Source organism: Oncorhynchus mykiss, chromosome 11 (assembly GCF_057628025.1).
Source record: "Oncorhynchus mykiss isolate SJ-2025 chromosome 11, ASM5762802v1, whole genome shotgun sequence".
Taxonomy (NCBI): domain Eukaryota; kingdom Metazoa; phylum Chordata; class Actinopteri; order Salmoniformes; family Salmonidae; genus Oncorhynchus; species Oncorhynchus mykiss.
The window spans coordinates 31,745,131-31,817,219 of record NC_143032.1 but is presented as its reverse complement, the minus strand read 5'-3'; the positions used below and the strand labels follow the sequence as shown (position 1 = coordinate 31,817,219).

At 41.5% G+C, this 72,089-nt stretch overlaps 1 long non-coding RNA gene across 1 annotated transcript; it reads left to right on the top strand.

Moving 5' to 3' along the window:
• Positions 1–22,891: 22,891 nt before the first annotated feature.
• Positions 22,892–57,361, top strand: LOC149979551 (uncharacterized). Its single transcript, XR_016484292.1, has 3 exons — positions 22,892–23,219; positions 23,588–23,649; positions 54,759–57,361. It is a non-coding gene; the product is annotated as an uncharacterized LOC149979551 (long non-coding RNA).
• Positions 57,362–72,089: the final 14,728 nt, after the last annotated feature.

Below are 72,089 nucleotides of genomic sequence, written 5' to 3'. Positions count from 1 at the left end.
GGCACAGTGGGGAGGTGTCGTTGTGCGCTTTGTCACAGGAAATGCCCCATCACCTGCACCACTTGTTCAGTAACCCTCTGCTTTACAGCAGAAAGAGACTGCTATGGGTCATAGCATCAGAAGCACAATTTTGTGTAGAGGACTGAGGGTCTTCGCAATATTGTACATTATACATTGAATGTGTGGAAATAGTTACCCTTGTTATTTTACATTTTTTTCATATTTTAATTTGGTTTAAAAATGTGTTTGAGGGTGTGTTAGAATATCATTTTAGTATTTTGTATATAGTTATTTACATCAAAATGTATCACTGTACCAATTTGGCCACTTGGGTACATTTGGGCAACTTGTGTGGGACACCTGGATGACTACATGCTCAATGTCATGTAGCTCACTCATTCCCGAAGATATCTGTCTGAAACTTTTCTCAAATACTGTTGCCCTCTTCTGTTCTGCATCGAAATTATCCCCAGCATCATATCTGAATGTTTGGCTGTTCTTGTTCAGTTGAAATAGGATGCAACAACAATAAAAAACAGAAAACTTATGTTTATTTCCTTGTATTTTCTTCTGCCAGATCTATTGTGTTATATTCTCCTACATACACATTTCCACAAACTTCAGAGTGTTTCCTTTCAAATGATACCAAGAATATGCATATCCTTGCTTCTGGGCCTGAGCTACAGACAGTTCGATTAGGGTATGTCTTCAGGCAGAAATTGAGAGAATGGGGTTATCCCAAAGAATTTAAAGCAGTTCCTGCTTCGACCACCTAAACCATTTAAACTGGAACAACCATTTCAGTAACTGGAGCAAAAACTGTAATTTGATGATTGGATTTGTTTAGAAAAAGGCATGTTATTTATCTTTGTGTAACATACGACTAATCAATCAATCACTCAATGACTTTTCATTGACTTTGAGTTCAACCTACTAGAAGTATTTGAGTTAGAAATGCCTTGGGGTTTACATACAGAACATTTCATGATCAGGAAGTAAAAAATACATGTCAATAGAGATTATAACACACTGTAAATGCAAACTATGAATCATGCATTCAGTGTTCTATAAGCCCATGTGGGCTGGGCATCCTGAAAATGCATGACACTTATAATAAAATAAATTAAATCAATATATAAAATAACATGGTAAAGTTACTGTTCACTGTGGTATTGCATTGTATTTGACCAAAAACACCATCGGTGGATAATGTAAAACGCGGTGTGTGTACACTACCACCCTGTGAGTGATTGACAGAGAGCTTTTCTCCCAGACCAAAACAATGCCAACAGAGATCTTATTGCATGCCACAATTTCATAGGTGCTGTCTGTTTGGTACCCGATAAAATACTAGGTGCAGGACTCCTACAGTCATTCAATTATTAAGAATTCACACCTCTATTGATTTCCACACAATCAGAACACATCCGATCTCTGCAGACACAATGCAGAGCGGTTTTTATTAGGTGACTAGCTCGACCAGCAACATGGAGAGATGATGATGGGCAACATGCAGAGAAACAATTTTTCTCAGTGCTCCTCTGCCCATACCACCTTTCCCCTGCTCCCTCCTCTCCTCCGCTGCCTCCTATTCTCCTCCACTGCCCACCCCTTCCTCCAACTCCCGCCGCGTCCCTCTTTTGATGATAATTTATCATAGCTGCACTGTGGTGGTCAAATATTCAATGATCCTACTTTTTCCTTCCTATTTTTTTCTGTTATTGCATCTTTCTATTCTCTTTGATTTATTGCCTTATAAATTAACCATAGGTGGATTTTAAGTCCACATCTGATTTACCAAGGAAAGAGCAGCGATTACAATTCAATTTGCGAAGCATTCTAAGGAGAAACTGTCTTCAGCAGTTCAGAGTTTGTCTGCATTTAGCCTTAGGTAACCTTTGATTTGCTGTTTTTGTACCCTGCTGGCAAAAACTGAATAATTAATTAATTACAGCTTTCATGTTAAAACTCTCTTTTCTGAAATAGACTGATAGGAGTGTCCTTTGACTATGAGTCAATAGTAAAAGAGGGATGAAGGGGAGTGGGGGGGGGGTCATCCAGAAAGAGAAAGAAAGAGAGAAAGCGAGAGAAACAAATGGAGAGCAAGAGAGAAAGAAAAAAAGAGAGAAACAGAGAGATGGAGAAAAAGAGGAGATAAAGAAAGAGAAAGAAAGAGAAAGAGAGAGAAGGATGGTGGTGGTGTGACCAGAAGAGCGTATACATGTAGCTGCTTAATGAATTCACTGCACAATACAATAAAATCTTTATCCAGGGTGGATGAGGGGGAGGCAGGGGGTTTGGCAGAGCAGAGTTGTCTTGTTTCAGATAGGGTGAAAAGTAGAATTCCCAGTATCGTCTGTTGGCTTTCCCTCATGTCAGCTGCCTTGGTTACAGAGTTGGCTGACAGCTCTCAACCCGTCTCCCTCTCTTCATCTGGCTCCCTCTCTCCTCTTTCCCCCTATCCCCTACACCTTTCTTGCTCTCTCTTTCTATTCTCTGCCTCTGTCTCTCGCTCTCTACTCTCTTTCTTTGTCTCTTTGGCTTACAACAAGGAACAAGGTCAGAAGGAGGGGGGCAACGGACCCTGTGCTTTTATTTAAAGGGATGGTCTCAGCGTGCCTTAGTGTATAATTCTAGTTTTAACAGTGTGGAGATGCTTAAGGAGGTATGGGGGCTCAGGGGGGCTGTCTGTAAGTCTGGAAAGGACTGGTTGAATGTTTGTGATGTGGCGCTGGATTGTGTATTGTACTGTGTTGGTGTGTGTGTGTGTGTGTGTGTGTGTGTGTGTGTGTGTGTGTGTGTGTGTGTGTGTGTGTGTGTGTGTGTGTGTGTGTGAGTGGGTGTAATGAGGATGTCTCATTAAAGTCAGTCAGTCAGTCAGTCAGTCAGTCTCTCAGTCAGTCAGTCAGTCTCTCTCACTCTCTCTCTCCCTTCCTCCCCAAGTAGACAGGATCTCATTAAACACAGTATTCTATCTCTGTCTCTGTCCCTCCATCTATCCAAACTCTCTATTTTCTCTTCCTCCCTCATGATGTGTGACACAATCAGCCACATTGACAACAACACCACCGTCAACATCACTCCACAGAAATTGAAAATAAAGTATTTTAACAAATACAGTATACAGATGATATTCTATGTTGATACTATTGTGTATCTGATAGAGCTTTCCAACTCAATTATGCTTGTAATTGGTGATACACAGCAAATGTACAACATTTTCACAATTGTATACAGTATATTTTTTGTTACGTATAGTTTGAAACATGCTATTATTGCATTTAATGTCTGTCAGTGTTAGTATACAATTATAAAAAAATGTAGTTCAAGGAAATGATATTGTTATTTTCACTTGTCAAGCATTCTGAGCATAAATGGAAATAGCTTTTTTGCTGCTTGTTTACATTTCACCACAACTATAACAAATAAAGAAAAATCCTACCTGATGACGCACACCGCAGCCCGAAGTACTGGATGACTCTTCAGAAGTTAACTTCTTTCCTCTATCTCTGTCATTCCATTCATTTACATTCTCATTTTTTCTCTCATTTTCCTTTAGTCTCTATGTCTGTCTGTCTCTCTGTCTGTCTGTCTGTCTGTGGAACTGTGGAGTTCTTATTTCAAAATGTGGACCTCCTACTGATCGCACAGCTCTGGTGAAAAGTCTGGTGCAATCAGAAGAAGAATAAATGAGTGAAAGAAAAGAGGAAGAGGACTTGGAGGGGAAGAATAGGACTGACACCTCCTGAAAAGCTCAGCTGCCTGCTCTACCTCTTCGCTCCTGCCTGCGCTCAGAGTGAATGTGTGTGAAACAAAGTAATCTTCAGGTGAAAAGAGTATCTTGCTCTCTCTCACTCTCTCTCTCGCTCTCTCTCCTTAGCACTGCACTGCACAAAAGAGTCCAGAGTGTCTCTCTCCCAGGGCCGGCTCCGGTCGCTTAGGCCCCCAGGCTGCTAGGAGGCCCCCAACCCCCTCTTAGGAACTCAGTTGGGGTCATAACTTACAGAATAGCAGAATTCACAAGGTGCATGTTCGAAATTTGGTTGTGCATCAGCAGTTTTTCTCCTGTTATGTCAGTGACTGACAGTGACTCAATAAGCAACATCACCTAACAATTTTTAGATTGGTAAATTAGTCTAGCCAGCTATCTAAACTTGTAGTAATCATGGCCGACCAAATCTCGCTTAGGGCCCCCAACAGGCTAGAGCCGCCCTGCTCTTTCCCTCACTTTACCTTTGTCCTGTGTCTGCTGTGCTGCTGCAACTCCAGCCAGTCGAGCCTCTCAGTCGCTCTCGCTCTCATCTCTCTCTCTTTTTCCTACTCCAGCTTTATGAATATCTGACAAGACAAATGCAGCTGAAATACATTGAATTAACCCAACGGTGCCAGAAATCACCCCAGCCTCCTTGTTTTCTCTTTTCCTCTAATTTGCTCTCTCACTGTTCTCTTGTTCTCTCGCTCTGACGTCTTGAATTGCAAGATCAGTTCTCTTCTCTCTTCTAGATGAGTGATTGTCTCTTAACCCTGCAACCCTGCTTCCCTCGAAGCGAGCATGGAAGTAATTTAGCTCATCTGGTGGGCTTGTGTCACTGGGCAGCTCGCGGATGTGTTTCGCTATGTAGTCCATAATAGTTTGCAATCCCTGCCACATCCGACGACTGTCGGATCCGTGGTAGTACGATTCGAGTCCCGTATTGACGCTTAGTCTGTTTGATGGTTCGTCGGAGGGCATAGCGGGATTTCTTGTAAGCTTCCGGGTTAGAGTCCCAGTCCTTGAAAGCGGCAGCTCTACCCTTTAGCTTAGTGTAGATGTTGCCTGTAATCCAAGGCTTCTGTTCAGGATATGTACATACTGTCACTGTGGGGGCAACGTCATCGATGCACTTCAAATCAAATCAAATCAAATGTATTTATATAGCCCTTCGTACATCAGCTGATATCTCAAAGTGCTGTACAGAAATCCAGCCTAAAACCCCAAACAGCAAGCAATGCAGGTGTAGAAGCACGTTGGCTAGGAAAAACTCCCTAGAAAGGCCAAAACCTAGGAAGAAACCTAGAGAGGAACTAGGCTATGTGGGGTGGCCAGTCCTCTTCTGGCTGTGCCGGGTGGAGATTATAACAGAACATAGCCAAGATGTTCAAATGTTCATAAATGACCAGCATGGTCAAATAATAATAATCACAGGCAGAACAGTTGAAACTGGAGCAGCAGCACGGCCAGGTGGACTGAGGACATCAAGGAGTCATCATGCCCGGTAGTCCTGAGGCATGGTCCTAGGGCTCACGTCCTCCGAGAGAGAGAAAGAAAGAGAGAATTAGAGAGAGCATACTTAAATTCACACAGGACACCGGATAGGACAGGAGAAGTACTCCAGATATAACAAACTGACCCTAACCCCCCGACACATAAACTACTGCAGCATAAATACTGAAGGCTGAGACAGGAGGGGTCAGGAGACACTGTGGCCCCATCCGATGACACCCCCGGACAGGGCCAAACTGGAAGGATATAACTCCACCCACTTTGCCAAAGCACAGCCCCCACACCACAGGGATATCTTCAACCACCAACTTACCATCCTGAGACAAGGCCGAGTATAACCCACAAAGATCTCCGCCACAGCACAACCCAAGGGGGGGCGCCAAACCAGACAGGAAGATCACATCAGTGACTCAACCCACTCAAGTGACGCACCCCTCCTAGGGACGGTATGAAAGAGCCCCAGTAAGCCAGTGACTCAGCCCCTGTAATAGGGTTAGAGGCAGATAATCCCAGTGGAAGGAGGGGAACCGTCCAGGCAAGGACAGCAAGAGCGGTTCGTTGCTCCAGAGCCTTTCCGTTCACCTTCACACTCCTGGGCCAGACTTCACTCAATCATATGACCCACTGAAGAGATGAGACTTTAGTAAAGACTTAAAGGTTGAGATCGAGTTTGCGTCTCTCACATGGGTAGGCAGAACATTCCACAAAAATTGAGCTCTATAGGAGAAAGCCCTGCCTCCAGCTGTTTGCTTAGAAATTCTAGGGACAATTAGGAGGCCTGCGTCTTGTGACCGTAGCGTACGTGTAGGTATGTACGGCAAGACCAAATCAGAGAGATAGGTAGGAGCAAGCCCATGTAATGCATTGTAGGTTAGCAGTAAAACCTTGAAATCAGCCCTTGCCTTGACAGGAAGCCAGTGTGGGAGGCTAGCACTGGAGTAATCACATTTTTTGGTTCTAGTCAGGATTCTAGCAGCCGTATTTAGCACTAACTGAAGTTTATTTAGTGCTTTATCTGGGTAGCCGGAAAGTAGAGCATTGCAGTAGTCTAACCTAGAAGTGACAAAAGCATGGATGAATTTTTTTGCATCATTTTTGGACAGAAAGTTTCGGATTTTTGCAATGTTACGTAGATGGAAAAAAAGCTGTCCTTGAAACAGTCTTGATATGTTCTTCAAAAGAGAGATCAGGGTCCAGAGTAACGCCGAGGTCCTTCACAGTTTTATTTGAGACGACAGTACAACCATTAAGATTAATTGTCAGATTCAACAGAAGATCTCTTTGTTTCTTTGGACCTAGAACAAGCATCTCTGTTTTGTCCGAGTTTAAAAGTAGAACGTTTTCAGCCATCCACTTCCTTATGTCTGAAACACATGCTTCTAGCGAGGGAAATTTTGGGGCTTCACCATGTTTCATTGAAATGTACAGCTGTGTGTCATCCGCATAGCAGTGACAGTTAACATTATGTTTTCGAATGACATCCCAAAGAGGTAAAATATATAGTGAAAACAATAGTGGTCCTAAAACGAAACCTTGAGGAACACCAAAATTTACAGTTGATTTGTCAGAGGACAAACCATTCACAAAGACAAACTGATATCTTTCCGACAGACCACTCACGAAACTCCCAGTTAGATAGCCAATGTTCATTTTTTCCAAAAATATAATTTTTTTAGGCGGAATAGCTCCGTTTGTTCTTCACGTTTGGCTGAGAAATCGCCCGGAAATTACAGTCACGAAAATGCCGATAAATATTCCAAATTAGCTCCATAATATCGACAGAAACATGGCAAACGTTGTTTATAATCAATCCTAAAGGTGTTTTTCAAATATCTATTCGATAATATATCCACCGGGACAATTGGTTTTTCAGTAGGACTGATTGGAATAATGGCTACGCGAGAATCACTCTGAGAGCCATCAGGTGACCAGTTGCGCAATGTAGCCGCTTACGGGTATTCTTCAACATAAATGCGTAAAACTACGTCATAATGCTGTAGACACCTTGGGGAATACGGAGAAAAAGTAATCTGGTTGATAGCCCATTCACTGCTCAATAGGGACGCATTGGAACGCAGAGCTTTCAAAACATGAGGCACTTCCGGATTGGATTTTTCTCATGCTTTCGCCTGCAATATCAGTTCTGTTATACTCACAGACAATATTTTTACAGTTTTGGAAACTTTAGAGTGTTTTCTATCCTAAGCTGTCAATTATATGCATATTCTAGCATCTTGTCCTGACAAAATATCCCGTTTACTACGGGAACATTATTTTTCCAAAAATGAAAATACTGCCCCCTAGTCACAAAAGGTTCAAAGGTAATTTACCACCTTCACAAGTACAGTCTCAGTGCTATGATGGGGTCTAAAACCAGACTGAAGCATTTCGAATACATTGTTTGTCTTCAGGAAGGCAATGAGTTGCTGGGCAACAGCCTTTTCTAAAAAATGTTAGTTATTTATGAAGCCAGTGACTGATGTGGTGTTCTCCTTAATGCCATCGTAAGAATCCCGAAACATATTCTAGTCTGTGCTAGCAAAACATTCCTGTAGCTTAGCATCTGCTTCATCTGACCACTTTTTTTATTGACCGAGTCACTGGTGCTTCCTGCTTTAAGCAGGAATCATGGTTAGATTTGCCAAATGGAGGGCGAGGGAGAGCTTTGTATGTGTCTCTGTGTGTGGAGTAAAGGTGGTCTAGAGTTTTTTTCTCATCTGGTTGCACATTTAACATGCTGGTAGGAATGTGTTAAAACAGATTTAAGTTTCCCTGCATTAAAGTCCCCGGCAACTAGGAGCGCCGCCTCTGGATGACATTTTTCTGTTTTCTAATGGCCGTATACAGCACATTGAGTGCGATCTTAGTGCCAGCATCGGTTTGTGGTGGTAAATAGACAGCTACGAAGAATATAGTCGAAAACTCTCTTGGTAAATAGTGTGGTCTACAGCTTATCATGAGATACTCAAGATTTCCTTAGATATTGTGCACCAGATGTTTTTTACAAAATGTACATAGACCTCCAGCCCTTGTCTTACCAGAGGCTACTGTTCTATCCTGCCGATACAGTGTATAGCCTGCCAGCTTTATGTTATTCATGTCGTCATTCTGCCACGACTCGGTGAAACCAATATTAATAATAAGATATTACAGTTCTAATGTCACATTTGTAGGATATACATGCTTGTAGTTTGTCTATTTTATTATCCAAGGATTGTACTTTGGTTAATAGGACCGATGGTAAAGGCAAATTACCCACTCGCCACTGGATGCTCACAAGGCACCATGACCTTCGTCCTTGATATCTCCTCTTTCTCCTGCGAATGACAGGGATAAGGGCCTTGTCAGATGTCTGGAGTAAATCCCTCTCGTCCGTCCCGTTAAAGAAAAAATTGTCTTTCAATTGAGTAATAGCTGTCCTGATTTCTAGAAGCTATTTTCGGTCATAGGAGAGGGTGAAAGAAACATTATGTACAATATAAGTTACAAATATCACGAATAAACACACACAATAGCACAATTGGTTAGGAGACTGTGAAATGGCAGCCATTCTCTCCGGCGCCACTTGAGATCCGTAGATTTGATTGGACTGATCATGCCAAGATCATACTTTTAAAATCTTAGCTATCACACAAGCTAGCAGTCATCACCATTAATCACTTTGACAATCTACTGGCAAATCCTTTTCAATCCTTGTCGTATGAAGAGAAATTATAGATAAAACGTATCGGTATTCATCGACTATTGGACATAAACAACACAAGAAGTTGGAAATCGCAAATTCAACAATGAGTGGTTTGGAAGGAATCAGTGGCTAACAGCAAGCACTGCAAAGCAATCACTAGTCTGCTATTCAGTGGAGTGGGTGGTTTAAAAAGTTATCTTTTCCTAGCATTAAAGGATAAACATTCAACATTGGCCATGCTCTCAATCCAGCATGACTTAAAACAACTGGAAACTCGGAACTGGGAAATCAGTGAGTTCAAGACAACTGGGAACTCTGGAAAAAAATGAGCTCCGACTGGGAAAATTTGTTTTGAACGGTCATCCAAGTAGGGAACTCGGGCCTGTTTCTAGAGGTCCGACCTGAAGATCACTGATGTCATGATTCAACCTTGTTTTTTTCCAGAGTTCCCAGTTGTCTTGAAAGCACCATAAATCCAGAGAATGACAGACTTTGATGACAACATTTGATAACACAATTTGCACACAAAAGACCACCTTCCTGTTCAAGTGAGCACAGCACAACAAGGTGAGTCCAAAAATGTATTGTATGTTGCTGCATAAATTATATGTAATATGCCAGGGAGATATGTATACTGTAGCAAAGAAAGTAATACTTAGTATTAGTTGTGTAGTAAACTGTTAGCTGTTGGTGGTGCACATGTAGCCTATAGCTTGTTTTAGAGAAATGTCATCATCGAATATTGTAAGCGAATTCATTGTCTGGTTATATGACCCCTTTATTTATCCTACGATTCAGAGTTGGTGTACAGGGAGAATACTGTAAGAACAGCCCACGTTCTGAATTCTGTCACTGTACATTTCAAAAGTGCTGAACAAATAGTTATATTGACTAGGTCTGCCCTAGCTCGCTTAATGTCCTTTTAGAAATTACGGTTTGTCACTTATCCGCTCGTCGTCCACTTATGTCATAGTTTGTATCACACCCTGATCTGTATCTCCACCCCCCTCCAGGTCTCTTTAATTTTCCCCATTGATTCTCTGGGCATTTATAACTGTGTTCTCTGTTTGTCTGTTGCCAGTTCATCTTGTCTGGTCAAGCCTACCGGCGTGTTTTTCCCATACTTCTGTTTTTCTCTAGCCCCTGTTTTTCTAGTTTTCCCGGTTTTGACCACTCAAGAAATGTGTGGAGTGGATGAAAAACAAGTTTTAATGACTCCAACATAAGTGTATGTAAACTTCCGACTTCAACTGTACATGTAAGTACTGACCACACAACAAGTAGGTCACATGAGGGAGAGGTGTTGGGCCGTGAGGTGTTGCTTTATTATTATTTGTTTTAACTGGTTTGCTGTTCACTTGTGCTATTAAGATGGAAGGGAGTTCCATGGCTCTGTATGATACTGTACGTTTCCTTGAATTTGTTCTGGACCTAGGGACTGTGAAAAGACCCCTAGTGGAATGTTTGGTGGCATAAGTTTGTGTGTCAGTGCTGTGTGCAAGTTGACTATACAAACAATTTGGTATTTCCAACACGTTGTTTCTAATAAAAACAAGAGGTCATTCCTCAACTCTTACCCAAGAGATAATGGCATGCATATGATTAATATTAGCCCTCTGATTACGATAAAGAGCAAGACATGTGTTTGTTCTCGGACTTCTGCAGATTAACTAGGTCTTTCTTTTTTCAGTTGTATTTTACTAGGCAAGTCAGTTAATAACAAATTCTTATTTACAATAACAGCCTACCGGGAAACAGTGGGTTATCTCTCCTGTTCAGAGGCAGACCGTCAGATTTTTACCTTGTCTGCTCGGGATTCGCTCTAGCAACCTTCCGATTACTGGCGCAACACTCGACAATATGACTGGACAATAATCAAGATATAATTAAACCACAGCCTGCAGGACTTGCTTTGTGGAGTGTGGTGTCAAAAAAGCAAAGCATCTCTTCAACCAATGCCAATCTATCGTTGACAGGTCGGGAAAGTGTGTCTCAAGTCACCCAAGTATCTAGGTACAAAGTGACAGAGGTTGCATCCCAAATGGCACCCTACCACACATATATTGCACTACTTTTGACCAGGGCCCATAGTGCACTATATAGGGAAAAGGGTGCCATTTGGGACACAGTTAGAATCATATCGCTAAGACCACTGGGAGACCTCTGGGCACTGAGTCCATCAGCAGACCGATGGCAGATTTTTGTTATGCAGTCTGCTGGATGAGCTCAGGCCAAACTGCCATGGCCAACCAGTCAGTAACAGACAGAACTGTCACAAAAAGTAGGGATTGTGGACAATGCAATTACAGAGCAATCATCATTATTCAAGCACACTCATTCACATATTACATTGACCATCAGTCTAGACTGATGAATCACACACACGAGTTTATCTATTTGGAATCTCTTTCGATCTTTTCCTTCTATGTTTTGTCTTTGTGTTTTTCTCATTATCTGTCAAATCTCCTATTGGTTGATGCACAGAGAATTTGGCGCACCTGTCAATTTCTGGCTGGCTATTTGGCCATCACCCGCCTCATCTGGTGTGTCCGACCATCTCCCATGACTTAAAGCTAAGCTGGTTGGTCTATTATCAGAGAGCAAAACAAAGAGAGGGAGAGAGAAGATGGAGGAGGCATGCTGGGGGACGATTCAATCATTTGATAATCTTCACCAGGTATTAACTTGGAAGAACACGAAGGTGAAAAACCCAGAAAGGTTGTTTGGTTTGCTTAGGACTGCATTAGCATTTGGTCTGTCCAATATGTATTGTAATAGATTTTGTTTCAGGTGTGGATTTGTTGCAAAACAAGTAACAACTAAAGTGAAAATCCACCTCAGACTGAAAGGCTCTCATTTGAGAGTCAGTATAGCTCTGGTTTTGGTGGTCTTGGTGGTCTTGGTGACTCAGCAGCTGATTAGATGAACACAAAATGGTAACTTTTTATCTTTCTCCATATCCCCATCAGCCAAGTATGATTGTTGATGTAGTGATAGAAAGCTGCATGTGATGTTAGCTGTTCCCATCAGGTAACCTGGCACTATGCTAACAACACCAGTTGGCCATTTTTTTTTTCTTGTAGCCAATTTCAAATGTTGACGTAGCTGGATGTGATCACACACTTTTTCACTGAAATGTCCTAAACAGAAGTCAAACAACATGATTTGCTAATCAAATTTACTAAATATGTGCACAGTTTAATCTGGATGAATAGCTCACAGAGTAGTAAGCCTGTTTCCTGGTCATTTTCCTAGTTTGTTGAAAGTTTGAATCCCAGTTTAGATATATATTTTTTTCCTTTGAGTAGAACAGTGGAGGCTCATAAGAGCGGGAAGGGGAGGACCATCCTACTCAATTAATTTCTTAAAAATAAAAACAGTGAAATATTTAAAAAGTTAGCCTTTTTAGATAAAACTTTACTAAATATATCCACATCACCAAATAACTGGTTAAAATACACTATTTTGCAATGAAGGTCTACAGTAGCCTTAACAGCAACCTCTAGGGTAGCATCATGGGGTAGCTGAAGGACAGCTATTCGTCTGGTTACATTGATTTAAATGCAACAACAAAACAAACCTAGGAGGCTCATGGTTCTCACCCCCTTCCATAGACTTACACAATAATTATGATGACTTCCGGAGGACGTCCTCCAACCTATCAGATATAATAATTATTGCCTTATGAACTGGCATGTTGTCCATCGAATCAAAGGATCAGAGCATGAATATTGTACTGAAAGCATAAACTACAACTAGCTAGCACTGCAGAGCATAAAGTGTGGAGAGTAGTTGATTCAAAGACAGAGAAAGACAATAGTTTAACAGTTACATTTCTTCAAAAATTAAAGAGACACAGCAGAGAGAAAGAGAGAGAGCTATAATATATATATATATATATATATATATATATATATATACATATACATACACACACACAGGTGAAGTCGGAAGTTTACATACAACTAGGCCAAATACATTTAAACTCAGTATTTCACAGTTCCTGACATTTAATCCTAGTAAAAATGCCCTGTCTTAGGTCAGAATAATAGTAGACAGAATAATTTATTTCAAATTGTATTTCTTTCATCGCATTCCCAGTGGGTAGGAAGTTTACATACACTAAATTAGTATTTAGTAGCACTGCCTTTAAATTGTTTCACTTGGGCCAAACGTTTCGGGTAGCATTCATCAAACTTTCCACAATAAGTTGATTTTTATTCTCTATTTTGGTTAGGCCAGGGTGTGACCAGGGTGGGCATTCTAGTTTCTTCTATGTTTTCTATTTCTTTGTGTTTGGCCGGGTGTGGTTCTGAATCAGAGGCAGCTGTCTATCGTTGTCTCTGATTGAGAATCATACTTAGGCAGATTTTTCCCACCTGTGTTTTGTGGGTAGTTGTTTTATGTTTTGTGTTTACACCAGACAGAACTGTTTTGTTTTGTTCCACTTTGTTATTTTGTTTTGGTGTTCAGTTTGAATAAACAATCATGAGCACGTACCACGCTGCGCTTTGGTCCTCTTCTTCTGGCGAGCGTTACACTTGCTCGTACACACTTTTTCAGTTCTGCCCATACATTTTCTATAGAGATTGAGATGAAGGCTTTGTGATGGCCACTCCAATATCTTGAATTTGTTGTCCTTAAGCCATTTTGCCACTACTTTGGAAGTATGCTTGGGGTCATTGTTCAATTGGAAGACCTATTTGTGACCAAGCTTTAACTTTGCTTTAAGAAATCCACATAATTTTATTTCCTCATGATGACATCTATATTGTGAAGCGCACCAGTCTCTCCTGCAGCAAAGCACCCACACAACATGATGCTGCCACCCCTGTGCTTCACGGTTGGGATGGTGTTCTTCGGCTTGCAATTTTCCCAAAAATTGTTTACAGACATTATTTCACTTATAATTCACTGTATCATTCCAGTGAGTCAGAAGTGTACATACACTAAGTTCACTGTACCTTTAAGCAGCTTGGAAAATTCCAGAAAATGTCATGATTTTAGAAGCTTATGATAGCCTAATTGACATCATTTGAGTCAATTGGAGGTATACCTGTGGATGTATATCAAGGCCTACCTTCAAACTCAGTGCCTCTTTGCTTGACAGAAGTCTGGTTCATCCTTGGGAGCAATTCGCAAATGCCTGAAGATACCACGTTCATCTGTACAAACAATTGTATGCAAGTATAAACACCATGGAATTATGCAGCCGCCTTACCGCTCATGAAGGAGAAGCATTCTGTCTCATAGAGATGAACGTACTTTTGTGCGACAAGTGCAAATCAATCCCAGAACAACAGCAAATAACCTTGTGAAGATGCTGGAGGAAACAGGTACAAACATATCTATATCCACAGTAAAACAAGTCCTATATTGACATAACCTGAAAGACCGCTCAGCAAGGAAGAAGTCACTGCTCCAAAACAGCCATAAAAAAAGCCAGACTATAGTTTACAACTGCACATGGGGACAAAGATTGTACTTTTTGGAGAAATGCCCTCTGGTCTGACGAAACAAATATTTTACTCTTTGGACATAATGACCATCGTTATGTTCAGAGGAAAAAGGGGGATGCTTGCAAACCCGAAGAACACCATCCCAACCGTGAAGGATGGGGTGGGAACATCATGTTGTGGGGGTGCTTTGCTGCTGGAGGGACTGGTGCTCGTCACAAAATAGATGGCATCATAAGGTAGGAAAATGATGTGGATATATTGAAGCAACATCTCAAGACATCAGTCAGGAAGTTAAAGCTTGGTCACAAATGGGTCTTCCAAATGGGAAATGACCCCAAGCATATTTCCAAAGTTCTGTCAAAATGGCTTAAGGACAACAAAGCCAATGTATTGGAGTGGCCATCACAAAGCCCTGACCTCAATCCCACAGAAAATGTATGGGCAGAACTGAAAAAGTGTGTGCGAGCAAGGAGGCTTACAAACCTGACTCAGTTACACCAGCTCTGTCAAGAGAAATGGGCCAAGATTTACCCAACTTCTGTTGGGAAGCTTGTGGACGGCTTCCTGAAACGTTTGACCCAAGTTAATCAATGTAAAGGCAATGCTACCAAATACTAATTTAGTGTATGCAAACTTCTGACCCACTGGGAATGTGATGAAGGAAATAAAAGCTGAAATAAATAATTCTCTCTACTATTATTCTGACATTTCACATTCGTAAAATGAAGTGGTGATACTGACTGACCTAAGATAGGGAATTTTTACTAGGATTAAATGTTGGGAATTGTGAAAAACTGAGTTTAAATGTAGTTGGCTAAGGTGTATGTAAACTTCCGACTTCAACTGTATATCCTTTTTCTTAATTTTTTTACCTTTCACTTTCTTAGCTAATGCAGCTAATTTAGCCTACTTAACAACCTGACTCAAAAAGATAGGAATGTTATTTATTTCAGCTAGCTCACTAAGGCTTTCAAACACTACAACTCTTCCAAGTCAAGGTAAGCTTTTGGTTTAATGAATTTATTGCCACCGTGGCCCACTGTTGTAATTAGGAAAGGAAAGGAAAGTGGATACCTAGTCAGTTACACAACTTAATGCATTCAACCAAAATGTATCTTCGGCATTTAACACAAACTGAATCAGAGTGCTGACAAATTCATTAAAGTTAACTGCACCTCAGATTGCAGGCCAAATAAATGCTTCACTAAGTTCAGGTAACAGACACATCTCAACATCAACTGTTCAGAGGAGACTGCGTGAATCAGGCCTTCATGGTCAAATTTCTGAAAAGAAACCACTACTAAAGGACACCAATAATAAGAAGATACTTTCTGGGGCCAAGAAACACAAGCAATGGATATGTGATGATCACTGCATGTGTGGTTCCCACCGTGAAGCATTTCTCTCTCTATCTCTATCTCTCTCTCTATATCTCTATTCCAATGTCTTTCTGTCTCTCTGTCTGTCTATCTCTATATGCTGTAAAGAATTTAGTTATAATTGTTTTCTCTTCTGTCTGTAGGGCAGAGTACAGGCTAGCTGGAGGTGTAGGTGGAGACATGATCTTATTTATACAACCTGATCCCTTTGATTTATAGCTATGGGAACAACACGCTCTCTTGCCCCTGAGGCAGAATCAAAGAAATCAATCATGATAGGGCCATGTGTGGGCCCAGGTCCAAGCCAGGTCTGTCCAAGTAGTCGAGTATAGGAAAACCACTGCAGAAGCATACTCCACTCTCCGTCCTTTGTTGTCTTTCGTTACTGTGTTTCTATCACAATACTATATCATAGACCCACACAATGTACCATATCTGACCCTAACCACCCATGCATGCTCGCAAACACACACACACAAACACACACACACGCACACACGCACACACGTACACACACACACACACACACACGCATTGTGTGTTTGCTATATCTTTTTACTGTCAGTAATGTGTTGCTGTGCAGTAATTTGCCATATCACCTCTTATTAACGTGATCAGTGTACAATCTCACAGACAGAGGGAAAGCATAGCTGTATGTGATAATTCTCTATGGGTCCTGGTCAAAAATAGTACACTATATAGGGAATAGGCTGCCAAATGGGATGTCATTCCAGAGTATGCTTTGCTAAAAAGCAGTGCCTGAGGTGGATGATCTCATCCGGTAATCTGATACTGCAAATAATTAATACTTAAATCAAGGGCAATTATACTGTTTTAAATGTGATGAATCATTGACAAGGCAATGGGGGTGGGTGGGATTGTTGTAAATATTCACTTAGCTAGGAATAATAATTTTGCTCATAATTATGTAATGTGCACAATTCTCTCTTTTTTTATTTATGTATTTATTAACGGAGGGTTATTGAAATTATGTAGATTATATCACTGATTATGTATTCATCCATATATGCTTGACCTCTCACGCCTGTCAGGGGGGCTCTACACACACACACGTGCACACACCCACAAACACACACACACACACACACACACACACACACACACACACCCTTACAGAAAACAAAAACAATTTTTAAATGTGATTAGATCATATGTTATGTGAAGTTAATTTGATGATGTAACAACTTGTGTAAGACATTAAATGAAACTACATGAAAACATTTAACTGACCTCAAATTTGAAAATATGATCATGTTAAATAAGTGTGACAACATGGGGATTCAACACTTCAACAAAGTTATTCACATATGAAAATGTAATTCCACATGTGAGAGTTTTTGTGAGTGGAGAGTTGAAAACATGTTTTTCTCTTCACATGAAAAGGTAGTGTTAACATGTGAACTCTAAATGTATTACATGTGAACATATGGTTTCACATGTGAACAACTGACGTCTCTGTGAAAATGTCAGCTCAACATGTGAAAACAGCTATTGATATGGGGTTTTTAAAGTACTGTAAGTGGTATGCTGTTCAACTAAAATAGTGTGAACCATCTTAGTCCTGCTTTAAATTAAGTGCAGCTCATAAAGTCTCCATCATGCCTTTGTAAACACTGCATGAATGTGCTACACATCCTCTATAACCGTATGGGGGAAAGGGGGATACCTAGGCAGTTGTACAACTGAATGCATTCAACTGAAATGTGTCTTCCGCATTTAACCCAGCCCCTCTGAATCAGAGAGTTGCGGGGGGCTGCCTTAATCGACGTCCACGTCTTCGGTGCCTGGGGAATAGTGGGTTAACTGCCTTGCTCAGGGGCAGAACGACAGATTTTTACCTTGTCAGCTCGGGGATTCGATCCAGCAACCTTTTGGTTACTGGCCGAACACTCTAACCACTAGTATGTCATGCTTTATAAAGGGTTCATAAATGTGGCATAACTGTGTGACATAACCACGATGTCAAATGTTACGTAACCAATTAGGTAAAATATGACATAAAACCTGTGCTTTATAAAGGGTGGCATAAGCCTTGCTTAATAAAGGCCTTAAAAAACATGTTAAATTGAGGCTTCACAAAGCATTTATAACCCTGCTCTGCATCTTCGTTGAGCCACACCAGGCTATTGAGTTCGATTCCCGGGACCACCCATACGTAAAAATGTATTCACGCATGACTGTACGTTGTTTTGTTACAATGATGCCAAAATTTTGTGGCTGATCTTTCAGCAGGGAAGTGGGTGAATGTGTCAAAGAGCTGACTTGGCCCAGTATCACGTGGTATGGTTCATTTTCGTTGTGTGCGTGCTTGTTAACTGAGGAACATGTAACTTCGTTCCAGAAGTAAGGCAATTTCAATTTATTTCATCAAGGTAAGTGTTTCTTGGTGTAACGTTGTCCCCAGGCTATTGCAAACACAGCACACATGAGCCTGGGATATCAACCATTCAAAGTTGGCCTTAGTGGGAGAGAACATAGAATTCTATAGGAGTCACCATACTGAGTAAAGTATTTTTCGTCATCACGTGTTTTTCGTTATCACGTCATTTGTCAATTAACACAGTCAAAAAGTAATCACTATTGTTAACCTCTCTGATCTCCCCATCCCGGATCCGGTATCGTGACTACAGCCTCAAGCTCATTACCATAACGCAACGTTAACTATTCATGAAAATCGCAAATGAAATGAAATAAATATGCCATCTCTCAAGCTTAGCCTTTTGTAAACAACACTGTCATCTCAGATTTTCAAAATATGCTTCTCAACCATAGGAAAACAATCATTTGTGTAAAAGTAGCTAGCTAGCGTAGCATTTAGCATTAGCATTAGCATCCAGCACGCAACATTTCAACAAAAACATAAAATCCTTAAAATAAAATAATTTACCTTTGCAGAACTTCGGATGTTTTCAATGAGGAGACTCTCAGTTAGATAGCACATGCTCAGTTTTTTCCAAAAAGATTCTTTGTGTATTAGAAATAGCTCCGTTTTGTACATCACATTTGGCTACAAAAAAACCCCGAAAATTCAGTCCTCAAAACGCGAACTTTTTTCCAAATTAACTCCATAATATCGACTGAAAACATGGCAAACGTGGTTTAGAATCAATCCTCAAGGTGTTTTTCACATATCTCTTCGATTATATATCGTTCGTGGAAGCATGGTTTCTCCTCTCAATCAAATGGAAAAAATCTTGCAGCTGGCTTTGCGCACCAATTTCGACGCAGGACACCAGGCGGACACTTGGAAAATGTAGTCTCTTATGGTCAATCTTCCAATGATATGCCTACAAATGCGTCACAATGCTGCCGACATCTTGGGGAAACGGCAGAAGGTCTAAGCTTATTCCTGTCGCATTCACAGCCATATAAGGAGACATTAGAAAACAGAGCTTCAGAAATTCTGCTCATTTCCTGTTTGACGTTTCATCTTGGTTTCGCCTGTAGAATGAGTTCTGGGGCACTTACAGACAATATCTTTGCAGATTCTGAAACTTCAGAGTGTTTTCTTTCAAAAACTGTCAAGAATATGCATAGTCGAGCATCTTTTCGTGACAAAATATCGCGCTTAAAACGGGAACGTTTTTTATCCAAAAATGAAATAGCGCCCCTAGAGATCCAACAGGTTAAACCCTGCCCATTTCCACAATTTATCTTCTTAAAATATGATTTTAACCCCCTAGAGTTGATTGATGCACCCATCAAAACATGTCAGTTTAAGACAGAGTGTATGATTTTTTGCTTTAGGTATGTCTCAGTCCACTGCATCCGCCAGTGTCACAATTCCGCATCTTCGGGGAAAGGTGGCAGAGCTAGAGTTGTGTTTGTTAGAACTCAAGTCATTCTGAAAGGAGGTCTTCTCACCAAATGTTTGTAGAGTCCGAACGGTTTGACATGAAAAGTATTATCACCACTCTATGGAAAGGGGAGAGTCACGTACATGATGGCGTTTGAACTGTTGGGCTAATGGGACCGCCCTGTGGAATGGGGAGATTCTCACAAACACGATGGTGTTCTCCATTTTGCTCTACAACCACCACAGGTATCTCGGGACTTTTACTGTCCTTTTTGCCATTTATGAATGTGTTATTCAATGTATTTTTATGGGCTTTAGTAGTAAAGGCCAAAATAAAAATTGTATCAAATAATTTACTTTAAAGAAAAAAAGATACCTTACTATGGACAGGTGGGATGGTAGAATGCCACCTGGCCAACATCCGGTGAAATTGCCGAGTGTGAAATTCAAACTACAGTGTTATAAATATTTAACTTTCAGAAAATCACAAGTGTAATACATCAAAATTAAGCTTAACTTCTTGTTAATCCAGCCGCTGTGTCAGATTTCAAAAAGGCTTTACGGCAAAAAAATACCATGTGATTATATGAGGACAGCGCCCTGCATACAAACACATAAAAAACATATTTCAACCAGGCAGGTGCGACACGAAAGTCAGAAATAGTGATATAAAAAATGCCTTACCTTTGATGATCTTCTTCTGTTGGCACTCCAAAAGATCCCAGTTACATCTCAAATTCTCCTTTTTGTCACGCCCTGACCATAGAGAGCCCTTGGTGATCTCTATGGTGCAATAGGTCAGAGTGTGTTGGAGTGAGTATGGTTCCCAATTGGAGGCAGCTGAGGATCGTTGCCTCTATTTGGGGATCGTACTTAGTATGGTCCTTTTCCCACCTGCGTTTGTGGGATATTGTTTTGGTTTGGTTTAGTGCTATGTGCGCTACAAACTGCACGTTAGTTTATTATTTATACATTTTTTGACGGTTCACTTTAACCTCTAGCGACGAGCAATCCCGTATCCGGGATCTTAAGTATAGCCTCAAGCTCGTTAGCATAACGCAACGTTAACTATTCATGAAAATCGCAAATGAAATGAAATATATATATTGGCTCTCAAGCTTAGCCTTTTGTTAACAACACTGTCATCTCAGATTTTCAAAATATGCTTTTCAACCATAGCTAAACAAGCATTTGTGTAAGAGTATTGATAGCTAGCATAGCATTAAGCCTAGCATTCAGCAGGCAACATTTTCACAAAAACAAGAAAAGCATTCAAATAAAATCATTTACCTTTGAAGAACTTCAGATGTTTTCAATGAGGAGACTCTCAGTTAGATAGCAAATGTTCAGTTTTTCCAAAAAGATTATTTGTGTAGGAGAAATCGCTCCATTTTGTTCATCACGTTTGGCTAAGAAAAAACCCTGAAAATCCAGTCATTATAACATCAAATTTTTTTCCAAATTAACTCCATAATATCGACAGAAACATGGCAAACGTTGTTTAGAATCAATCAAGGTGGTTTACACATATCTATTCGATGATATATCATTCATGGAAGTTTGGTTTCTCCTCTAAACCACATGGGAAAATGCATGCGGCTGGAGTCTCTTATGGTCAATCTTCCAATGATATGCCTACAAATACGTCACAATGCTGCAGACACCTTGGGGAAACGACAGAAAGTGTAGGCACATTCCTTGCGCAATCACAGCCATATAAGGATACATTGGAACAAAGCGCATTCAAAATCTGGGGCATTTCCTGTTTGAAATGTCATCTTGGTTTCGCCTGTAGCATCAGTTCTGTGGCAGTTCTGTGGCAGTTCTGTGGCACTGGGGTACTGTCACGCCCTGACCATAGAGAGCCCTATGGTGCAATAGGTCAGAGCGTGACTAGAGGGTGTTCTAGTCTTGAATTTCTATGTTGGTGTGAGTATGGTTCCCAATTGGAGGCAGCTGATGATCGTTGCCTCTAATTGGGGTTCAAACTTAGTGTGGTCCTTTTCCCAACTGCGTTTGTGGGAAATTGTTTTGTTTTGATTTAGTGCTATGTGCCCTACAAACTGCACGTTTGTTTATTCTTTTTGTTTTTTGAAGGTTCACTTTAAAATATATGTGGAACTCTACTCACGCTGCGCCTTGGTCCGCTCATTATGTATACGACGAACGTGACACTTTTGTTCGATAATGTCCTTCTTTATATCCATAAATACTCTGTTTAGCTGGTGTGCTTCAGTCAATAATCCACCCAGTTTCCCTCCATCAAAATGCATACAAAATTAATCCCAAACGTTACTAATAATCTTTTCCAAATAAGTCATGAACGTTTATAATCAAACTCATAGAGATGAACATACTTTTGTGCGAAAAGTGCAAATCAATCTCAGAACAACTGCAAAGGACCTTGTGAAGATGCTGGAGGAAACAGCCTAACCTGAAAGGCCGCTCAGCAAGGAATAAGCCACTGCTCCGAAACCACCATAAAAAAGCCAGACGACAGTTTGCAACTGCACATGGGGATAAAGATCATACTTTTTGGAAAAATGTCCTCTGGTCTGATGAAACAAAAATAGAACTGTTTGGCCATAATGACCATCATTATGTTTGGAGGAAAAAGTGGGAGTCTTGCAAGCCGAAGAGCACCATCCCAACCGTGATGCACAGGGATGGTAGCATCATGTTGTGGGGTGTTTTGCTGCAGGAGGGACTGGTGCACTTCACAAAATAGATGGCATTATGAGGTAGGAAAATTATGTGGATACATTGAAGCAACATCTCAAGACATCAGCCAGGAAGTTAAAGTTTGGTTGCAAATGGGTCTTCCAAATTTACAATGACCCCATGCATACTTTGACATTTATGGCATAATAGCTTTAACCTCTTAGAGCTCTAGGGGCGCTATTTCATTTTTGGATAAAAAACGTTCCCGTTTTAAGCGCGATATTTTGTCACGAAAAGATGCTCGACTATGCATATTCTTGACAGTTTTGGAAAGAAAACACTCTGAAGTTTCAGAATCTGCAAAGATTTTGTCTGTAAGTGCCCCAGAACTCATTCTACAGGCGAAACCAAGATGATGCATCACCCAGGAATTAGCAGAATTTCTGAAGCTCTGTTTTCCATTCTCTCCTTATATGGCTGTGATTGCGCAACGAATGAGCCTACACTTTCTGTCGTTCGCCCAAGGTCTTAGCAGCATTGTGACGTATTTGTAGGCATATCATTGGAAGATTGGCCATAAGAGACTACATTTTCCAGAGGTCCGCCCGGTGTCCTTTGTCTAAATTTGTGCGTAATCTTCAGGTGCAGGCATTTTCTCCTGGGATTCAGGAGAGAAAGCATGTTTCCAAGAACGATGTATCAATGAAGAGATATGTGAAAAACACCTTGAGGATTGATTCTAAACAACGTCTGCCATGTTTTCAGTCGATATTATGGAGTTAATTTGGAAAAAAGTTTGCGTTTTGAGGACTGAATTTATGGATTTTTTTTGGTAGCCAAATGTGATGTATAAAACGGAGCTATTTCTAATACACAAGGAATCTTTTTGGAAAAACTGAGCATCTGCTATCTAACTGAGAGTATCCTCATTGAAAACATCAGAAGTTCTTCAAAGGTAAATGATTTTATTTGAAGGCTTTTATGTTTTTGTTAATGTTGCGTGCTGGATGCTAACGCTAATGCTAACGCTAAATGCTAACGCGAAATGCTAACTCTAGCTAGCTACTTTTACACAAATGATTGTTTTCCTATGGTTGAGAAGCATATTTTGAAAATCTGAGATGACAGTGTTGTTTACAAAAGGCTAAGCTTGAGAGATGGCATATTTATTTCATTTCATTTGCGATTTTCATAAATAGTTAACGTTGTGTTATGCTAATGAGCTTGCTGATAGATTTACACAATCCTGGATACAGGGGTTTTTTCATAGCTAAACGTGACGCAGAAAACGGAGCGATTTGTCCTAAACAAATAATCTTTCAGGAAAAACTGAACATTTGCTATCTGAGAGTCTCCTCAATGAAAACATCTGAAGTTCTTCAAAGGTAAATGATTTTTTTGAATGCTTTTCTGTTTTTTTGTGTAAATGTTGCCAGCTGAATGCTAATGCTAAATGCTACGTTAGCCATCAATACTGTTACACAAATGATTGTTTTGCAATGGTTGAGAAGCATATTTTGAAAATCTGAGATGACAGTGTTGTTAACAAAAGGCTAAGCTTGAGAGCTAGCATATTTATTTCATTTGATTTGCGATTTTCATGAATAGTTAACGTTGCGTTATGGTAATGAGCTTGAGTCTGTATTCACGAACCCGGATCCGGGATGGGGAGATCAGAAAGGTTAAGGACAACAAAGTCAAGGTTTTGGAGTGGCCATCACAAAGCCCTGACCTCAATCCTATGGAGAATTTGAGGGCAGAACTGAAGAAATGTGTGAGAGCAAGGAGGCCTACCGTTACACAAGCTCACTCAAAGCAATGCCACCAAAAACTAATTGAGTGTATTTAAACTTCTGACCCATTGGGAATGTGATAAAATACATACAATCTTAAATAAACCATTCTCTCTACTATTATTCTGACATTTCACATTCTTAAAATAAAGTGGTGATCCTAACTGACCTAAGACAGGGAATTGTTACTATGATTAAATGTCAGGAATTGTGTAAAAAATGTACTTTCATTATGTTTTATTTTGCCTTTTTTTCTCCTTTATCTTTTGACCATCATTCTCTCTCTCACACAGCAACTCCACTGCCACTTGTCTCCATTTCCACATACCAACCCCCAGCTTCCCTCAGCCCATCCCATCTATCTCTGCTGGCCACCCACTTTGTGTTTCTACGCAACACATATCTTTCAACTATGCTGTTGTGTTTAATGTACAATTTCAATCTATCTAATCGAATAGATCTACAGTAGATAAATACTTTTTCTAAGCGTATTAATATATTAGTAATTGACTGAACCGGTCTCTCCAGATCTCCTAACAGTACTATTTCTAGGGTCAATTTTAGATCAATGCTATGCATTTTCCGCCATTCCTGAACCTGAGACCAGAAACAGGCTACCTGAGGGCAATACCAAAAATAAATGGTCTATTGATTCTGTATCCTCACAACAAAATCTGCAGAGCCTCGATGATTTTATGCCCCAAATATTCAACATTTTGTTGGTGGCAAGAATTCTATATAATAATTTTAGTGGTAAAGCACAAAGTCTTGAATCTTGCGTTTTATATATATCAACTAATGGAATTCCTCATGGATTCATGTACCATGGAATCGGTACATCAAAAATCTCTTTCCAACTATTTTGCAATCTGTATGGCAAGGTTGTCAACATCCTGGTTCTCAAATGAAACTGGTATACTTTCCTATTTATGCTATTTTTATTCCTCCACCAGTTTTGATCCTTTATAATTTGGCAGACAGACCAGTTCCCTACCTCCTCCCGCTGCCACCCGCCTCCTCCATTTTTGGGGCAATGCTGTAATTAATTGGTTGTACTCTTGGATTGAGCAGACCTTCCCGTACATTTCTGATAACTCCATAAAGGACACGACTATACCATTACAATTTACAATATCATTTTTAAGAACAAAATACAACAAAATACAAAATAAATATTTTCAAACATCTTTCCCATAATTACAGGTACTTTATCAACCAGCACATTTGAGTTCAGCCATAATATCTGTTGTAATATTTGTTCTGTCTTTTCAGGGGGGTGAAATTGAAATAGTAGCCAGCTCTACAATGCTTGTTTGTAAAAGACAGGTACTTTGAACGCCACTGGCGTCGGCTAATGGGGATCCTAATCAATCAAATCAAGTCCACCAACCCAGAGGAAGGCACAGTGTGCCAAAAACTTAAATCAGCTATTAAATTATTAGGAGCAACATAGAGCGTTGCACAACCTTTATTTTGACAAGGCTTCACTACGGCGATATACCCTGACATCATTTTTGGGGTAGGAAATTCTGGATTTTGATATACAGTAGATTGGAAAGTTAACTAAAACTGGCTAATTACAAGCCATGCATTACATTATGAAGTTCTATCTCGACATCTCAGTAATATGCTGGCATTACATCTAGAAGCTTGGTAGTATCACAGTAAGGGCTGAGGGGGAAGAGGAACTCAAAGTATTCCTGATAGCAAAGACATCTGTTGCTTATTAACTTTTTTATGTGGTTCGACCGACAGAAAACACACAAATGATTCAGGTGACAAACGAACAAATGGAGTACACTCGCAGACAGCTTGTCCAACAGAAAATCAACACAGAGAATGTATGGAGTGCCTGAAGTTTGATAGTGAGAGGAAAACAGAATATGAGAGAGGAGTTTCTTGTTTTGACAGTTACTGAAGGGCAAGTCTCACAGCCATCTCCATCTGTAGGTTTCTAGTCTTTTCATAGCTAGATTAATAATTTGGAGGAACCACTAGCTCTACTCTTCTTTCATGGATTCCTCCGCTGTCTTCCTACAGTCACTGAGCTCAACAAGTCAATGGTTGAAGGGAATGCTGGTAGATTTGGTGTCACCTTTTTAAACATGTTGGCTGGAGTTTTACTTTTGTGACAGGTCGAGTTGGACAATTAATTTGTATTTTTTTCTCAATTCATCATTCCTTGTATCCTTTCATCCTGTCTCCTTGCCTCCTCAACTGCATTTACGGCCTGGTCTTCATCAGTGGCATGTATTAATTGATGCCAAGGGATGGCTTCCCCAAAAAATGTATGAAGAAAAAAATTGATTTATCTTTCTCTGTTTTTATTATTTTCCTTCAATTCGCAGGAGCTTGAAAGCATCCATTTGAACGAAACAGCTCCCCTCTGTCTATGCATGTGTAGATCATCTATCTGATGGTGTCTGTTCATAAGAGTATGACATTGTTGCCGCTCGTAGCATTGAATGTAAGGGAAGTTTGCGAGTATTTGGCATCCCTTGATAAAAACATGTTAAATAATAGCCAATCAGCGTTGAGCTAAACTGAGTGAGCTCAACTGTGAATAGTCTGGGCGCACCAAAACAAACTGTAAAGGAAAACGAGTTTGGATTTGGCTTCACTCAAATCACAGAGAAATTGGTCATCGACAGAAACAACTTGAATTGTTGCACCACGTTGTGTTGTCATCCTCCGGTAGATAGCTAGCTAGCTAAAGTTGTCCCTTTCCTAAATTAGCTATGGATGGAGATAGAAATTTGGACTTGTGGTTGTATTTAATTATCTATACTGGCCAATTATTATAACAGCGATTTTGATCCAACCATAAATACGTTGTGCCCCTGGACTGAGAAGATGGCTGTTAAATACAGTATGTAGCTAGATGTAGAAGGTTAATGTTAACTAGCTAACATTACCCATGAAAGAAAGACTATCGAGCAACCATTTTAGCCAGGTAGCTTGGGACAACAACAAATTAAAGCATGTGCTGTATGACAGAGTCATAGACTGTTTCGTCAACATGAAACATTGGCATATCTCTACAAGTAAGTGTGTGGCAACATGTTTTTTCTACTTGCATGAACGCATCCATACACACACACACACCACACACACACACACACACACAACAAATCAGAACCATGGACAGCCACATCATATTTAGCTTACGTTGGTTGGCAATAATTGTATCTTTTAGTTGTTTAGTTGTCACTGTAGTAGACCAAGCACAGGTGATTTGATGATGTTGAGATGGTGCTGGGATAGTGGAGGTGTAACGACGTTCGTCTGTAGAAGGAGAAGCGGACCAAAAAGCAGCGTGGTGGTTATCCATGTTCTTTAATGGAAAATGAACGATACATGAAATAACTTAAATCTACAAAACAACAAACGGAACGTGAAAAACCTATACAGCCTATCCTGTGATAACAAACACAGTGACAGGAACAATCACCCACAAACACACAGTGAAACCCAGGCTACCTAAGTATAATTCTCAATCAGAGACAACTAATGACACCTGCCTCTGATTGAGAACCATACTAGGCCGAAAACATAGAAATGCCCCAAAACATAGAAAAACAAACAGACTGCCCACCCAACTCACGCCCTGACCGTACTAAATAAATACAAAACAACGGAAAATCAAGGTCAGAACGTGACAGGAGGGAGTTCCTGTTTTCTTTGCGACTTGCAGTACCTCTCTGTGGTTCGAAATCAATAGTTGTTTAGTAGCCCGAAAATGTAGGGAACATAAACTTGCATGACCATGCTGTAGGTCATGTAACTGTTTGTAACATGCAATATGCTTTGTGCACTTTACCGAACAGAGGTTGCGCTCCAGTTTTGTGATGAAACAAAGATGTGGTTGAATTTATTCTGACACTTTGTCTTCTTATTGTCCTGGTCTTAGGCATACAGTATATCACGGTTGCAAGGCATATGAACTAACCGGTTACAGAGCAAACAACACAATTATCACAACACATACAGTACCAGTGGACACAACTACTCATTCAAGGACTTTTCTTTATTTTCACTATTTTCTACATTGCAGAATAATAGTGAAGATATCAAAACAATGACATAATACATATGGAATCATGTAGTAACCAAATAATTGTTAAACAAATCAAAATATATTTTAGATTCTTCAAAGTAGCCACCCTTTGCCTTGATGACAACTTTGCACACTCTTGGCATTCTCTCAACCAGCTTCACCTGGAATGCTATTTCAACTGTCTTGAAAGAGTTCCCACATACGCTGAGTACTTGTTGGTGTCACGATCATCGTAAGAAGCGGACCAAAATGCAGCGTGGTATGTGTTCATGGTGATACTTTTAATTAAAGAAAGCACTGAACACTGAATACAAAACAATAAACGAATAACGGCAGTGAAGCTATAATAAGAACTGTGCTGACACAAGCAACTAACAGACATACAGAATCACCCACCACAACAGGACCAAGCAGCGTGGTGACAGGCAGTGGCAGCAGGAGCAGTGTAATCAGGACTTATGGACTTGGGAGCGAGATCTGGATGAGGTCACTACTTGAGAGGAGATAGACAGGTGGGCGGCCGACCCAGGGAGAGTGCCGGAGCCCGTCTGCGATTCTCTGGAGCATGTGTGAGGAGGGATGCTGGAGAATGGAGTCAGCACGGCGGCACGGTAGGAAGCATGATAGGCAGCCCCAAAAATGTATTGGGGGACACACACGGGGAGTGTGGCTAAGGCAGGTAAGAGACCTGTGCCAGCTTCCCGTGCTTACCGGAGTGAGAGAGGGTGTTGTACTGGTCAGGCACCGTGTTATGCAGTGGAGCGCACGGTGTCCCCAGTACGCGTGCTTAGCCCGGTGCGGTACATTCCATCTCCTCGTATCGGCCGGGCTAGGTCGGGCTAGGCTATTCCACCTTGCCGCACTGGGCGGGCTACGGGGAGCATTCAACCAGGTAAGGTTGGGCAGGCTCGGTGCTCGAGACCTCCAGTACGCTTTCTCGGGCCGGTCTATCCAGTTCCATCTCCACGCACCAGCCCTCCGGTGGCAGCCCCTCGCACCAGGCTTCCTGTGCACGTCCAGAGCCTAGTACTCCCTGTTCCTCCTCCTCGCACTCACCCTGAGGTGCGTGTCCTTGGCCCAGTACCACCAGTGCCGGCTCCACGCACCAGGCCTACAGTGCGCCTCGTCTGTCCAGAGCTGCTAGAGTCTCCCGTCTGTCCAGAGCTGCTAGAGTGTCCTGTCTGTCCAGAGCTGTTAGAGTCTCCCGTCTGTCCAGAGCTGCTAGAGCCGCCAGTCTGTCCAGAGCCGTCAGTCAGCCAGGACCTGCCAGAGCCGCCAGCCAGCCAGGACCTGCCAGAGCCGCCAGCCAGCCAGGACCTGCCAGAGCCGCCAGCCAGCCAGGACCTGCCAGAGCCACCAGCCAGCCAGGAGCTGCCAGAGCCATCACCAGTCCTGAGCTACCCTTCAGTCCCGAGCTACCCCTCAGTCCCGAGCTGCCCCTCAGTCCGGAGCTGCCCCTCAGTCCAGTGGGGCCCTTTAGTAGGGTTGCCAGTCCAAGGTCGGCGGCGAGGGTCGCCGTTCCTAGGAGGCCACAAAAGCGGACTAGACTATGGTGGAGTGGGGTCCACGTCCAGCGCCAGAGCCGCCACCATGGACAGACACCCACCCAGACCCTCCCCTATAGGTTTAGGTGTGCGGCCGGGAGTCCGCACCTTTGGGGGGGGGGGGGATTGTCACTCCCTTACCTTAGTATTATTTGTTTTCCTTGTTATTTTGGTTAGGTCAGGGTGTGACATGGGTGATATGTGTGTTTTTTGTCTCGTCTAGGGTGTTTGTACTGTCTAGGGATGTTTGTAGATTTATGGGGTTGTGTTCATTCTAGGTGTTTATGCAAGTCTGTGGTTGCCTAGATTGGTTCTCAATTAGAGGCTGGTGTTTATTGTTGTCTCTGATTGGGAACCATATTTAGGTAGCCATATTCTTTGGGTATTTTGTGGGTGATTGTTTCCTGTGTCAGTGTTTGTGCCACACGGGACTGTTTCGGTTTGTTCACGTTTATTGTTTTCTGTATTTGTGTTTTTCTTATTAAAACATGGACACTTACCACACCGCATCTTGGTTCGATCCTTGCTACACCTCTTCAGAGGAAGAGGAGGAAATCTGCCGTTACAGTTGGCTGCTTGTCCAACTCATCCTACACCATCTCAATTGGGTTGAGGTCGGGTAATTGTGGATGCCAGGTCATCTGATGCAGCACTCCATGACTCTCCTTCTTGGTCAAATAGCCCTTACACAGCTTGCAGGTGTGCTGGGTCATCGTCCTGTTGAAAAAGAATTGATAGTCCCACTAAGCACAAATGAGATGGGATGGCGTATCGCAGCAGAATCCTGTGGTAGCCATGCTGGTTAAGTGTGCCTTGAATTCTAAATAAAATAAAATAAAATAAATTCTAAATAATCACTGACAGTGTTCCCAGCAAAGCACACCCCACACAATCACACCTCCTCCTCCATGCTTCACGATGGGAACCACACATTCAGAGATTATCCATGCACCTACTCTGCACCTCACAAAGATACAGTGGTTGGAAACAAAAATCTCAATCAGACCAAATGACAGATTTTCAGAGTCGAATGTCCATTGCTCGTGTTTCTTGACCCTAGCAAGTCTCTTATTATTATTGGTGTCTTTAGAATCGGTTTCTTTGCAGCAATTCAACCATGAAGGGCAGTTCACACAGTCTCATCTGAACAGTTGATGTTGAGATGTGTCTGTTACTTGAACTCCGTGAATAATTTATTTGGGCTGAAATCTGATGTGCAGTTACCTCCAAAGAACTACTCCTCTGCAGCAGAGTTAACACTGGGTCTTCCTTTCCTGTGGCGATCCTCATGAGAGCCAGTTTCATCATAGCTGTCACGTTCTGACCTTAGTTATTTTATTATGTCTTTGTTTTAGTATGGTCAGGGCGTGAGTTGGGTGGGTTGTCTATTTGAGTTTTTCAATGATTTGCTATTTCTGTGTTTGGCCTGGTATGGTTTTCAATCAGAGGCAGCTGTCAATCGTTGTCCATTATTGAGAACCATATTTAGGTAGCCTGTTTTCTATTGTGTTTCGTGGGTGATTGTTTCTGTTGTGTGTCTGCTCCAGCCAGAATTGTTTTCAGGCGTTTCTCTGTTATTTTGTTATTTCCGTGTTAATTTAATAAATATGGACACATAACATGCTGCACCTTGGTCCTCACCTTCTTCCACCGACGACGGCCGTAACAGAACCATCCACCACCAAAGGACCAAGCAGCGTGGTAACGGGCAGCAGCATCAGCAGCAGCGATCTCAGGACTCCTGGACATGGGAGGAGATCCTGGACGGCAAAGGACCCTGGGCACAGGCTCGGGAATATCGCCACCCCAAGGCAGAGCTGGAGGCAGCGGAAGGTGAGAGGCGGCGGTATGAGGAGGCAGCACGGCAGCGTGGCTGGAAGCCCAAGAGGCAGCCCCAAAAATGTATTGGGGGGAGGCACACAGGGAGTGTGGCAAAGTCAGGTAGGAGACCTGCGCCATCTCCCCGTGCTTACCGTGAAGAGAGAGGGACCGGGCAGGCACTGTGTTATGCCGTGAGGCGCACGGTGTCCCCGGTGCGCGTGCATAGCCCGGTGCGATACATTGCAGCGCCTCGTATCGGCCGGGCTAGAGTGGGCATCGAGCCAGGTGCCATGAAGCCGGTTCAGCGCATCTGGTCTCCAGTGCGTCTCCTCGGGCCGGGGTACATGGCACCAGCCTTACGCATGGTGTCCCCGGTTCGCCAGCACAGCCCAGTGCGGGCTATTCATCCAGGTAAGGTTGGGCAGGATCGGTGCTCGAGAGCTCCAGTGCGCCTTCACGGTCCGGTCTATCCGGTGCCACCTCTACGCACCAGGCTGTCTCTCCGTCTCCTTCCTACACGTGCTCCCGCCTGTCCAGTGCTGCCAGAGTCTCCCATCTGTCCTGAGCTGCCAGGGTCTCCCGTCTGTCCTGAGCTGCCAGAGTCTCCTGTCTGTCCTGAGCTGCCAGAGTCTCCCTTCTATCATGAGCTGCCAGAGTCTCCCGTCTGTCCTGAGCTGCCAGGGTCTCCCGTCTGTCCTGAGCTGCCAGAGTCTCCTGTCTGTCCTGAGCTGCCAGAGTCTCCCGTCTGTCATGAGCTGCCAGAGTCTCCCGTCTGTCCTGAGCTGCCAGAGTCTCCCGTCTGTCCTGAGCTGCCAGAGTCGCCCATCTGTCCAGAGCCGGCAGTCAGCCAGGAGCTGCCAGAGCCGTCCGTCACGCCGGCGCTGCCGGAATCGCCCTTTACTCCGGAGCTGCCAGAGTCTCCCGCCTGTCCGGTGCTGCCGGAATCTCCCGTTCATTCGGGACCCGTGGCTTGGGTCCCCAGTCCAAGGTCAGCGGCGAGGGTCGCCGCGTTAAAGAGGACATGGAGGCGGGTAAAGAGGCGGAGAAGGACTATGGTGGAGTGGGGTCCACGTCCCGCGCCAGAGCCGCCACCACAGACAGACACCCACCCAGACCCTCCCCTATAGGTTAAGGTTTTACGGCCGGAGTCCGCACATTTGGGGAGGGGGTACTGTCACGTTCTGACCTTAGTTCTGTTATTATGTCTTGTTTTAGTATGGTCAGGGTGTGAGTTGGGTGGGTTGTCTATGATAGTTTTTCTATGATTTGCTATTTCTGTGTTTGGCCTGGTATGGTTCTCAATCAGACGCAGCTGTCAATCGTTGTCCCTGATTGAGAATCATATTTATGTAGCCTGTTTTCTATTGTGTTTCGTGGGTGATTGTTTTCTATTTTCTGTGTCTGTGTGTTCCACATGGAACTGTTTTGGTTTTCATTTCTGTCTTTCTTTTTGTTATTTTGTATTTTCGTGTTCAGTGATTTCGTTCATTAAAACATGACGAACACGTACCACGCTGCATATTGGTCCGATCTCTCATACTCCTCGTCAGAGGAGGACGAATCACGTTACATTAGCGCTTGATGGGTTTTGCAACAGCACTTGAAAAAACTTATAAGATATTGAAATGTTCAGGATTGACTGACCTTCATGTCTTAAATGAATGATGGACTGTTTTTTCTCTAGGCTTATTTGAGATGTTCTTGCCATAATATTGACTTCGTCTTTCACCAAATAGGGCTATCTTCTGTATATCACCCCTACATTATCACAACACATCTTATTGGCTCAAATGCATTAAGAAGGAATTTTTTTTGACAAATTAACTTTTAACAAGGCATACCTGTTAATTGAAAAGCATTCCAGGTGACTACCTGATGAAGCTGGTTTAGAGAATGAGTGTGCAAAGCTGTCAAGGCAAATGATGGCTACTTTCAAAAATCTCAAATGTATATTTTGATTTGTTTAAAAAACAAATACTACATGATTACATATGTTATTTCATAGTTTGATGTCTTCACTATTATTCTACAATGTAGAAAATATAAACAATTAGGAAAAACTTGAATGAGTCAGTGTGTCCAAACTTCTGAATGGTACTGTCGGTTGCAATAAGGCTTTTTTTCCCTGCTTGGCTTCCCCAGTGATTTTACCCATGCACCACTGCTGTTCTTCATAGCAGATTTTGAAAAGGCTTTTCATAAGGTACGACTAGAATTTATATATAAATGCCTGGACCCTTTAAAACTTCTTATGGAGGTGGTCCCTGCACAGGGATAGCTCAGCGGAAATTTCAGAGCGCCACCTATAGTACTTGAGTAGAGTACTCGATAAAACTCAAACTTTCATAAAAATACACATGCAAGGTACTGAATTAAAGCTACACTCGTTGTGAATCTAGCCACCAAGTCAGATTTGTAAAATGCTTTTCGGTGAAAGCATGAGAAGCTATTATCTGATAGCATGCACCCCCCAAAATACCAGCACGACACGTAAACAACAGATTTTGCGGTAGCCGGCGCTACCCAAAACGCAGAAATAAAATATAAAACATTCATTACCTTGGACGAGCTTCTTTGTTGGCACTCCTATATGTCCCATAAACATCACAATTGGGTCTTTTTCCCGATTAAATCCGTCATTGTATACCCAAAATGTCATTTGCTGAAGACCAGTCTGATGCTGAGAAAAGTCCATTTACAAGACGCAACGTCACTTTTTAAAATTACAAAAGTCGCCTATAAACTTTTACAAATCACTTCAAACGACTTTTCTAAACCAACTTTAGGTATTAATAAACGTTAATGATGTATCAAATTGATCACGGGGCGATCTGTATTCGATAGCAGCAAGTCTGGAAATCATCGTCCATTTTTTCAGTTTCACAACATACTGTGCGCCTCAAGAAAGGAGGGGTCTATTCGTGTTGTAACCAAGGATAAATTAATATGAAAATGACAGCAATGGCGACATCGTGTGGAAGCTGTAGGTGTTTATTTTAGGTCGCCTTTAACAATACATTGAATGGCGGACAAATATTTTTTGTTTGTTTTTGGTAAACAGTTTTACCAGGGATTTTTACTCCTAAACACGTTATGTTATAGCCACAGACCCGATTTAACCAGTTTTAGAAACTTCAGAGTGTTTTCTATCCACACATACTTATCATATGCATATACTATATTCCTGGCATGAGTAGCAGGACTTTGAAATGTTGCGCGATTTTTAACAAAAGGCTGCGAAAATTCGCATCATCCATAACAGGTTTAACAATGGGTTAAAGTCATGTGTTGCAACCACAGTTGTAAAATAGTAAAGTGGTTACTTCTCAGAAAGTATTGAACTGTCAAGAGGAGTAAAACAAGGCTGTCCACTGTCTCCAAATATTTTTTAATGGCCAGCAAAATGCTGGCTATTAAAATCTGATTCAAAAAGAACATCAAGGGGTTAGGAATCCAGGGCTTATAAACAAAATGTCAATGTATTGTATCTAAACCAAAGTAGATAGTTGTAATTTTGGCTTTCTACATCAGTTTAGTTCTCCGTAAGCTACAATATGGAGGTCCTAAACCGAATGTAGCATGAAAGTGAATCCCTGTAGCTGTTAAGCGAAGCGACACAGGGGAACCCAAGAGCAGATGAGGATGAGGAAACCCGTGAACAATATGTATTGTTACACAAGGCGATATAGAGTGCAGATCCGGGGAAGCTTGAATGAGTTGCAGGAAAAAAGTGATGTGGAGACTGAGGTTGGAGATAGCTGAGTAGAACAGGGTAAACAGGTCCTGAGGGGAATCCATGGTAGTGGTGGTGAGTAAAATCCAGAGCAAGATAGTTGGGTAGTGAGATGTGGAACAGGAGACCGGAGCCAGAGAGAGAGCGGTAACTGCAATGAGAGGATAAACGGTGTCAGGCAGGGAAACAGACACAGCAGAGTAACAGGATCTTAAATAATCATAAATGATTAGAATCATGAACTGACTGAGCAGAGATTACAATTTGGCAGAGTGGAAGTGGCAGGACTGAGTATTTGTAGAGGTCTTGATTATGGAACGAGTTGCAGCTGGTAGGGATCTGCTCTGACTCCAACCACACAATCACACAGAGAGGGAGAGAGAGTGTGTACAGGGAAAGTAACTACAGGCCAAGAAGACACCAAATGAATACCAGAGGGCGTAGCAGGAGCAGATGGGACAGTAGCTGTGTGGGCTAATATAGTCAAAATGTTAGCCTTTGGGAAAGTTCAGCCAATGGCAACCATACCCCATACAAATTATAATTCTATTTTGTCAGTTTTATGCATAGTATTTTTGCAATGTGTAATGCATATGAACTCAATAGTTTTATTGATACAGTGCAGACCTCATCATGCCCCATGTATACAAATGTAAAGCAAGCACCCCTTGAGGTTCTTGAGAGAGCAGCCAAGGAAGCGAAATAATCAAAGAAGTCCATTTGATCAGCAGCAAGGGATGAAAAAATAGACTAAATGACACTGAAGAGATAGGCTACATTGACATACTGTAAAAGAAAATGAACAAGTACCTGTTCGAAAGAGGCTACGATAGAGTAGCAGAGGCACACAAGGTCTTATCTGATGACATGGAGTCTGAGCTTGCTAAACATATAAAGAATCTCGTGAACCAGTTTTATGGGCTAAGTAGCCTGAAATCCATTAATTAATCTTTGACCTACCAGTACAATCTCCCACTGTCACAGGACTCCATCCCTCAAAGTGGCTCAATTTACCCAATCCCTATGCTGAAACTGAATCGACCTCCAAATTTCTAATCGCTCAGCACTAGAACGTTATGAATGTTTTATTGTATTTTTTATAGAAGGTTTTCTTAACATTCTGAGGACTATTTGACAACATTACTTTATTATATATGTGTGTGTAATTTTTTTACCTCCAATTTCGTGTTATCCATTTGCGATCCAATTACAATCTTGTCTCATCGCTGCAACTCCACAACAGGCTCAGGAGAGGCCGAGTCATGCATGTGAAACATGACCCGCAAACCACGCTTGTTAACACCCACCTGCTTAACCCAGAAGCCAGCCATACCAATGTGTCAGAGGACACACTGTTCAACTGTTGACTGAAGTCAGCCTGTAGGCGCCCGGTCCGCCACATGGAATCGCTAGAGTTCAATGAACCAAGTAAAGCCCCCCGGTATTAACCCTCCCCTAACCAGGATAACGCTGGACCAATTGTGCGCCGCCCTATGGGACAGCCCGGTCACTACCGGTTGTGACACAGTTTGGGATCAAACCCGAGTATGTAGTCATATTTTGTGCACTGCGATGCAGTGCCTTAGACCACCATGCCACTTGGGAAGCCAACAACATGACTTTAAATAGAACCGTGAGGAAACGTTATGCTGAAGTACTGAACTTTACACAGAAGAACGTTGTTTATTAACATTCTCTGAACTATTTGAGAACATTCCTAACGTCAAGCCAGTTGGAGAACGTTCCCAAGACAAAACGTAAAAGAAATATAACAATGTTTAAAGGCTTAGGACATTAAATCCGTAAAAATAATGAAATACCAAGAAAATTGTGCTTTTTTTGTGAAGTTCCTTACATGTGCTGAGAATGTTCCAAAGCCAAGCAACTATCCAGCACCATTCCAAGAAAGTTGTGGGAAGGTTGTATGAAAAAAAAACAGGACAACCACGCTCTCACCAAGCTCTAAGAAACATATGGTTCTCAGAACTTTTTGTGGTAGCTGGGAAGTTATCATGCTGAGATGTTAACTGCTCTCAAAAATACAAAAGGTATCAGAGGTACCAGGAAAGAACATTGTCTTAGAGAACTTAAGGTCATGTTTGAGTGGAATTGTACACGGCAGTGACAGACTCATAGTTTGAAACTGAGGTTATGCTTCTGTGGGAATTGTGTGTATATGTGTGTGTCTGTCTATCTGTCCTTCTGTCTGTTTGTCTGTCTTTTGCATGTGGGCAGATAAACTCCTGGGAGTAGCTTCTGTGTGTATATAGCACCTTGGGGACTGTGTGTGTGTGTGTGTGTATCTCACTGCAGCACAGCAGTTTGTTGCGATGCGACGAGGAGGAGCCATCCCCACAGTCTGCCTGTAAATTCAGTCCTGGCAAGGAGTCAAGGCTAATGTGACACTCTAAACTTTCGAACTCTGTATTTCCCAAATGGCACCCGATTCCCTACATGGTGAACTACTTTTAATCAAAAGTAGTACGCTATGTAGGGAATAGGGTTCCAGTCCATCTCTACTCACAGCACTAATAGGTGCATTTTGGGTGTTTATCACTGTTACTGTCAATCACTCCCATGAAATGTATCTCTAGAGTGTATTATTATTTAGGAAATACTGTGGATAGCGACCAACTTCAATACCTACCCATTTTCTTTGATTTCAATGACACTAGTTTACAGTAAGTTATATGAAATAACAGGTTACAATAATACAATGATGGATAGCTATGTGAAATGGACACATTTGAATAATTTTAACACTAGAAACATACACAAGTTGTCTCAAATTCGCTTCAAAGAAAATCCCATTACTTCCATATTCTTAAAAATGTAACCATGTATTATTAATCTATTTCTACTGAATGGAGGGATAATTATCTTCCTTCCCAGCTCCAGTCCTTATAATGATTCAGCATGCCTCTTAAATGGTGTCCTATTCTCAATATAGTGCACTACACTCTTAAAACTAAAGGTGGAGGTTGGAACCAAATAAAGATCTTAAGGGTGATGCCATAGGGAAACAATTTGAGCTTTTCTGAAGAAACATGCATGGGATGGTTCTTTGAAGAACCAAACAAAAATTCAGCCCTCTAGGACAGAAATTGAATAGCCCTGCTGTAGGGTTTTAAATCTTATTTGCATATTTCCCAGGGTGCCTTTCAAGTTACTATTATAACCCATGACTGTGTTTGCTAGTGAGAGAGATACGGTTGTTGTGTTCTTTGTGAAATTGCTTTGTTTTTTATCAGGTGAGATCCTAAATTAACATGTTGTCAAAAATAAATCCATTATAAAAGATAATAAATATTTATTTTTAGTGTTAACTTTTACACTGATAGTTCAGTGGCCTGAAACTCAGAGTTTGCAAGTCATGTTATGTTGGCTTGCCAAGTGATGTGTAAAGTGTTAATATCCAACATTTATCATTTGCATTTAAGTTGAGTTAAAACCTGTTATGGCAAGGCAGATCCCCTAGGGGAACTCTCCCCCCCATTCAGCTGAAAAGGTGGTGCAGGGAATTCAAAAATATTCTTTAGAAATATTTAACTTTCACACATTAACAAGTCCAATACAGCAAATGAAAGATAAACATCTTGTTCATCTACCCATCATGTCCGATTTTAAAAATGTTTTACAGCGAAAACACAACATATATTTATGTTAGACCACCACCAAATTTTAAAAAACACAGCCATTTTTCCCAGCCAAAGATAGTCACAAAAGCAAGAATAGAGATAAAATTAATCACTAACCTTTTGAAAATCTTCATCAGATGACACTCATATGAAATGTTACACAATACATTTATGTTTTGTTCGATAATATGCATATTTATATCCACAAATCTCAGTTTACATTGACGTCATGTTCAGAAACGCCTCCAAAATATCCGGATGAATTATAGAAGCTATGCCAGATAACAGAAATACTCATCAAAAACTTTGACTAAAGATACATGTTCTACATATAATTAAAGATACACTTGTTCTTAATGCAACCGCTGTGCCAGATTTTTTTTAAACGTTACGAAAAAAGCCTACCATGCAATAATCTGAGACAGCGCTCAGACGTAAATATATTCCTCAGCAATGTTGGAGTCAACAGAAATATAAAATTACATCATAAATTTTCCCTTACCTTTGATGATCTTTCATCAGAATGCAGTGCAAGGAGTCCTAGTTCCACAATAAATTGTTGTTTTGTTCCATAATACTAGTGTCCAATTAGCTGCATTTGCTAGCACTTTCAGCTCACGTGCCCAAAAGCTGATGCTGGTCCAGGAGAACTCGGACGACAACTTCCAAAAGATATATTCCAGGTCGAATAAACTGGTCAAACTAAGTAGAAAATCAATCTTCAATATGTTATTTTCATATATATCCAATAACGTTCCAACAGGATCATACGTTTTCATCTGCAGCCAAATGGAATGACGGTGACATCAACAGACAAATGCGCCACAGGGAACTTGCATTCTGCCAAGACCGTGACTATTTCCCCTGCCATTCGGTCAAAGTTCACACCAGAGGCTCCATTCCACGTTCTACTGAATGAGGACATCTAGTGGAAGGCGTGGGAAGTGCTAACATATTCATATCTTATTTGAAAGGGAAGGGGCGATGACGTCAAATTTGACCCACATTCAGAATTTCACTTCCTGTTTGGAAGATTGCCTGCCCTATGAGTTCTGTTATACTCACATATATAATTCAAACAGTTTTAGAAACTTCAGAGTGTTTTCTATCCAATAGTATTAATAATATGCATATATTAGCAATCTAGGACAGAGTAGGATGCAGTTCACTATGGGCACACAATTCATCCAAAGTGAAAATACTGCCCCCTATCCCCAACTTAATTAATCAATGTACATACAATAACATAGACATTGAAACAAATCATTTTAAAAATCAACCTGCAGTAGAGTATGCTGGAAAATATGATGAGCATGGTGTTTGGTTAAACTCTGGTTATTAACACCAACACTGGGGTTATGTTACACCACTGAGTGTTAATTTAACTCTTTACAGTGTTAATATAATTATTGAATCAACACTAGAAGTTATACACTGAAAAATATACTCTAGTTAAAACTGGCCAATTTGCTGTGTGCTATGAAAGGGACACATCTGCAGGCATACCGTAGAGGCCACTTCAATAACTCCACACTTAACTCAAAGGTTCTTTATCGGGCAAGAGTTCTCTAAGGAACCTTAAGAGCTGTGAAATACACATTTAAGAACCACATTTGTGTGTGTGTACTTTTGACCAGAGCGTCAAAAGTATACCCTATGGATAGGGTGCCATTTGGGATGCATGCAGACTATTTTGTCCATGCTTTGTTTGACAGGCCTCTCTCAGCAGATGTTGTTGCTTTGGTGTGGCCTCTGACACAGAGGAGCGATTCGCTACAGAAAACTTGGTCTACTAGAGAGCCGTGCTGCATTCCAGGGAGGGAGACTAGGGTCTTGTGTGCGCACAACATTTCTGTGTTCCAGGGGAGACCCGTGGCCCCATAGTACTTTCCATTAAGAACAGCCACAGCTTTTCTTGGGTTAGTAAGGGAATTGATTGTTTGACTTCCTGAATGTTGTTTCTGATAAAAAAATCCCCAGTGAAAGCCATGTGGACTGACTGATTGGGGTTGTTTTCCCCCTCCTCTCTCTGAGTCTCTCAGGGACGACACCCTCTCCCTGCTCGCAAGTGATTTTCAGCAGATATGAGACAAAGCTAAGGTGAGGGGTGTTGTGATTCTCAGTGGACAAGCCGTGATGGGAGGGATAAAAGAGGTGTTGGGTGTGATGCAGCTCTAATGTGAGTTCTGTCCCCCATGGCGTGTGTTGTGGAGCTAAGCCCCGGGAGAGGGCCTCAGCTGCCCCTATGTGGGGAAACGCATTGTCACCCAGGACCCTGGCTGGAGATCAAAACCTCTCTCTCTCATCTGGAGAATTCCCCAACACCTCTACTCTGCTCCAATAGGATTGAGGAGAAAGCAATGATTACCCAGGCTGGAGCTTGGAGTGGCTTGAGCTAGGCCTCTGGAAGAGTGAGGGGTTATGGGGGGAGGTGGGGATTGTGCTCAATGTGGCAGCCACTACATCCTCAAGAGAGCCAGTGTCCCCAAGAGAGCCGGTCTATCATTTTAGCTCCAGAAGGGCACTGCCACCGTAACACAGTACAGAGGAATTAGTCAGTCTGCTCTCTCTTTATGCCCGACTGGGGACTGACAGGGTGTGAGCAAGTGTGTTCAGTTACCCTATTTTCCCTCGTCAAAAGTAGTGCACTATATAGGGAATAGGGTGCCAATGTATGGGAAAAAAATTTACTGTTCTGAGAAAGATTCTAAGAAAAGCACAGAGACTTTGGTTCTTAAGAAACATAGAAACAATGCAGGCAGTTTTTAATTTGAGAAAATGAAATAGGGATACATTTAATGGATTACACATTTGGGGTAGACTAAAAGAGTAACGAGAAACTGCCTGCATGTATACAAGGCCCTGATAATCATCCCTCAAAATCAGCAATAATAATTATTTTTTTATTTCAACATTCAACGTAATTGCTTCCGTGTGGAATCTGCTCTGACCGCGATGTGTTTGGTTTTTCCAAGGCAGAGGAAAGTTTTTTTTCTGTCTCCAGTAATTATTTTTTAACTCTCTCTAACACGCACATACTGTATTCCTTCCTCAATTGTGGGAGATTGACAACGCAAATGGAGCTTGAGTCTTATTGTTATGCCCTGCAACACTTGGAAAAAAAAGGGCGACGGAATCGTTAGCAGTTCAATTGAATGTCAGCTAGAGTATTTAATTGAAAACATAAAAGGATCCAGCAATTATTTCTGGATTGAAAAAAACATGAAAGAGGTTTGGAGTAAAAACACAAATGTTCGTAAAATTAAGAAAAAGGAACGGCATGCTGTTTTAAGTTCACAATTCTTCTTCAGTTGGTATTAATGGAAATCAGAATCAAACAACCAGAAGGTATTACCAAGTTAGCAATGAGCACTCAGGAGTCTGGCATCCCTCCAGAGTGATCTAGCAACAGGTTTTTTTGCACATCAACCTCATTCACGGGGGGCCCGCGAAAAGATGCTTTGTCAAGCAGCAGCCGCGTTCTGCCATTCCGGTGCCATTTTCCTCACCCCCTTCTCCCGACTGACGATACTACAGCTGTCAGTCGGAGTCAGGACACTTTTTTCAGTGTCAAGCCAGCCTACTCCTTGTCGAAACATATTTTTTAAATGTATTTATACATTTGTATTATTTAAGATACATTGGGTGCCAAATGAAAAAGGTTAGTGGAAAAGTACTGTAAATGATTATGTGTGTGCAAAATCTATCAGATAACAAGGGCTAGTCCTGGTCACCTGGATCCACTGTTGATGAAAAATCTAATCCAAATCCAGTCAAATAAAATCATATTCAAATCAAATGTTATTTGTCACATGCGGCGAATACCACAGGTGTAGTGGTGTACCGTGAAATTCTTACTTAACCTTAGTTTTTAACCAACAATGCAGTTCAATAAATACAGTTAATTGAGGATATGGCTGACTTATGCCCCCTTTGGAGGAATTGGGTACCCCTAGTAAACTGACATTTTTTTTATTATTATTGGATAGAAAACACTCTAAAGCTTCTAAAACCGTTGGAATTATGTCTGTAAGTACAGCAGAACTCACAGGGCAGGCATTCTTCCAAACTAGTTTTTGTGGTCATGAAAGTTGGAGCAACTTTGACGTCATCGCCCCCACCCTTCCCAACCAGTTATGAATCTGGGGAGACTTTCTATGTCTTCCACTAGATGTCCTCATTCAGTAGAGCTTTTAATCGTTCAAATCGCGCGAGAATTGGCCCTATGGGAGTGAAATTAGTGTGTGCCATGAGAAAATATGTTGTGCGTTGGGGCGCGAATTGGTCCCGGTCATTCCTTTGTTCCAGCACTCCTGGGAAGAGCTAACGATGACCGGTTGAATTGAAATTTGTTTTGTGTGTTTAAAACATCATAAAGCTTGCTTCTGCACTTAGTTTGACCTGTTTAGTCGACATATAATTTGTAACTTTGAAGTTTTGATGCGCAACTCTTCCGGACCAGAGGACATTTTGGGTGCATTTCAGCTGTAGTAGCTAATACAAAGACGCAAGTCTTGAAACCAAACGATGTATTGGGTAAGTATGAAGCCTTCCAGAACATTCTGAACGAAGACCATCGAAGGTAAGGGAATATTTATGCTGAAATCTGTGTTTCTGTTGACTCCAACATTACGGAGAAATGTAGCTTATATCTGAGCGCCGTCTCAGAATATTGAATAGTGTGCGATTTCTGTAACGTTAAAAATAAATGTAACAAAGCGATTGCATAAAGAAGCAGTGTATCTTTCTAACTATATGTAGAACATGTATATTTAGTCAAAGTTTATGATGTCTATTTACGTTATCTTGCCGCGCTACCTAGATTTCCTGCGGACATTTTTGAGTAATTTCTGAATATGAACTCAATGTAAATGGACATTTATGGATATAAATGGCATATTATTGAAAAAAAAAGTGTACTGTGTAACATGTCCTATTACTGTCATCTGATATAAAATAAATATTTCTAAGAATATTTTTGCGTTCCATGAGCCACCGTTCCAGCTGAACGTGGGAGGGTTGGTTCGCAACTGGGAACCAGTATCTCTGAAGAGTTTAATTAAGAAAATATGTATTAAATATACTAAAGTAAATAACACAATAAAAAGTAACACAAAATAACAATACCTTTTTATTTTTTATTTCTTTATTTCACCTTTATTTAACCAGGTAGGCCAGTTGAGAACAAGTTCTCATTTACAACTGCGGCCTGGCCAAGATAAAGAAAAGCAGTGCGACATAAACAACAGCAGAGTTACACATGGGATAAACAAACGTACAGTCAATAACACAATAGAAAAATATATGTACAGTGTAACGAGGCTATACACAGGGGGTACCGGCACCGAGTCAAGGTACGAGGGTACAGGTAATTTGTACATGTAGGTTGGGTAAAGTGACTACACATAGATAATACATACTGTAGAGAGAAGCAGCAGTGTAAAAAAAAGTGTGGGGGGGTAACAGATCTGTTGTGGATCTGTTAGGGCGATATGAGAATTGGAGTGGGTCTAGGGTTTCTGGGATGATGATGTTGATGTGAGCTATGACCAGCCTTTCAAGGCACTTCATGGCAACTGACATGAGTGCTACGGGGCGGTAGTCATTTAGGCAGGTTACCTTCACTTTCTTGGGCACAGGGACTAGAGTGGTCTGCTTGAAACATGTAGGTATTAACGACTCGGTCAGGGAGAGGTTGGGGCGGCAGGTAGCCTAGTGGTTAGAGTTTTGGACTAGTAACTGGAAGGTTGCAAGATCGAATCCCCGAGCTGACATGGTACAAACCTGTCGTTCTGCCCCTGAACAAGGCAGTTAACCCACTGTTCATAGTCCATCATTGAAAATAAGAATTTGTTCTTAACTGACTTGCCTGGTAGAATAAATAAAAAAAAATAAAAAAATGTAGCCAGTTGGTCTGCGAATGCTCTTAGTACACATCCTGGTAATCTGTCTGTGATCTGTGAATCTGTCTGCCTTGTGAATGTTGACCTGTTTAAAGGTCTTGCTCACATCGGCAATGGAGAGTGTGATCACACAGTTAGCTGGAACAGCTGGTGCTCTCATGCATGCTTCAGTGTTGATTGCCTCAAAGTGAGGGTAAAAGGCATTTAGCCCATCTGGTATGCTCAGGTCCCTTTGTAGTCTGTAATAGTTTGCAAGCAAGCCTTGCCACATCTGACGAGTGTCAGAGCCGGTGGAGTAGGGTTCAATCTTAGTCCTGTTAGATGCTTTGTTTTGAGGGCATAGCGGGATTTCTTATGAGTGACTTGATTAGTGTACCGCTCCTTGAAAGGGGCAGCTCTAGCCTTTAACCTCTAGCCTTCGAGCAATCCCGTATCCGGAGGCGTAATCATAGCCTCAAGCTCATTACCATAATGCAACGTTTCCTATTCATGAAAATCGCAAATGAAATGAAATAAATATATTGAAACACAACCTTAGCCTTTTGTTAACAACACTGTCATCTCAGATTTTCAAAATATGCTTTAACCAAAGCTACACAAGCATTTGTGTAAGAGTATTGATAGCCTAGCATAGCATTAAGCCTAGCATTCAGCAGGCAACATTTTCACAAAAACAAGAAAAGCATTCAAATAAAATAATTTACCTTTGAAGAACTTCGGATGATTTCAATGATGAGACTCTCAGTTAGATAGCAAATGTAAATTTTTTCCAAAAAGATTATTTGTGTAAGAGAAATAGCTCCGTTTTGTTCATCACGTTTGGCTAAGAAAAAAAAACGAAAATGCAGTCAACACAACGCTGAACTTTTTTTCCAAATTAGTTCCATAATATCGACATAAACTTGGCAAACGTTGTTTAGAATCAATCCTCAAGGTGTTTTTCACAATTTTATTCAATGAAAAATCATTCCTGGCAGTCGGTTTCTCATCAAAGGCAAACGGAAAAATACTGCAGCTGGAGATTACGCAATAATTGCGACGGAGGACACCAAGCGACCACCTGGTAGATGTAGTCTCTTATGGTCAATCTTCCAATGATATGCCTACAAATACGTCACGATGCTGCAGACACCTTGGGGAAAACGTGGAAAACGTAAGCTGACTCCTAGCTCCTCCACAGCCATATAAGGAGTCATTGAAATTAGGCGGTTTCAAAAAATGCAGCACTTCCTGATTGATTTTTTATCTGGGGTTATCCTGTAACATCAGTTCTGTGGCACTCACAGACAATATCTTTGCAGTTTTGGAAACAACAGAGTGTTTTCTTTCCAAAGCTGTCAATTATATGCATAGTCGAGCATCTTTTCGTGACAGAATATCTTGTTTAAAACGGGAACGTTTTTCATCCAAAAATTAAAAGAGTGCCCCCTATATCGAAGAAGTTAACTTGGTGCGGATGTTGCCTGTAATCCATGGCTTCTGGTTGGGATATTACGTATGGTCACAGTGGGAACGACGTCGCCAATGGAGTTATTGATGAAGCCGGTAACGTCATGTACTTTCAGGTGTCTCACAGGACAATGGTGACAAAAGTTCATTACTAGAAAGGAATCTTTTGTATTGCCTCAAAAATATATTAAGTCAATGGCAAAAATGTAGGCTATTTTGGGGCATAATCAATATATCATTAATCTACTTGAACTCTAAATCGTTAGGTGTATGACTTTTTGTGTCACCCTCAATGATTTAAATGTATTATACCCATGTGTGGTTTTATTGTGGTTTTAAATGGGCAAATAAATCAAATCAAATGAATATCACAACAAATGATTTATAGAAACAACAACAGTTTGCGGCCTCTGGCTGGCTGCGTTTAGCTGGAAGATGGCAGGGCGAATTTGAGATTAGAGAAATTCCTTGCCATTGTCTTTCAAATTAAATCATGGCTAGATGGCTTGCCTAGCACTTAAAGCTGTCTTCTGTGTGGAGACTACACGCCAGAGGTGCAAAAGCGGCCTGCCAAGGGCTTATAGCGGTCCTATGAATGGGGCCTAACCACCAGAGATGCATATCTTGTCCTGAATGTCAAACTCCGTCCACCTGCTGGCAGTAGGAATTTATATCGGAAATAGCAAGGCGGAGGGCATTTTTTGCCTACTGGCTGTATGTTGGAGAAAGCTTGTACTTGTCTGAGTCTTATAACCACCAGTTGACAACTTATATCACTTTAAGACATTAAGTATTACAATACTATTTCAATTTTCTCCAGCTAGATCGATGTGTCTCTGGCTCAAATTTGCCATTACCATCTTGAGAAGACCAATCTGTGGAAAGGCATTCCACCAATACACAATGCAAAGCATCTCCATCACACACACTGTGTCTGCATCCCAAATGGCACCCTATCCGCTATCGATCATTGTTGTTGTTTCACACCAACCCTTCAGCCAACACACCCTCTCAATACACTGACTGCACCCTTAGAAAAGCAATTTATTTTGTGCCATTGCCCCCTCAATTGTACAAAGCAGTCACCTGTGGTAGAGAAGAAGAAAATCACTGCACATAATCAGTTTCTGGAAACAAGTTCAAGTGTTGGCTTTTCACTGACTATAACATTTACACATTCCACCATCAATACTGTGGCCATATTCTTCACAACAATAAAACTCAAGCTTCAAACATTCAACCATGCAGTCAGTATACATCTCATTATGAAGTCTTCTTGAGGGTACTGGAAGTCTAGTAATCTTAATCTGCAGAGATTGTTTGACCAGAGGACAGTGTTGATCAAACTAAATATGCCAGGCGGTCACAATGGCAGCCAGTCAGACAGTCAATCCCTTAGGGCTAAATACGTCTGTCCACAACCGATTGCTTTTCTTTGTACCATAGAGACAACAGTGAACCCAAAATGCATTCTCTACCCTTTATATTGAACTACTTTTGACCACAACCCTAATTCCTTGTCAAAAGGAGTGCACTAAATAAGGAATAGGGTGCCATTTGGGACTCAGCCACAGGTTTCAGTGGCTGTGCATGCTGTTTTGTTAGTGTACCTTTCATTTTTCATTTCAGTGATGTCACAGGTGATATTTCTCTGAGAGGAATAATCCAGTCGTTTTTTATTTTCTCCTTTCTATTTTTTTCAGGTGACATTTCTTTCTGTCAAACGTACAGCTCCTCCACACGATTCTGTCTTGGAGCTGTACTGACAATTCTTTAAACATCATGGCTTGATTTTTGCTCTGACATGCACTGTCAACTGTTGGAACATAATATAAACAAGTGTGCCTTTCCAAATCCTGTCTAATCAACTAAATTTACCACAGGTGGACTCCAATTAAGTTGTAGAAACAGCTCAAGGATGATCGACGGAGACAGGTTTCAGCTGAGCTCAATTTAGAGTCTCATGGGAAAGAGCCTGAATACTTGTGTAGATAAGGTATTTCTGTATTTTATTTGTTATAAATGTGCAGAAATATTTTTAAAAAAAATTGCTTTGTCATTATGGGGCATTGTGTCTAGATTGATGAGGGTAAAAAAACATTAAATTATTTTAGAATAAGGCTGTAACGTAACAAAATGTGCAAAAAGTCAAGAGGTCTGAATACTTTCCGAATGCACTGTATATATAAACTCAGCAAAAAAAGAAACGTCTCACTGTCAACTGTGTTTATTTTCAGCAAACTTAAAATGTGTAAATATTTGTATGAATATAACAGATTCAACAACTGAGAACTTAACAAGTTAATCATATGAATAATGTGTCCCTGAACAAAGGGGGGTCAAAAACAAAATCTGGCTGCATTAAGCACTGCAGTGTATCTCCTCCTCATGGACTGTACCAGATTTGCCAGCTCTTGTTGTGAGATGTCACCCCACTCTTCCAACAAGGCACCTGCAAATTCCCGGATATTATTGTTTCTGGTTAGCCATGTTATATTGTGTTAATTTAAACTTCAAATTAGGAGTGCTAGCTCTGGAACAGATGGGGGTTCATGAGGAGAGGTTTGAGAACCTTCAATTTATACATAAGTGATCAATTGACACAAGTCCGTATGTAAGTTTCTCACAAGACATTTTTGCTGGCCATAATCACATTTAACATATACATGTACTTTTTCTTCTCTGATATCATGGCGGTCGGCAAATGATTGTTTAAGTGCCTGCCACCTCCTACTCTGCTGGAATGTACTATCAGTCATGATCTGCCCGATTATGTACTACCATGAAAATAAAATGAAATCCGAATAAATACCTACTAATGTCTACCCTCAGAAAACCCTCCCCAACTCTCCTACCCTTTAAACTTTATCTACATCATGCCAAAACACTCAAATTTAAGTCAACAACGATTTCAACAGTAACATCTTGTAACGGTTTTCTTTAGGCGAAGGAGAGTCGGACCAAAATGCGGCGTGTAGATTGCGATCCATGTTTATTAAACTGAAGCGACACGAATCTAAATACAAACACTACAAAACAATAAACGTAATGAAAACCGAAACAGCCTAATACTGGTGCACATAAACACAGACCAAGGACATCAGGACACTAAGGACAATCACCCACGAAACACTCAAAGAATATGGCTGCCTAAATATGGTTCCCAATCAGAGACAACGATAAACACCTGCCTCTGATTGAGAACCACTTCAGACAGCCATAGACTTAACTAGAACACCCCACTAAGCTACAATCCCAATACCAACACACCACATACAAAAACCCATGCCACACCCTGGCCTGACCAAATAAATGAAGATAAACACAAAATACTTCGATTAGGGCGACACATCTGTTACCCCCAATATCTCTTTTGCCTTCTCCACAATAACCTTCAGCCTGGCATTTCTGCTTTCCACAACCTGAGTTGTATTGATAACCTTACCAATAAAATCTATGAAGTCAACTTTATTCATTATCAAAGTGTCCTTTGACACCGCCCATTCATGAGCACAAGATTTCTGAATAGGCCTTGAAACCATGCCAGGTCCAGCAGAAACACCGGCCCTGACATTAGGTCCACTTAGTACATGAGCAGCCATTGAAGCTCCATCAATACACACTGTAGTTCCACCAATCTGTCCTACAGCCTCTGCATATGATACATGACTAATTCTATATATCTGAGCCTCTTTAGCCCCTCTCTGCACCTGGCATCCACCAATTGTTACACCTGAAAAATGCTTACACATTTCACCCTCACCCTTGACAGAGAACCCCTCAAGAACCCCTTAAGAAGAATGTAGGTGGATTTTGTTCTTTAAAAAATATACAGTGGGGAAAACAAGTATTTGATAAAATGACGATTTTGCAAGTTTTCCTACTTACAAAGCATGTAGAGGTCTGTAATTTTTATCATACGTACACTTCAACTGTGAGAGAATCTAAAATCCAGAAAATCACATTGTATGATTTAAGTAATTCATTTGCATTTTATTGCATGTCATAAGTATTTGATTAACTACCAACCAGTAAGAATTCCGGCTCTCACAGACCTGTTAGTTTTTCTTTAAGAATACCTTACCTTAAGAATTACCTGTATTAACTGCACCTGTTTGAACTCGTTACCTGTATAAAGGACACCTGTCCACACACTCAATCAAACAGACTCCAACCTCTCTACAATAGCCTAGCCAGTCTCCAGACCTGAACCCAATAGAACATCTTTGGAGGGAGCTGAAAGTCCATATTGCCCAGTGACCGCCCCGAAACCTGAAGGATCTGGAGAAGGTCTGTATGGAGGAGTGGGCCTAAATCCCTGCTGCAGTGTGTGCAAACCTGGTCAAGAACTACAGGAAACGTATGATCTCTGTAATTGCAAACAAAGGTTTCTGTACCAAATATTAAGTTCTGCTTTTCTGATGTATCAAATACTTGTCATGCAATAAAATACAAAATAATTACTTAAGAGGTTACTCTGCATTTCTGCCATTATGTTTACCTATCTAGGGTATGTGGAACGCTAGCATCTGGCCAACATCACGTAAAATTGCAGAGCTCCAAATTCAAAATACAGGAATACATATAAGCATTCATAAAATATACAAGTGTTATACATCGGTTTAAATATTAACTTCTTGTTCATCCAGACGCTGTGAATTCATGATAAATGTAATGTAGCACACTCATTTTGGAAGTTATCAATCTGAAACTTTGCACAAGTACTGTTAGCCTCTTATATTTTTCACTGAAATTGTCCCCATCATCCTATCTGAATGTTTGTTTTATCATGTTCATTTTAAAGATGATGATACAAAAATAAACCAGATCTATTGTGTGTTATTCTCCTACATTCAATTCACATTTACACAAACTTCAGAGTGTTTTCTTTCAAATGGTACCAATAATATGCATATCCTTGGTTCTGTGCCTGAGCAACAGGCTGTTAGATTTGGGTATGTCTTCAGGCGGAAATTGCACAAAGTAGGGGGGGAGCTGCAAGAGGTTAAAGCCTGTCTGAGGAAACAAGGTCATAGGAATGATTTAACAGCTAGTAAGGTTTAGAGACAAAGCACTATAGTCGTGGCCAAAAGTTTTGAGAATGACACAAATGTTAATTTTCACAAAGTCTGCTGCCTCAGTTTGTATGATGGCAATTTGCATATACTCCAGAATGTTATGAAGAGTGATCAGATGAATTGCAATTAATTGCAAAGTCCCTCTTTGCCATGCAAATGAACTGAATCCCCCAAAAACATGTCCACTGCATTTCAGCCCTGTGCTTTTTGTGACTCCTCTCTTTGGCTGGAAAAAATGGCTGTGTTTTTCTGTGACTAGGTGCAGACCTCAGATAATCGCAATGTATGCTTTCGCCGTGAAGCCTTTTTGAAATCGTACACTGTGGTGGGATTAACAACAAGTTTATCTTTAAAATTATGTATAATACTTGTATTTTTGAGGAATTTTTATTCTGAAATTTCTGTTGTTTGAATTTGGCGCCCTGCACTTTCACTGGCTGTTGTCATATCGATCCCGCTAACGGGACTTCATCCTTAAGAGGTTTTTAACACAGGTGTGAGTGTTGATGAGGACAAGGCTGGAGATCACTCAGTCATGCTGATTGAGTTCGAATAACAGACTGGAAGCTTCAAAGGGAGGGTGGTGGTTGGAATCATTGTTCTTCCTCTGTCAAATATGATTACCTGCAAGGAAACACGTGCCGTCATCATTGCTTTGCACAAAAAGGGCTTCAAGGGCAAGGATATTGCTGCCAGTAAGATTGCACCAAAATCAACCATTTATCAGATCATCAAGAACTTCAAGGAGAGCGGTTCAATTGTTGTGAAGAAGGCTTCAGGGCGCCCAAGAAAGTCCAGCAAGCACCAGGACCGTCTCCTAAAGTTGATTCCGCTGCGGGATCGGGGCACTACTAATACAGAGCTTGCTCAGGAATGACAGCAGGCAGGTGTGAGTGCATCTTTTGGAGAATGGCCTGGTGTCAAAAAGGGCAGCAAAGAAGCCACTGATAATCTGCAAAAGCTACAGAGATTGGACTGCTGAGGACTGGGGTAAAGTCATTTTCTCTGATGAATCCCCTTTCCGATTGTTTAGGGCATCTGGAGAAAAGCTTGTCCGGAGAAGAGAAGGTGAGCGCTACCATCAGTCCTGTGTCATGCCAACAGTAAAGCATCCTGAGACCATTCATGTGTGGGGTTGCTTCTTAGCCAAGGGAATGGGCTCACTCACAATTTTGCCGAAGAACACAGCCATGAATAAAGAACGGTACCAACATATCCTCCAAGAGCAACTTCTCCCAACCATCCAGGAACAGTTTGGTGACAAAATTAAGTTTTGATTAAGTGGGTTGGGGAACAAAACATCGGTATTTTGGGTCCATGGCCAGGAAACTCCCCAGACCTTAATTCCATTGAGAACTTGTGGTCAATCCTCAAGAGGTGGGTGGACAAACAAAAACCCACAAATTCTGACAAACTCCAAGAATTGATTATGCAAGAATGGGCTGCCATCAGTCAGGATGAAGTTAATTGACAGCATGCCAGGGCGGATTGCAGAGGTCTTGAAAAAGGGTCAACACTGCAAATATTGACTCTTTGCAACAATGTAATTGTCAATAAAAGCCTTTGACACTTATGAAATGCTTGTAATTATACTTCAGTATTCCATAGTAACATCTGACAAAAAATATCTAAATACACTGAAGCAGCAGACTATGTGAAAAATTATATTTGTGTCATTCTCAAAACTTTTGGCCACCACTGTGGAGTCAAAATGGTACCTATCATTATCATTTTGAACACTCTTACTGTATAGGAAAGTTATCTTTCCCTTACTTTAATACACAACTTTAAATATGCAATTAAACATTGCAAAGAAACTTATTGACAGAAATGGCTGGTCGTAGCGAGAGAGTCCCCCTTGTCCTACAGCAGTGGTTCCCAAACTTGTTATAGTCCCGTACACCTTCAAACATTCAACCTCCAGCTGTGTACCCCCTCTAGCACCAGGGTCGGTGCACTCTCAAATGTTGTTTTTTGCCATCATTGTAAGCCTGCCACACAAACACAATATGATACATTTATTAAACATAAGAAAGATTGTGAGTTCTGTCACAACCCGGCATGTGGGAAGTAACAAAGAATCCTTATAGGACCAGCGCAAAAATATTAATAAAATAATAATAATCAATAATTTTGTTCCTTATTTTTACCATCTTACATATAAAACCTTATTTGTTAATCGAAAATGTTGAATAACTCACCACAGGTTTATGAGAAGGGTGTGCTTGAAAGGATGCACATAACTCTGCAATGTTGGGTTGCATTGGAGAGATGCTCAGTCTTAAATAATTTTCCACACACAGTCTGTGCCTGTATTTAGTTTGCATGCTAGAGAGGGCTGAGAATCCACTCTAACATAGGACAGTGGTTTCAAAGGGCATCCGTGTCTTAACAGCGCAATTTGCCAAGGCAGGATACTCTGTGAGCAGCCCAATACAGATATCTGGCAGTGGCTTCTGATGAAATAAAATGTTCACAGAACAGCTTGTTGCAATTTTGAAGAGGCTCTCTTGTTTAGATATTGGTAAATGGATTGGTGGCAGGGCATGTAAGGGATAATGAATCCAGTTGTTTGTGTCATCCGTTTCGAGAAAGTACCTGCGTAATTGCGCACCCAACTCAACTTACTAATTTTCAGCTATATCACATTTGACATAGTCCGTAAACTTGAGTTAATTTGCACACAAAAAATCATACAATTATGGAAAGACCTGTGTGTTGTCCATGTTAATGCAGACAGAGAAGAGCTCCAACTTCTTAATCATAGCCTCAATTTTGTCCCGCACATTGAATATAGTTGCAGACAGTCCATGTAATCCTAGATTCAGATCATTCAGGTGAGAAAAAACATCACCCAGATATTTTATTTAACTTTGCAAGTCAATTAAGAAGACATTGTTATTTACAATGACGGCCTAGGAACAGGGGCAGAACAATCGATTTTTACCTTGTCAGCTCGGGATTTCAATCTTGCAACATTTTTGTTACTGGCCCAACCCTCCAATCACTAGGCTATCTTACGCCCCAGATAGGCCAGTCGCGTGAGAAACACGTCATCATGCAAGCGGTCAGACAAGTGAAAATTATTCTCAATAAAGAAAACTTAAAGCTAGTCTCTTAAAAAAAACATGTCAATACTTTTGCCCCTTGATAACCAGCTCACTTCTGTATGTTGTAAAGGTGTCACATGGTCACTGCCCATATCATTGCATAGTGCAGAAAATACACGAGAGTTCAGGGGCCTTGCTTTAACAGAGTAAACATTTTCCCTTTAGTGTCCAAAACGTCTTTCAAGTCGTCAGGCATTCCCTTAGCAGCAAGAACCTCTCAGTCGATGCTGCAGTGTACCCAAGTTGCGTCCGGAGCAACTGTTTACACGGTGGTTAGTCGAGAGCGTAACAGGTAATGTGGTTGGATGTACATTATTTGACTAGGCTACCTGTATTTGACATTGTGTTGTTATTTCGCTGAACACTAGATACAGCTCCAACAGATCCACAGAGAACGCATTCTCTACTGCACTCCACACTGCCTGCTCCCACCTGGATAAAAGGAATACCTACGTGAGAATGCTGTTCATGGATTATAGCTCAGCATTCAACACCTTTGAGCCCACCAAGCTCATCACGAAGCTCAAGACCCTGGGACTGAACACCTCCTTCTGCAACTGGAAGGACGGACCACCCCTAGGTGGTGAAGGTAGGCAACAGCACATTCACCACGCTGACTATCAACACGGATTTGGCATGGGCCCTCAGAATCTCATAAATGTCTGCAGCTGCACTATTGAGAGTATCTTGACTGGCTGCATCACCGCTTGGTATGGCCATTGCTTGGCATCCGACAGCAAGGCGCTACAGGGGGTAGCGTGTGCAGCACCATAAATCACTGGGGCCGAGCTGCCTGCCATCCAGGACCACTATACCAGGCGGTGTAAGAGGAAGGCCCTAAAAATTGTCACAGACTTCAACCACCCAAGTTATAAACTGTTCTCTCTGCAACTGCATGGCAAATGATACCAATGAACCAAATCTAGAACCAACAGGACCATCAACAGCTTCTACCCCCAAGCCATAAGGATGATAAACAGTTAACCAAATAGCTACCTGGACTATTTGCATTGACCCACTTTTGCCCTAACTCTTTTGACTCATCAAATGCACTACTGATATTGATTTATTATCTATCCTGTTGCCTGGTCACTTTACCCCTACCTATATGTACATATCTACATCCAGTACCTCATACCCCTGCACATCGACTCGGTACTGGTTTAGCCAAGTTATTGTTACTCACTGTGTATTTATTCCTTTTGTCATAATTTTTCTTTTTTTTCTCTGCATTGTTGGGAAGGGCCTTTAAGTAAGCATTTCACTGCAGGTCTACCTACACCTGTTGTTTATGAAGCAGGTAACAGCATTTTTTTTATTTGATTTTGAACAATAATATGTTTTGCGACTAGTGGCAAACAGTTCACCAGAGTTTTTTTTCTGGCGAATAATTCTCTCAACATTCTATTTGAATCTTTTGCAAACCTGTGGAAACAATATGTATTGCCACTAGAGGCAAGCATGATGAACATGTAAATTCCAAGCCCAGTAACCATTGGCAAGAAGAAAAATTGGTAACACTTTACCTTGTGTAAATTAATTAATATGTAACGAAATAGTAATACATGTATTTAGAACATAGTAGTTACATGTAATTACTATGTAATTATTATGTAATTACACTGTAATAAGTGTTTAGCGGTTATTGCACAGGTTATTACACAAGTGAAACAAGGATATGTAATTACAAATTAGCTTGTCAGAGGTTATTCCACATGTGTAATTACTCATGATTTATGTATAAGTAATTACAAGATGTCTTGTTACAAATATAACTAACATGTTCAGTAATTACACTTTTGCAGTTTCCTGTGTAGCACCATATTAACAATGCATCCTATTATGTAGCTTTGTTACATGTAACTACATAAGTCACTACCACCAAAATAAGCTAGGATAGGACTGTCAGCTGTTGTAACAATCCACACCCTTTCATTAACTACAGCTTATGTTATCTTATTTCCATATTATTTGGCTTAAAGGATATACTGAGTTAAATGTAAGAGCAATGTCTTTCCAATGAATATGCATGTATCTATAATGTACCTACTCAGGAGCAAGGACCTTAATGTAAAGCGAAACACATAATGGTATAACCTTTATAAAAACGATGTACCTGCCTTTGAAAAGGGATTTAAGGGTGTATACCTCTGGCTTCAAATGTGTAATGTAAGTGAAATGTTGTTTAAAATAATATAATGTATAATGTTAATGTTGTCACGCATTAGCAAGCAGCTTCAAGTAAAGTGAAAAAACGTTTTATTACAATTATTGGGAAAATACATTTCAAAGTAGAATAACTGTTACAGCACCTATAAGTGCACTTTCAATGCAATTATTATATTTCACGGGACATATCAAAATGTCAGTTATTACAATGTTGTTATGAAGAAAAAGATCATAAGTACAATTTTTCTACACAGGAACAAGCAACTTCATGTAAAGTGAAACACATCATTAATTACTATGTAGTTATTATGTTACAACGATGGCAGACACCCAATATACACTACCGGTCAAAAGTTTTAGAACACCTACTCATTCAAGGGTTTTTCTTTATTTTGACAATTTTAAGAATCTCAAATATAAAATATATTTTGATTTGTTTAACACGTTTTTGGTTACTACATGATTCCATGTGTGTCATTTCATAGTTTTGAAGTCTTCACTATTATTCTACAATGTAGAAAATAGTCCAAATTTAAAAAAAAACCTTGAGTGGGTGTTCTAAAACTTTTGACCGATACTGTAGTACTTTGTTGTAATCAATGGGAATCCACCTCAATTTAGGAAACACGTTGTTACTGCACCTTTAAGTGTAATTACTATGTACTTTCAATATTATTAAATATTTTGCAGTGTATATCACAATGTCAATTGCTACAATGTCGTTATATAGAAAAGTATTGTAAATACAATGTTTCTATGCAGGAACTAGCAACTTAAAATAAAGTGAAACGCATTTTATTTACTCATGTAATTAATATGTAGTTACTATGTTATAAAGTGTTTTTGATTGTAGTAGGTGAAGATACGTAAAATACTTTCTTGAGGGTTGGTGCATATCCTGTTGATCGGATAGTGATATGTTTGAAAGCAAAGGGATCTAGAGCTCCCATGTCATGTGATATGAAACATCTTTACGTGGAATAATGAAACACCTTAATAGTAATTATAGGATCCATAGTTCCAAAGTCATCATGACTTTGGAACTATGGATCCTATAATTAATATTAATGTGTTTCATTATTTTGACAGGGTTATAAGCATGTTTTGTATCTATCAGTATTTTTTGGGTCAATCCACGTAAAGATGTTTCATATATATACTGAGGTTGATATAAATGAAAAGTTGAGATTATGTTGTTTTCATCAAAATAGAGATTGCAGGTGTTGCATGCATTTAAAGGGCTGGTATTGACCGCTATTTAAATTGACATGGCACCGGGTACTCCCGGCTCCATTTCCTCTAGGGAGTGCATGCTAAGAGTGAAAATCTTACAGCTGATATGCTAATAGGATGTATTTCAAGAGTTGAGAGAGTACTCCTTTCTTACTTTCTTTACCCAACCAGTACAGTGCCTTGCGAAAGTATTCGCCCCCTTGAACTTTGCGACCTTTTGCCACATTTCAGGCTTCAAACATAAAGATATAAAACTGTATTTTTTTGTGAAGAATCAACAACAAGTGGGACACATTCATGAAGTGGAACGACATTTATTGGATATTTCAAACTTTTTTAACAAATCAAAAACTGAAAAATTGGGCGTGCAAAATTATTCAGCCCCTTTACTTTCAGTGCAGCAAACTCTCTCCAGAAGTTCAGTGAGGATCTCTGAATGATCCAATGTTGACCTAAATGACTAATGAGGATAAATACAATCCACCTGTGTGTAATCAAGTCTCCGTATAAATGCACCTGCACTGTGATAGTCTCAGAGGTCCGTTAAAAGCGCAGAGAGCATCATGAAGAACAAGGAACACACCAGGCAGGTCCAAGATACTGTTGTGAAGAAGTTTAAAGCCGGATTTGGATACAAAAAGATTTCCCAAGCTTTAAACATCTCAAGGAGCACTGTGCACGCGATAATATTGAAATGGAAGGAGTATCAGACCACTGCAAATCTACCAAGACCTGGCCGTCCCTCTAAACTTTCAGCTCATACAAGGAGAAGACTGATCAGAGATGCAGCCAAGAGGCCCATGATCACTCTGGATGAACTGCAGAGATCTACAGCTGAGGTGGGAGACTCTGTCCATAGGACAACAATCAGTCGTATATTGCACAAATCTGGCCTTTATGGAAGAGTGGCAAGAAGAAAGCCATTTCTTAAAGATATCCATAAAAAGTGTTGTTTAAAGTTTGCCACAAGCCACCTGGGAGACACACCAAACATGTGGAAGAAGGTGCTCTGGTCAGATGAAACCAAAATTGAACTTTTTGGCAACAATGCAAAACGTTATGTTTGGCGTAAAAGCAACACAGCTGAACACACCATCCCCACTGTCAAACATGGTGGTGGCAGCATCATCGTTTGGGCCTGCTTTTCTTCAGCAGGGACAGGGAAGATGGTTAAAATTGATGGGAAGATGGAGCCAAATACAGGACCATTCTGGAAGAAAACCTGATGGAGTCTGCAAAAGACCTGAGACTGGGACGGAGATTTGTCTTCCAACAAGACAATGATCCAAAACATAAAGCAAAATCTACAATGGAATGGTTCAAAAATAAACATATCCAGGTGTTAGAATGGCCAATTCAAAGTCCAGACCTGAATCCAATCGAGAATCTGTGGAAAGAACTGAAAACTGCTGTTCACAAATGCTCTCCATCCAACCTCACTGAGCTCGAGCTGTTTTGCAAGGAGGAATGGGAAAAAATGTCAGTCTCTCGATGTGCAAAACTGATAGAGACATACCCCAAGCGACTTACAGCTGTAATCGCAGCAAAAGGTGGCGCTACAAAGTATTAACTTAAGGGGCTGAATAATTTTGCACGCCCAATTTTTCAGTTTTTGATTTGTTAAAAAAGTTTGAAATATCCAATAAATGTCGTTCCACTTCATGATTGTGTCCCACTTGTTGTTGATTCTTCACAAAAAAATACAGTTTTATATCTTTATGTTTGAAGCCTGAAATGTGGCAAAAGGTCGCAAAGTTCAAGGGGGCCAAATACTTTCGCAAGGCACTGTATATACACTCAATAAAACAGAGATGCTTCTTTAAACTTGTTGGGGTCCGATTGCCCCTTAGCCTCCAGACCAGCCCTTTTGTCTCCCACACTCTTTCAATGTGTTGTGTGTGACATCTTGTGTGAGGATCCACAAAGTTGTTTGTGTGGTTGACTGTCTGGTGATTGTAACCCAGCCTATTCAGAGACCTGGTGTGCTCTCCAGCAGTCATTCATTCACATGTTGTCTGATTATAGGGATTAACATTTCCTGTGAACGGTTTTCCAACATTTTAAAAACTGGGCGCCATCAATTGTGTTTGACCTCCATCATCCCAAACACCAAACCATGTCTTCTCCACGATGGCCCCATCCTTCCACAATTATAATGAAAGATAGGAACAAGTGCATATCATTATTTGGTGACAGGAAGTTGTCCAGTGGTTAGTCACGCCTTGAAACGGCGGGGGATCAGTAAATCCATGGGAACTAGCATAGTGTCACTTAGGACCAGTGACAACCTGATGAGTGGACATGGGGGGAGATCCTGGATGGAGAAGGACCCTGGACGCGGGCTGGAAGGTATTGCTGTCCAAGGGGGCAGATGGAAGCAGCGAGAGCGGAACGGCAACTCTAGGAGGAGTTGAGACAACAACAAAAAAAATGTTTGGGGGGGGCATACGGGGAGATTGGCAGAGTCAGTGTTTAGACCTGCGCCAACTTCCCGTGCTTACCGTGGGGAGCATGTGACCGGTCAGGCACTGTATTATGCAGTGATGCGCACTGTGTCTCCAGTGAGCATTCACAGGCCGGTGCGCTCTGTGCCAGCGCCACGCATTTGCTGGGCGGAATGGGCATCCAGCCAGGACGGGTTGTGCCAGCTCTACGTTTGAGACCTCCAGTGCGCCACCACGGTCCAGTGCATCTCCCCAGTCCGGTGAGACCTGTTCCGGTTCCACGTACCAGGCCTCCAGTATGTCTCCCCAGCCTGGTAAGCCCGGTGGCAGCTCCACCCACCAGGCTTCTAGTACGTCCCCTCAGTCCGGTGAGACCTGTTCCGTCTCCACGTACGAAGCCTCTAGGGATGATCCATGGCACGAAGCCTCCAGTGATAATCCATGGCACAAAGCCTCCAGTGATGATCCATGGCTTGGAGACTGTAGTGATGATCCATGTCACAAAGCCTCCAGTGATGATCCATGGCCCGGAGCCTGCAGTGAAAATCCAGGGCACGGAGCCTCCAGCGACGTGCCCCAGTCCGGAGCCTCCAGCAACGGTCCCCAGTCAGGAGCCTCCAGCCATGGTCCCTAGTCCGGACCCTGCAGCGACGGTCCCCAGTGCAGGTGGCTTACATGCCTCCTTTATTTATCCTACGGTTCTGACTTGGTGTAGGGGGAGAATACTATGAACATTTTCTCAATTCGTAACTGTAAATTTCCAAAATGCTGAACAAATAGTTATATTGACTACGTCCATCCTAGGTCACTCATTAATGTCTTAATTGAAATCACGGATTGCCTCTCATCCGCTCGGCGTCCCCTTATGCCATAGTTTGCACACCTAATTGTCAGTAGAAACCACATTTGTTTAAGAAAGTCAGCCAAATCAGCAATGCAAATGAGGCTCAATTAACTATTTCGCTGCCAGACAAGGTGTAACGGTTTTCTTGATGAGAAGGAGAGTCGGACCAAAATGCGGCGTGTCTATTGCAATCCATGTTTAATGAAGGAACACACTAAACACAAACACTACCAAAACAATAAACTTAACGAAAACCGAAACAGCCTATACTTGTGTAACCTAACACAGAACAATGACATCAGGACACTAAGGACAATCACCCACGACAAACTCAAAGAATATGGCTGCCTAAATATGGTTCCCAATCAGAGACAACGATAAACACCTGCCTCTGATTGAGAACCACTTCAGACAGCCATAGACTTAGCTAGAACACCCCACTAGCTACAATCCCCACACATACACACCACATACAAAAACCCATGCCACACCCTGGCCTGACCAAATAAATAAAGATAAACACAAAATACTTTGACCAGGGTGTGACAGAACCCCCCCCTAAGGTGCGGACTCCCGAACGCACCTCAAAACAATAGGGAGGGTCCGGGTGGGCGTCTGTCCATGGTGGCGGCTCCGGTGCGGGACGTGGACCCCACTCAATCAATGTCTTAGTCCCTTCTCCTCGCGTCCCTGGATAGTCCACCCTCGCCGCCGACCATGGCCTAGTAGTCCTCACCCAGAACCCCACTGGACTGAGGAGCAGATCGGGACTGAGGGGCAGCTCGGGACTGAGGGGAAGCTCAGGAGTGAGAGGAAGCTCAGGAGTGAGAGGAAGCTCAGGCAGGTTGATGAATCTACCTGGCTGGCTGGTGGTTTCGGCAGATCCTGGCTGACTGGCAGATCCTGGCTGACTGGCAGATCTGGAAGAGTCTGGTCGACTGGCAGATCTTGAAGAGTCTGGTCGACTGGCAGATCTGGAAGAGTCTGGTCGACTGGCAGATCTGGAAGAGTCTGGTCGACTGGCAGATCTGGAAGAGTCTGGTCGACTGGCAGATCTGGAAGAGTCTGGTCGACTGGCAGATCTGGAAGAGTCTGGTCGACTGGCAGATCTGGAAGAGTCTGGTCGACTGGCGGATCTGGAAGATTCTGGTCGACTGGCGGATCTGGAAGATTCTGGTCGACTGGCAGATCTGGAAGAGTCTGGTCGACTGGCAGATCTGGAAGAGTCTGGTCGACTGGCAGATCTGGGAGAGTCTGGTCGACTGGCAGATCTGGAAGAGTCTGGTCGACTGGCAGATCTGGAAGAGTCTGGTCGACTGGCAGATCTGGCTGCTCCATGCTGACTGGCTGCTCCATGATGACTGGCAGCTCTGGCTGCTCCATGCTGACTGGCTGCTCCATGCTGACTGGCAGCTCTGGCTGCTCCATGCTGACTGGCTGCTCCATGCTGACTGGCAGCTCTGGCTGCTCCATGCTGACTGGCTGCTCCATGCTGACTGGCAGCTCTGGCTGCTCCATGCTGACTGGCTGCTCCATGCTGACTGGCTGCTCCATGCTGACTGGCAGCTCTGGCTGCTCCATGCTGACTGGCTGCTCTGGCTGCTCCATGCTGACTGGCTGCTCCATGCTGACTGGCTGCTCCATGCTGACTGGCGGCCCTGGCTGCTCCATGCTGACTGGCGGCCCTGGCTGCTCCATGCTGACTGGCGGCCCTGGCTGCTCCATGCTGACTGGCGGCCCTGGCTGCTCCATGCTAACTGGCAGCTCTGGCGGCTCCTTGCAGACTGGCAGCTCTGGCGGCTCCTTGCAGACTGGCAGCTTTGGCGGCATCCTGCAGACAGGCAGCTCTGGCGGCTCCTTGCAGACTGGCAGCTCCTTACAGACTGGCAGCTCTATGCAGACTGGCAGCTCCTTGCAGACTGGCAGCTCCTTGCAGACTGGCAGCTCTATGCTAACTGGCAGCTCTATGCTAACTGGCAGCTCTATGCTAACTGGCAGCTCTGAACAGGCGGGAGACTCCGGCAGCGCTGTAGAGAAGGAAGGCTCTAACAGCGCTAAACAGGCGGGAGACTCCGACAGCGCTGGAGAGGAGGAGGGCTCCGACAGCGCTGGACAGGCGAGGCGCACTATAGGCCTGATGCGTGGTGCTGGCACTGGTGGTACTGGGCCGAGGACACGCACAGGAAGCCTGGTGCGGGGAGCTGCTACCGGAGGGCTGGGGTGTGGAGGTGGCACAGGATGGGTTAGACCGTGAAGGCGTACTGGAGATCTTGAGAGCGGTGCTGGCACAGGACGTGCAAGGCTAGGGAGGTGCACAGGAGGCCTGGTACGTGAGACTGGCACCATCTTAACCAGCCGACTAACACGCACCTCAGGACGAGTATGGAGCGCTGACCCAGGTGCCATCAAATCCCCGACACGCTCCGTCGGGCGAATTCCATGTTTAAAACACCAACACAGCAACTCCCTCATTTCTCTCTCCTCCAATTTCCCCATTAACTCCTTCACAGTCTCTGTTTCGCTCACCTCCAACACCGGCTCTGGTCTCCTCCTTGGCTCCTCACGATAAACAGGGAGAGTTGGCTCAGGTCTGGCTCCTGACTCTGCCACACTCTCCCTGAGCCCCCCCCCCCAAGAAATTTTTGGGGCTGACTATGGGGCCTCCGTCCGCGCCGCCTTGCTTGCTTCGCAAACTCCATTCTCCTATATCCTTCCGCGCACTGCTCCATCGAATCCCAGGCGGGCTCCGGCACTCTCCCTGGGTCGACCGCCCACCTGTCTATCTCCTCCCAAGAAGTATAGTCCATACTGTACTCCTCTTTGGGCTGTTCTTGCCTGTTGACACGCTGCTTGGTCCCTTTGTGGTGGGTGATTCTGTAACGGTTTTCTTGATGAGAAGGAGAGTCGGACCAAAATGCGGCGTGTCTATTGCAATCCATGTTTAATGAAGGAACACACTAAACACAAACACTACCAAAACAATAAACTTAACGAAAACCGAAACAGCCTATACTTGTGTAACCTAACACAGAACAATGACATCAGGACACTAAGGACAATCACCCACGACAAACTCAAAGAATATGGCTGCCTAAATATGGTTCCCAATCAGAGACAACGATAAACACCTGCCTCTGATTGAGAACCACTTCAGACAGCCATAGACTTAGCTAGAACACCCCACTAGCTACAATCCCCACACATACACACCACATACAAAAACCCATGCCACACCCTGGCCTGACCAAATAAATAAAGATAAACACAAAATACTTTGACCAGGGTGTGACACAAGGGTTTTATCCATATGAGTATATCTACTGAGGAGTACTTTATAAAGGCAACTGATTACCATAAGTGAAATATATCAACAAATTGTCTCTGTTCCCTTGCCCAGATAATGAATGTTACTACATCAAAATGGATAAGGCAATACTTTTCTCTTGTGCTACAATTTGGATTCATCTATCACCACCAATCTCCATAGAGAACTTGACCCAATTTGGAAACCCTTCCTCCTCTTGAACCTCCACAGGGCTTTGTTTCAGACCTTCAATAATGAGAGGTAAAGACAAATGTCAGTGATTTGAGAAGACTTGACTGTCCCAGGGAAGCATGGCTATCAACTTCTATAGAAGGGGAACCAAAATCAAATCTAATTTAGGGTCCCTAATCGCCTTGAGCTGATACTACTCCCATCTCACGTGGAAATGCACTTTAATGGAAGTTGTCAAAAAAATAACTGAGTTTGTGCTTGTCTGTTGTTGCTATTGCACTGTAATGCACTGTAATTTTTTAAATATTTGATAAAAGATTTGGCCAATATTCAGTCAGCAAAACAAGCTTTTTAAAATTCTAACAAATTGAGTAATCAAATAATTAACTGACAGATTTATTATCAAAATACTTGTTAGTTGCAGCTCTAAAATCAGTACTCAAAACACATACTTAATTTGCTTGAATAGTGTAGGCTCACAAGAATAATACATTAGGGTGGCAGCAGTGGTGTAAGCCTCCACAGTCGTGCCCGGACTACCACCATGACAAGTAACCTAAAGACCTGTGAGAAACACTGGTTGGTATGGGTGTCAAAGCGTGCTAAAAGTTTAACATTTTGGAGAGCCTCTTTAACCTGTCCAGTAAATAATTCATGAAACATACCAAAAGCTTGATTATTAAAAATACCCTTTTACATAAAGCTGGTGGCTTTTTCAGAGTCACAATTCTGTGTTTATCCACAGCTGTAGCAATCACAAAGCACCTCTCACCTTCCTCAGAATTGTTGTCATTCTTGTGAGGGTCCTTGAGCTCCGTGCAATGCCATCCTCTATAATATCAACTTGCTTCAAGTTTAGCCTCTGTGCAAATCTGCAATATTGCAACAAAGAAATTAACTTGTTATGGCTGCAATCCCCCTATCGGGATAAGTGTCATCAACAACCGCTGAATAGCATAGCGCTACATACAATAAATATTACTATAAATATTTATATTCATGAAATCACAAGTGCAATATAGGAAAACACAGTTTAGCCTTTTGTTAACCACCTGTCACGTCAGATTTTGGTATTATGCTTTACAGCGAGAGCAATCCAAGCGTTTGTGTAAATTTATCAATCGCACGATAAATATTAAGTACACTTAGCATCAGGTAGCTCGGTCACGAAAATCAGAAAAGCAATCAAATTAATTGTTTACCTTTGATGATCTTTGGATGTTTTCCCTCACGAGACTCCCAGTTACACAACAAATGTTCCGTTTGTTCTATAAAGATTACTTTTATATCCAAAATACCTCAGTTTGTTTGTTGCGTTATGTTCAGAAATCCACAGGAAAGAGCGGTCTTGACAACGCAGACGAAAATTCCAAATAGTTTCCATAATGTCCACAGAAACATGTCAAACGTTTTTTATAATAAATCCTCAGGTTATTTTAAAAATATATAATCGATAATATATCAACCGCAAATGTCTTTCACAGTAGGAGAAGGGGAAAACAATGGCTGTCCAAATTATGTTGCGCAAGCAAAACTCATGTGACAACTTGACGCGATGTTATCGTTCTGGCTCGTTTTTCAAAATAAAAGCCTGAAACTATGTCTGAAGACTGTTGACACCGTGAGGAAGCGATGGGAAAAGGAATCTTGTTCATATCCCTTTGAATCCAGCAAAGGGAGGCTATGGAACATTGAGTTCTCAAAATAGAAGCCACTTCCTGTTTTGATTTTCCTCAGGGTTTCGCCTGCAATATCAGTTCTGTTATACTCACAGGCAATATTTTGACAGTTTTGGAAACTTTAGAGTGTTTTCTATCCAATACTAATAATAATATGCATATATTAGCAACTGAGACTGAGGAACTGGCCATTTACAATGGGCACTTTTTCATCCAAGCTACTCAATACTGCCCCTGCAGCCATATGAAGTTAACAAAGCAGATCAATAGTATATGACAATAGAGACCCAAATATTATTTTCATAAATTAAACCCACAATAGGCCCCAGACTTAACCCATTGAGACCCAGCTTTTGGGAACACAACCTTAACTTGCCCTTAAACCACATTCTCTTCAGCCTGGAGACACCTGCTCGCCATAACTTGCTCCACTTCTGTACTAACCTATGCAATGGAATACAAAACCAACATGTAATTACTTAGCAGAGAGCCCCACACTCATCAGTACTTTGTGTATGGTTGTCATGTTTAATTTTATTGGGGTCTGAAGGAGCATGAACTTTCTGTGGATGACAGCTATTAATGATCAAAGTGGCCAAATCATGTATTTTCTGACCTTGGCAGGTCTACCATTAGCCCAACTATTTAATCATCAATGAAGCGTGCCATCCCAGTGTAACAACAAAATATGAAAAGTGTTTATGGAAGCACTTTTGGGTAATGCATCCCCTGTTTGTGAACCACTTTCTAAAAATGTCATTACCCAAAACGTCCTTAGGGTGTCAAATGTATTAATTATTAATACATTTATCACCGATGAAGAAATGTTAGCTAATCCGTAAGTGAAACCGGAGAATGGCTAAACATTGAATGCTTCTGGATGCAGTAAATAAAATAAAATACAATTTTAATGGTCACATACACATGGTTAGCTGATATTATTGCGAGTGTAGCGAAATGCTTGTGTTTCTAGTTTCCCGACAGTGCAGCAATATCGAACATGTAATCTAACAATTCCACAACAACTAACTAATACACACAAATCTAATTAAAGGAATGGGATAAGAATGTATACAAATAAATATATGGATGCGCAATGACCGAGCAGCATAGGTTGTACGTAACAATAAAATGTCCCAGGACAAAGACATATCTGATATGGGCAGAAAGCTTAAATTCTTGTTAATCTAACTGCACTGTCCAATTTACAGTAGCTATTATAATGAAAAAAGACCATGCTATTGTTTGAGGCGAGTGCACAGTTATGAATTTGAATATGTATTCATTAACCAATTAGGCACATTTGGGCAGTCTTGATACAACATTTTGAACATAAATCCAATGGTTCATTGAATCAGTCTAAATCTTTGTGCATACACTGCTGCCATCTAGTGGCCAACATCTACATTGTGCCTAACCTGGAATATGACATTTTTGCCTTTCTCTTGCATTTCAAAGTTGATGGAACAAAATGTTTTATTATCTTTTACCAGATATAATGTGATGTATTCTCCTACATTAATTTCACATTTCCACAAACTTCAAATTGTTTCCATTCAAATGGCATCAATAATATGTATATCCTTGCTTCAGGTCCTGAGCTACAGGCAGTTAGATTTAGGTATGTCCTTTTAGGTGAAAATGTAAGAAAAACATGTTCCGATCCTTAAACCTCTTACTACCCCCCTACTTTTTTCAATTTCCGCCTGAAGACATACCCAAATCTAACTGCCTGTAGCTCAGTCCCAGAACCAAAGATATGCATATTCTTGGTTTCATTTCAAAGAAAACACTCTGAAGATTGTGTAAATGTGAATTGAATGTAGGAGAATATAACACAATAGATCTGGTTTAGATAATACAATGAAGAAACCATATGTTTTTTATTTTTATTGTTGTATCATCATCTTTAAAATGAACAAGATAAAAGAAACATTCAGATAGGATGATGGGGACAATTTCAGTGAAAAACATAAGACGGCAACAGTACTTGTGCAAAGTTTCAGAATGATAACTTCCAAAATGAGTGTGCTAAATTACATTTATCATGAAGTCACCCAGGTGTCCCAAACGAGTAGCCCAAATGTACCAAAGTGGCCAAATAGGTGAAGTTATACATTTTGAATAACTACGGTATATACAAAATACTAAAATGGTATTCTAACACACCCCCCCCCAAAAAAAAATTGGGAAAAAACATGAAAAAAATATATATACATTTACAAAATGACACTTTCAATATTTGGAAGACCCTCAGTCCTCTACATAATATTGTGCTGCTGATGCCAGGTGCCATAGCAGTCTATTTCTGCTGTAAAGCAGAGGGTCACCAAGCATGTGGTGCAGGTGATGGGGGACTTCAGAATGCAAAGAACGCAGCGACACCTCCATGCTGTTCCCTTTTGGCCCTGAGGCACATCCATGCCTGCAGAAATACATTTGGGCAAATAAACACCACTTGTGGCAGGAGCAGAAGGGACCGAGGTTGAGGGGCCAGAACGTGGTGCAGTGGTACTGTGGTGCTGTAGCCAGCAAGCTCCTTGATGAGCAGCTCTCTGAAGGCTAGCTGTGAGATGGGGGCATTCCACAGCTCTTAGCCATTTCCTTGTGTAGGATGAATGCATTCACCACAGCTATGTCCATGAAATGATAGAAGAAGGTCTTGTACCATTTCATCGTCTTATGGAGAACAGTGTAATAGCCTATCAGCGCATCTGACAGGTCCACACCTCCCATGCTCTTGTTGTAGTCCTTTATTGCAGTTGGAATGGGGACATTTTTTTGCGGTCTTTGCCCCAGTAGCGCTGAGACAACAGGTGTCCGGCTGGATGAACCAGCTTCAGTGGGGGATGGACACCTTGGCACTGGGGGCTCCCATTCGGAGTCACTGTGGAATAAAATGTTCAGTTAGAATAGTTTCACATATGAGCCTTGTATCAACAGGTATAATAAACATATATATATAGAGTGCAGGTTGAAAAGGTTGAATATATTATTATAGACCTGCTAGATCTACTGTCTCATTTATATTATGACAGACCAGCTAGATCTACTGTCTCTTTTATATTATGACATTTCAGCTAGATCTACAGTCTCTATTATATTATGACAGACCAGCTAGATCTACTGTCTTTATTATATTACAACAGACCAGCTGTATCTACTGTCTCCATTTCACTTTGGCCATTGTTGTGGGCATGGCCTCCCCTCAATTTCATGTGGGGGTGGGGTGGAGCGGCAGACACACACATCTCAGCCATGCTCCCTCTAATCCACAATATGTATAGACACACACACAAACAGGCTATGGGTCATACACATACATACAAACATAGGCTATGGGTCATGCACATACATACAAACATACCCCCACCCACAATGTATAGCCAAGTGTACTTTACAGATTTCATTACATTGTTATATATTGCTACTTAAAAAAAATACAAAAATAATAATATTTTATATTATTAATTTCAAACAATGGCATTAGCATGAGAAGAACTTACCAGTCCAAAACAATGTCCTCTCCGTTCAGAAAATATTCCTCCATTTGGGAATCAAAGCTATGCTCGCTAAATGAATCGTCCTCCAACAATCTGTCTCACTTTCCCGATAAATCACTTCTAAAATTGTGTGTACATCTGTATATCTAGACTTAGATTTAGCTTTCCCTGACTTAGTCGCCATACTGATTGATATATAAACAGCTGAAGATGCACTTTACCAAAATAGTGCTGTGCCTAACATGCGTGGCTCCTTCCAGTATGAATCTTCAATGGCGAATGACCCTCTTTACGCCGGAGTTTACTACATGGGTTGGTCTTCCAACACATAACCATTACATATTGCCGTTTACCTCAGCTCATTGGTTATTGACCAAGCTAGATTTCAAGACGATCAGTGGTCATTGGGTTAAAATACAGTCAATCAACGAAACAGCGGTCATATCATTGGTGCACAATGATGTCATTACTTGTTGTTTTCAAATCGGTTTCTTTCAGTCAATACGTCCCGTGAAATGACCCATCAAGTTTGGTTGTGTTACAAACAACCAGTTGATTGCAATGAAACCAAACATGACTGGATAAAGTCACGTTTAGTGTGTGTATTTACATCCAATGTGTCGTCGAAAATTGAATGAGACGGAATTCACGACACAAGCGGTTCACAAAATGTTTCGTGTTAGGCTATAAAAATGGATTTTATCAAACAAAAGACCATTCATTGTGTAACAATGAGCATTGGGATTGCAAACAGAGGAAGATCGTCAGAGGTAAACGATTAATTTTTATTGCAATTTGTGATTTTGTTATGCCTGTGCTGGTTGAAATAGTTTTTTTGGGGGGGGCTCTGTCCTAAAAAAAATGCATCGTATTCTTTCGCAGTAAATCCTTTTTTAAATCTGACAACGCAGTTGGATTAGCAAGATTCTAGGCTTTCGAACCATGTGAGACACTTGTATTTTCATGAATTTTTAATATGACTATTTATGTAGCGATCACCGTATGTTGTCGAATTGAATCCCGCTAACGGGTTCTGTGCGCAGAGAGGTTAAGAGGTGGCTAGTGATCCATTTACTCAAGTGGCCAATGATTCAAGTCTGTACAGTGGTTCGTCCTTTAAACATTGTGCCATACTGCGGCACACCGTGCATGCTGGCACAGCATTCTGTGGCACGTCATTTACTTGTCAGCCATTTTTCTGTTACTGCAAGTTATTGCTAGTTTTACCACCAGAGGGCATCTTGGAGAAGCATTTGATAGTATTCCGTATTTGCATTGCCAGAGAATTTAAAACCTTTTCTGTAATAACATAGTATATAGGACTGATTAAGAAATTTGGCTTAATTAATTTGATTAATATTATGGTGTTGTTATTCAGAGAAAAAACAAAAATTAAACCCTCACGTTTTCGGAATGATCGAATGGAAAATTTGGCGCTGTACAACATGACAGTCATGAGTAGGCTACAGGATTGGAGGATTCTAAATTGTTTGCTTTCATTAGACAACTTTGATACAATATTTTTGTAAATTAATTATATTTATTCCCACAGTAATTCGTTATGGATCCATAACTAAATCAACACCTGCATTTTGAAAAAGTATTTTTTATCATTTTTTATTAACGAAATGTGAAAATTAGGCTACTGTGCAGTCTACAATACATACTGTAGTAAACATGAGAAAGTGCCTAATTCCTTAGTCAACACTATTGAGACTAATTTTGCATACGGTAGGCCTAGGGTATATCGAAGAGTATTTGTTTTAATCATGTGACTCTGCCAATAATTACATTTAGAGGATTGGAGGACTCTAAATTAATTTATGAGGGGCATTCTCAGATATTCTCACAGATGCTAAGGTGCTTTTAAATATTTCTAAATTAATTAAGAAAAATAATCGCAGCGCGAAGCGGTCCACAGCGGGAAGGCTATGTAGTCTGTGCCCACGCCTACATCCTTGGAATAGCAGAGCAGCATAACGGTACGGGTGGCCCAGGCTGTGCCTGGTGAGCAGTTGGTCAAGTTCTGTTGTCAGAAGAGGAATGGAAATGTCAGGGTGAACCGAAGACCTGACAAACCCGCCACATATGTTGAATTCCAGAGCTCACAGGTGTGCCTGGCATGGATTGTGACTCCATCTCGATCCTCGCCCTTTTCAACTCGTGAGTGAGTCAATGATTTCAATGATTCATCTGGCAATCAAAGAACTTAGCAGGCCCAGGCATGGATCAAAGCTGGCAAGACATTCAATAACATCATCTTCACATATGAATCAACCATGGCCCTTGAGCAATTTTCTCAAAATTGCTACTGAAAAAAAGGAAGAAGAT